We start from the raw sequence: 71,590 nt of genomic DNA, 5'->3' as shown, positions 1-71,590 counted from the left end.
AGTGAAAATAAGTTAAAAGATTTGGAATCAAATGAGGACGTGAGAAATTAAAAAATCACGTCCAACAGAAAACACACATTCTAATACAGAAAAATAAAATAAAATCTTGTGTGTAGTTTTTTTTTAACTCCGATTGAGTTGAACTTAACTAATTTTCAAACACACTCTAAATTTTATTTTATTTCTTAACTATTTTTACTTACCCATTTTTTTCTCCACTATTTCTCTACTTTTTTTTTTCTCTCTTAACCAAAGACAAACCAAAGGAAAAGCCTCAAAAATAGGAACAAAAGAAAAAGACAGGAAGAGCATATAAAAGAGTAGGGCGTGGTAATAGTGGTTGCAGTTTGGAAGGAACCCTTTAAATCAGAGATGTACACAAAACCATATTCGGGTATGGGTAGTGTCTGCTCTATGTCTGGCTCCAACTTAGAACCATTATTGTACTCTTTCGTTAAGTTTCATATACAAGACATTTCATCTCTACCATCCTCAATTTTCCTTTTGTTTGTCTAAGGAAGCAAATATGAGTTTAATAATAGAGGTAAAGTGGGAACCAAAAAAGTGACAACAAAAACTCAAAGTAATTAAAAGCTGAAACTTTGGCTTAAAAGTTGCTGGGTCAAGTAATAATAAAGACGTGCGTATTTTGAGGAGAGAGGTGCACCCATGTTGTAATGCACGTGCAAGGAACAAAGTTTTCAGAGAAGTATATAGGGACATGGAGTTAATTGAATTGGAACCTCAGAACTGAAGACAGGGTTAATTTGCATGTCTTCTCACACTTACATGAATCTTATTAAGTTAATACACCAAGCAAGATCAAGCATGTGACTACTCTTACGGAGATTGCTTAAATTCAGTTCATACTTTAAGAAAATATATGTTAAGACTTTAACAAATTAATTAAATGTTATTATAAATATATTTTTAAAATAATTATTATAAAAGTAAAAAGTTATGTATTATATATAATTTATAATTTTTAACTATATTATTAGTTTGATGTATAAATCAATTTTATCAATGATTATTCTTCATTAAAAGACTAATTAACCATTTTTAGTAAAGTCTCATTTTTCAGTCATATTCATAAAAGTTTTATTTAAAAGATTTGAACTTAGTTTCAGAAGGATAAGCATACATTGATATATATAATTTATAATTGAATGTTAAAGTAAAATAAATACATTTGATATTACTACTAAAAGTGAAAAATATCTTATAATTGAAAGTATTGTTCAACATTCTCTTTCTTTATTAAATTTAATTATTTATTTTCAAGTCTTCAACAATTTGAACAGTCTAACTCATCAAATTAAAGTATTTAAAATTTTGCATTGATCTGTTTGATGATGTGTAATTTTGAAAATAACCTCTAAAACTAATTTATCTTACAAAAAATAAACACTCATATTAATTTTTTACATTATCATGTGAAAACTTTGAATATTTCTCTTCGAAAATACTTACAAGTTTTGATAAAATCACACATTTAGATGTTAATTAATTTCTATGAAATGATATAGATACGAATTTTTTATTACATTAATAAGTAATATATAAAACCTCAATAAGGATTCATTTTCATTATCTTATAAAATAAGACTTGGAATTTTCTAGTCTAGAAATTGAGCGAGAAAGATTTGTTGGTCTCTTTTTTAATTAGTTACTTTTGAGTGAAACTTAAAAATAAAAAAGAATGTTCATTTTTCACTATAATGCTCTGGTAGGTTAATAGATTTAACATCTTATATATATATATTACACAAAAAGGTCAATGAAAGTTGGCTTTGAATCAAACAAGTTCGGTTCAAATGACTTATGTTAAATTTGTTTCATACTTTTTATGTAGGTCATCTCTAAGTAATTTTGTAGGCCATGTTGAGATTGAGACATGAAGCACGAATTTTAAAATAAATAACAGCAATATTTTACTTTTCATCCAATATTCATTGGATTTTTAAATGGTTTATTTAAAAAAAAACTAAAAATTAAGAGTCAACTCGGTTCCTTAATTGTAAGTATAGACAATGTTGATTTTCCACTATGCATGTATTTTAACCATTTTTCATTTTCTCATTCTCTCTCTCCTAGATCCTTTTTTTTTTTGTGTAGTTTAGCATATGATATTCTTAGTCTTTATTTTGAAAAATAGAGACATAGCTTCATGCAATAATATAGCAATGGCTGCTTACTCCTTGGAGAATGGAGTTAAATGCCAAAGAAAGAAAAAGTTGGCACGACATCTTCTAGCTAGTTATGACGTCGTTTTTGTTAAAAGCAGATCGATGATAATTGTTTATCACACCAACATTTCAATATAATACTTTTTTTTTATGAAAGGTTTTTTTTATATACTTAAACTAACTTTTACACAAACTGAACTTTTATATATATATATATATATATATATATATATATATATATATATATATATATATATATATATATATATATATATATATATATTCACATTGGCTCATATATAGAAGATCACCTTTTTGTATGGAAAAGACTGGAACGATTATCTAATGTTTTTAAAATGATTTTTCTGATAAAGATGGCATCCATATCTTTTTTCTTTTTCTTGTAAGAACATTGAAATCATTAGAAATTAGAGTGCTTCGTTAATTAAACAAGATGACACCTATTTATCATGATTTTAGTGGAAGGTAGCCGTAAGATACTCTAATACGCAAAGGAAGAATGAGTGTAGAAAAAAATTTGCCTACACACACAAACAATTAAAACAACACCCACATATGACTGATTTGTTTTCACGGATTAACTTTCCTATGAAGTTTAAAATAGTATGAAATTCATGAAAAAATAATGCAAATATCAGTTTAATTTTTTTAAGACATATTCCATTTATTTTTTTATTTATATTTTCTTAATTTATGCTTCTATTATGAGATCAATGCGTGATTCTTTAATACATATTTTTTACTATTAAATTTAGTTTCTTAATTATTTTAGTTAGTAGAATCATGTCTTCTATCATGTTTTTGCTACATAAATGTTTTATTTTAATTGAGTCCTCTTCTTTTCTATCATGTTTTATTGAGATAATTTGAAAGAATTAAAAATAAAAATAACAAAAATTTGATATAGAAAATTGGTTGTAAAGGTGGCAAAAGGAATTAGCAAATGAACTTTAACATATGTATGTGTATTTGTTTCTTATAGTATTCTTCTATCCCATAAGTGGATGAGAGTGACATGAGGAGATAGACACAAATGTTTGCAATTTTTACAAAATTTAAAAATATTTTATATTTCATTATATTAAATCAAATGAACGTATATTCTTAAAAATATATTATATCTTGATTTGAATTTATTTAACAAAAATTATATAATTTTTAAACTTTATAAAATTTTGTAGACTTAATCTATTTATTTAATTCAATTGTTAGATTGTTGAAATTTAATGTAAATCATGAATTATTAAATAAAGTAATTTTATTAAAATTTACTCTTGGAATAAGCAAACAACTTCCTCTCTCTTTCTCTCTTTATATACAGAGAGATGAGAGATTCACTTGTTTTTAGACTAAGTCTACTTAAACTTACTTTATTTAATAACTCATTTTTTACATCAAATTTTAACAATTCAACTATCAAATCACTAGTACAAAAGACCCCTTTTACGTCGGGTATTTGAAGCCTTTTACGTCGGAAAAGCATCAGACATCAATACGGGAGACGTAAAATTTACGTCGGGGGCCAAAAATCGACGTCAATTTACGTCGGACATGCCAAGGTCCGACGTAAAAAAGTCATGAAAATTTAAAAAAAAAAAAAGAAAAACGAGTGCAAGCAGAACGACCCGTTCTCCTTAGAGAACGTCCCGTTCTGCTTGGAGAACGGCCTGTTCTCCATGAAGAACGGGCCGTTCTGCTAGCAGAACAGGCTGTTCTCCAAGCAGAACGGTCCGTTCTGCTTGATACACTACAAGAAAAAGTCAAATTTCCCACGGATTATTTCCCACGGACCAAAATCCGTCGGAAATTTCCCACGGATTTAGATCCGTGGAAAATTTCCGACGGAATTTCCCACGGATTTTTACATGAAGGAATTTCCGGCGGAATTTCCGACGGATTTAAATCCGTGGGAAATTTCCGACGGAATTTCCCACGGATTTATATCCGTCTGAAATTTCCGACAGAATTTCCCACGGATTTAAATCCGTCTAAAATTTTTGACGAAATTTCCCACGAATTAAAATCCATCTGAAATTTCTGACGGAGTTTCCCACGTCTGAAATTATTAAATAAAATTTAAGCCAATTATTTTTCAAATGCAACCAATCCTAATCGCATCAATACACACAACAATGCACTATATAATGTTTTCATTATTATATGGGTGTTTTCAAAATATAAATAAGATAAATATAAATCAAAGTGTGTGAGGTATGACTTATATTACCTATATATAATTATATGTTTAGGTTATTATAAATTATAAACTAATTAGCGTAAATGTGTTTTTTGTTACTTATCTTGAAAAATACCAACACATGATGTTCAAATTTAAGAATAACACACATCTTTTCTTTAATTTTTAAAAATCACTCATCTCTTTGAAAATAACGTTATTAATTAAATAAGGGGGAAAAAGTTAAATTATGTTCTGCAAATCATATATATGTATCTATCATTTATTTCTAAATTACATCCAATACTATGTCATTTTGATGAAAACTTTCATTGATCTTCAATTTAGAAAATAAGATTTTTTTCAATTCATTTTTAAAATTATTACTTAAATTTAATATATTTTTTTAAATCACAGTGTGCATGATATTTAAAATAAATTTCAAAAAAGTTGAAATAATGAAATAAGAGATCAAATCTCATTTAATTATTGATATTTGTATTAATAAATTATTTTCTCTTAATAGTATATAAACAGTATTATCTTATATAAGTAGTTGTATGTGCCTCTTAAATAAATAAATAAGAAAATTAATACTCACTTAAAAATTTGAGAAGAGATATATGTATGACGTTATTGAGAAAAACTTCAAGTAGGGGTTAATGAAATTTTTTCTGGATTAAATCTTCTTTATTTAAAACTTAAAACATTAAAGTTAAAATAATTACACTAAATAATTATTTTTGTTCCTAATAACTGATTGATTTAAAAATCTCTTTAAGTTGTAGTAATTTCTTAAATTTACATTTTATTTGATTTCTGAATTTTATATTTAAGTAAATCAGTAAAATACAAAGTAACGAGTATAAATATGAGTATAAATATGAGTATTTAAAACTTCAATGAATCTATATATAGAAAGTAGAGATAAAGACAGAGAAAATGAATAGAAGAAAAATAGTTAAATATATAGTTGTTTGATTATCTATAGTAATAGATAAAGGGTAATATACGTCATCTTGTAACTGATTTTGTCTAATTTTTTTTATAATAATATGATTATATATTTAAATAGTTTAATTTTAATAATTTTTTAAGTATATTTTTGTCTTTCACTTAAAATATTTGAATTTCTATATTTTAATTTGAATTATTTTTTAAGTATATTTTTGTCTTTTTGTCTTAAATTTTTGAATTTCTATATTTTAATTTTAATAATTTTTATTTCTATTATTTATTAATTCTTTTCATTTTAAATATTTTATAACATTAATAAAATTTTATAATTTTAATCTCTCTAATTTTATCTTACTTTTTATTTTATAAATATAATTTGGATTATTCATTTTATAATTAAATTAAATTTTTTAAATTTTTTTATGAGTTTACATTCTAAGAATGTATTGAAATTCCTCAATATTTGATTATTAGATAGCAACAATATAGATATTCTGATTATTAGACATTATGTTATAATTCTACTACTGATCGTACTATATGTTATTTTTAATTTTGAACTCCTAAACTTTATTTGTTATGTATGATATTTTATTTTGTATGAATGAATTTGTTTTGATTTACATAATTATGATTGATTTAATATCTTTAAATAGGATAATTATTTAATAAAATTTTGAATTTAAAAAAAAATAATTTTTCACAGAATTTCCCACGGATTTCCCACGGATTTATCCGTGGGTAATTTCCCACGGACTAATCCGTGGGTAATTTCCCACGGATAAATCCGTGGGAAATTACCCACGGACAAATCCGTGGGAAAATCTGTGGGAAATTACCCACGGACTAATCCGTGGGAAATTACCCACGGATAAGTCCGTGGGAAATTACCCACGGACAAGTCCGTGGGAAATTACCCACGGATTAGTCCGTGGGAAATTACCCACGGATAAATCCGTGGGAAATTCTGTGAAAAATAATTTTTTTTAAAATTCAAAATTGAGGAGTTTCAATACATTCTTAGAATGTAAACTCATAAAAAATTTAAAAAAATTAATTTAATTATAAAATGAATAATCTAAATTATATTTATAAAATAAAAAGTAAGATAAAATTAGAGAGATTAAAATTATAAAATTTTAATAATGTTATAAAACATTAAAAAAGAAAAGAATTAATAAATAATAGAAATAAAAAATTATTTAAATTACAATATAGAAATTCAAAAATTTAAGACAAAAAGACAAAAATATACTTAAAAAATAATTCAAATTAAAATATGGAAATTCAAATATTTTAAGTGAAAAGACAAAAATATACTTAAAAAATTACTAAAATTAAATTATTTAAATATATAATCATATTATTACAAATAAAATTAGAATATATAAAATAAAAATCAGTTAAGGGTATGATTATCTATTATTTTTTAGACAAAATCAGTTACAAGATGACGTATAACTTTATATTAAATGTGAATTTTGTAAATTCAACTGTTAAATTAAAAATATTTTACTCTTAAATCATATATACAAAATTTTATATTAATCAAAGATGATTTCTTATAAAACAAAATTAAATCTGTTGAAAAATTTATATTTTCGATGAGAAAATTTTTTGTAGGAAAAGCTATATTATTGATGAAATATTTCAGACAAATTTATATTTGTCGAAAATGTAAGAACTGGTTTTAAATTTGATATGAAAATATTATGATATTATTAGATAAGATTTTAAGTTAGTATTTTATTAATAGTTGATAATTAAAAAATAAAACAAGGATAAATACATTTTTTGAATTTTATATGTTTGATTTAAGATAACTTATAAAATAACTCTTTGGTAAAGTTATTCCGCTCAGTAACTCATGGCGTGTGTTGAAATTTATCGATCTAATTAATTGTTAAATTAAAAGTTACTAAATTTTACTAATAATTAATATAAAAAATTAATTAGTTTTGGAATAAATTATTTGTGAATTAACAATATAATTGAAACATTAATTATTTTAAATTATTTAATAAAATCTTATTGAAAATTTACTATATGATCTTAATATTTTTGTATAATTAATATCTGGTTTTACTATATGATCTTAATATTTTTGTATAACTAATATCTGATTTTAAATTTGATATGGGAATATTATATATAATTAGATAAGATTTTAAGTTAGTATTTTATTAATAGTTAATAATTAGAAGAAAAAAAACAACAAGGATAAATACATTTTTTGAATTTTATATGTTTGATTTAAGGTAAATAAATATATTAAATTAATTAATAATTTATTTAAAATATTAAAATTTAATTTATAAGTATGTATTAAATAAATATTTATAATTTTTTAAATTATATTATCATTATAAATTATAAAATAAAATAATTTAAATTATAATTTTAAATAAAAATAAGTAGACGTTAATTATAAAAGTAAGTACATATAAATAAATAATAATTAAATATATTATTATTATTAATTATTATTATTTGTAATATAAAATTATTATATATTATTATTATAGTACAAATATGAGATTGTATATTTGAGAATGACTTAAATGAATTAATTTGTACAAGTTATACTGACAACATACATATACATTTCGGTAGCTTACTCATAAGAACTTCACAGTTAAGCGTGCTTGACCTGGAGTAGTACAGGGATGAGTGACCTTCTGGGAAGTTTCCCAGAAATTGCACAAGTAAGGATAAAACACACTAAACAATGAAATATCGTGAAATAGAACCCTTGAGAGGCCAAATATGAGGGTTGTTACATTAATAAATTTATTAAAATTAAAAAAAATTATAATTTTCGGGTAATTTCCCACGGATTTATCCGTGGGAAATTACCGACGGATAAATCCGTGGGAAAATCCGTGGGAAAGTTACCCACGGATAAATCCGTGGGAAATTACCCACGGATAAATCCGTGGGAAAATCCGTGGGAAAGTTACCCACGGATTAAAATCCGTGGGAAAATTTCAGACGACCAATTTACCGACGGATTAGTGTCCGTCGGTAATCCGTCGGAAATGCCTCATTACCCACGGATTTTGGGCATTTCCCACGGATTTTTGCCGTCTGAAATACCGAATTTTCTTGTAGTGATAGACCCAGGCAGTGGTCACTTCCTTCTGCAGCTTCACAAACACGAAATGCAACACAAACATTATTACGAAAAATACATCCCAGAAAACACAAACATCGGTTAAGGAGTGGTCACTACCTCATAGAAAAATAGATGGATGTATGGTTAAGCCATTTCCATCAACACGCGAAGAAGAAACAACGCAACTCCGAAGAAGAAAAACAGAAAAACGTCAAGATGAGGAAGACAACCACGATTTGAGGAGGAGGCGGAGGGATGAGGAAGAATCCACAACGCGCGGGAGAACATGAAGATGAAGAAGAATGCCATGATTTGAAATTTGTAGTGCGCGCTCTTCATTGAAGGAGTTATTTACGTCGGACGAAGATGGGTCCGACGTAAATGAGATAATTTACGTGGGCTGCTTTAGCTGTCTGACGTAAATTATCTCATTTACGTCGGACTCATCTTCGTCCGACGTAAATTTCCTCCTCTTATTTACGGAACTGCCACCGCGTTTTTACAACGTCGGGTGTGCTAGTTTCCGACGTAAATGAAGAGACGTAGTAGCTCCTTTTTCCACTAGTGAATTAGAAGTTCTTAATGAATAAATTAATCAAGTTTACAATTTTTTTAAAATTTAAAACTGTTTGATATTTTGTTTTATCAATTCAAATTAATGAATAATTATAAAATATTTCATACGTTGATTTGAATTAATGAAACAGAGTATCAGATAATTTTTAATTTTTAAATAATTGTAGACTTGATCTATGTATTAAGAACTTTTTAATTTTATGGTTAAATCGTTAAAATTTGATATAGAATACAAATTATTAAATAGAGTAAGTCAATAAAATTGATGTAGAACACAAGTTATTGAATAAAGTAAGTCTAAAAATTTGATGTAGAACACAAATTATTAAGTGGAATAAGTTTATTAAACCTTAATGCATAGATCTCAAGTTTGCAAATTTTTTTAAAAAATTTAAAATTATTTGATATTCTGTTCATTAATTCAAGTTGATGAATAATCATTAAAGTATTTCATACTTTGATTTTAATTAATGAAATGAAGTATTGAATAATTTTCAAATTTTGTAAAAATTTGCCTACTTGATCTATATATTAAGAACTTTTAATTTATCAGTTCGATCGTTGAAATTTAATATATAATATAATATATTAAATAAATGAATCTCTCTTCTCGAACTCTCTATATATAATATCTCATAATTGTACTTAACTACAAATGATTAAGGGATATGCAATTGCAAATCTTTTCCATCCGGATTCACACACAGCTATAGAAGGAAATAGAGATTAAATCACACTAGTAATAAGTTACCCAAGCTATTACATTATTAATAATTTTACATAAAATAATTTTTTTAATTGATTTCACTATTAAATTATAATTATATATTACATTGATTATTTGTGTCAATTTTCGTAAATTATAAACATATAATTAAGGAATTTCATTTTATACATTCTAAAAATATATACTACATATTTATTTACATATCAATGGTATTAAAATATTTTAAATTAATATAAGATTTCGTAAATATGATGTATATAATAATAATTCTCAATCCAACAGTAGATTTTAAAATCAAATTATTTAATAGAAAATTATTAAATAATGTAATACTCGATGCAACTTATAAAAATATAGAAGTATAATTTAATCCTTTTATATGCGTGTGATGCCGAGACTGACTTTCACCTTCCTAAATCTAGTTAGTGTATCTTTTCATTAATTAAGAAGCTTTTCAAACCAATTAGTAATCTCTTTAAGACATGTTAGGCATGAAAACGCGTATTACTTTCACAAAGTATTTTTCGTGTATATATAAATGCATGTCATGATTGAATTTAATTAAAATCACATGATTAAGGGATCCAAATCCTTTTTTAGAAATTTTATTTTAAATAAAATATGCTATTTTAATTAGTAGATTTTGAGTAAAGGAGTATTTCAAACATTTGATAATTCAATTTTTGAAAAAATGAAAAGTGTGATAATTCAGAAGTTTTACTTAGCTACAGGAACTTGTTTGTAATAAAAAAAAGAGAGATTAAATTTAGTAAAAATGATTAAATAATCAAATTTGCAATTGCGTCTTCTTAATTAATTTTATGCTTCAATATAAAAAAAATTACACGATCGTTCAATTAAAATTTATGACCGGTATATTTTAAGGTAATTATTATAAAAATAAATAATTTGACAATACTTGTCAATCGTTATTAGTTGACATAGTAAAACTCATTTATACTGTGAATGTTTCGATTATCTACTCTTATTAAAATAACACTTTATTTTAAAAAATAATAATTTTATTTTACTGCACTTAAAACAAAAGAAGTGGGTAAGTAACATGCCAAATGGCTTCAATTTGATTTTTAAACCCTAAAAATCAAGGCTCTAGTTTCCACAAGATTCCAACATCTGTGCACTTCTGGGTCTTAAATAATGAAAAGAAACAAAACATAATAATGAAGAGATTTTTTTTTTCTTTTTTAAATATTCAATCACTATCTTTGTCTTTGAATGCTCACATTTTTCTTCCACAAAAAACCAAAACATTGTAAGGGGTCGACTAGAGGGTTGTCAATGTTTTAGTCACATATAAAAGATAATTAAAAACTATGGTCTCGTGGCTACCTACGCAACTTCCTTATTAAATTAATCTTCTTTTTGAGATTAACCATTAAAGAATATTGCTCATTGTTGTCAACCCTCACAACTTCGCAACAGACAAATCCACCACCCCAATTAAGCCCGTCGATCTTTTTGAAAATTGAAATGACAAATTGGCCATTGGAGGACTTTTTATGACCAGATAAAACAAAAGTAATTACGCATGGAACCAAGAAACAAACAATTATTTTGTTCTTAGAATGCTTAAGTTCATACTTCAATCTCTCTTTTTAATTTTCTTTCGGCTGATAAATGAATTGTCTTGAGATGTGAGAGGATTAGACCACACACCTAAATAGCAAATACAGCTTGCGCAAGTAATGATACAGATGCATGCAAAGATACCTTTATACAAGAATTAATCCAATGTTTAAGAACCAGGCATCGTTTACATTTTTGAATGAGAAGTCTTATATATAGATTAGAAACAAATATGTTAGTTTATAATGTAATGTTAAGTCTATTTATATAGTTAGTTTATGATGATGTAGTTTTCTCCACCTTGAATCTCTTTTATATATTACTTATTGTTATAACTGATTATAATCATCATAATACATTTTTGTTTGGATAAATTTGCTAAAAAAAACAAGTTTGTATATTTAACTTCATTATAATTAAAAAAAACTTTTAATGTAGTAAATTAACTTTAGGAGAAAAAAATGATAAATAAATTATCAAAACTTTAAATTTTCAGATCATAAAAATAACTTATTGTTTAGAAAAAAAAATCTGTTTATAAATTTGAGCTGTTGTTCCAAACAACAAACTTATTTTCAAGCAGTTTTCTTTTTTTCAAAAAAAAAAAAAACAGCGAAAGCTAGGGAAAAAATATTTCCCAAACACACATTAAATGAGTTTTTTTTAAGTTCTTTAGTAAAATGATGCTATTTTTTCCCTTTCTTTGAACTTGGTATAGGTCTAATTGATTTGGTAATTCATCTACATCAATTTAACTACCAACTGGATTAAATTTTGCTACTATCTATACCATTATATTAATGTATACCAGTGAAAAAGGAATTGAATTTCTATATATATACTTGGGGTTCATGATTCAAGGAGATAAATTATATGCGATTCTTGGAATAGCCAGCGTAAGGCTACTTTGATCCATGTAGAAGTGTTGATCATAGTCAACACTTCAAAGGATCAGTCCTTGAATCCGGGTTGAGGTCTAAGCAAAATACATAACATGTGTACATAATTTTAAAAAATCAGAAGGTGAGAAAATTGGTCACAACTTCTCTATATATATTATAATGAATAAAAGCTTGTCAACATTGCACTTGGTGTTAGTTGGTGTGAAAAAGCATGGAAAGAAGTCACATATTTGCTTATAAAGGTTGGCTAAAGTGGTAGAATCGAAAAAATGTCTGAAACAAAATGGTGTGAAGTGTTACTTTTATATTCTTTATGTTATGAACAATGGTAGCCTTAGATTGACTATCATGTAGCCATGACTCAGTGGCGGCGAAACAAGAGCAGTAGCCACCACTGCAGAAAGTAAGAAAGAAAAACATAAGCCAATTTATTTTATCCACAATAGTATAAAGGAGACATTCCACACAGTAAGTGTATCAAGGAAAAAAGAAAAATAAAATAAAGAAAAAGAAGTGAAAGACATATTTTCTTTTTAGTATGGTTAGAGGAAAGTACATATACTATGCTAAATGCATATATTAGCTGGTGTGAGATGTTCTATTTTATATAATATTCTTAAGTTTGAATTTTACATTAAATATTTAGAGAAAAAAGTTTATCATCCATAATAACCTTATCCGTAGATTGTCCTAAATTGTCTTAAATAAAAAATATATTTGTAATTATATGTGGTGTGTGAAAAAAAAAACTGCATATATATCTCAGCTTTTTTCGTTCCATTAATAATAATCCATAAAGTTGTCGAGCGAGAAGCTTAAGATATGTAGAAGGGACCCATAGTGTCTATAGTTAGATTGGCATATATTTTTCTGAATATAACAAGATTTCCAATGGAGGGTTGACAACAAATTTTGGAGAATAATTCGAAACTTTCAAAAGAAACATGGAATTACAATCTGTTGTTTGGAACTATCTGCAATTTCAATTTGTAATAAAGAATAAAATCTTATCCATATATCTTTTATATAGGTGAGGATCCATATATCTTTTTCTTTCTTTGATTAAGAACTTGTATTCCTCCCCTTAACTGCATGCATTAAAATGGAAAGAATAATTCCCAATATACAAAAGGAAAATGAAAAGAATGGTGGGCATCAATGTGATCGAAAGTAAAGACTATTTCTTTTGGTGATATGATGCTCTATGGTAAAATATTATGTGGGGGAGATGCAAGATTGCTGTGTAAGGAACCAAATTAAACAAAATGGAAACTATATACATGAAAGTGCTTACAAAATGATACTTCAATAGCTTTATAAAGCTTCTCTAGTTCTCAACCATCAAGCATTTGGGACCGTTCATAAGAAGAAAAAAAAAATGGAAGCACTATGGTGAAAATGAAAGATAAGTTATGTTATTTTGTCACTTGTTTTTTATTTGTCTAGTATTTATTATTCCTTTCTAGAAGCGTGGACTTTAGTTGCAAATATGGAGAAAAACAATTGGTGGTGATTCTTTGTTTTTGAGTAAAAACGTAACCAATAAGATTCCCACACATGCAAATGCAGCATATTAGGGTAAGCACAAAAGTATCATGGGTCTAGCCGGTTTCCATAATTTGCTAGACTGTTAACAACATATAAAAAGATGTGAGACCGAGATCTTTATATTTCAAGATTTTCTGCTAAAGAAATACATAAGAACACAGGAGGAAATACATTAAAAATAGATAAATAATTTATGACTCATGATGCAAAGAAATTTTACACTATTATCTAACTATATATAACTTGTTTAACCATTAAGGACAACCTAAAGCAGTGAAAGGTAAGAATAGATGCGTTAAGTTAAGTTCCACTCTTATGGTTGTCATTGTAATATTTTTTTAATGATAAACAAGTATAATTTATCATTTATGGTAAGTTTAATTTATTGAATTTTACAATAATTACTTAAAAAAACTATACTTATATTATTTTCTATTTTAATTAACAATTTTTTTTATAGATTATAAATATCTCTTATGTATGTTTGAATTAAGTAAAATTATATCATGTATGATAAAAAATTTTCTTTGAGTATTTAATATAATTATATACTTAGAACTTGAATTAAACATTATTAATTAAATTAAAGCAACTATATACCGGTTGATACAGCTTAATTGTATAAAAAATTAAACTCTTATAAATAATAAGGCCGAAAGTTGATTGGGAGGTATTTTTGCATCCTGATTTATATATATTTTTCCCGGGTCTGAAAGAAAAAGTATGGATCTTATAGTATTAAATGTATGTATATAGGTCCAACATGTGAAAAGAGGGGACAAGAATGAGGATATCTCCCATGATGCCTTCTTCTTTTTGGTATTGATTGCATGTTAGGAAAGTTAGTTTAGCACATTTATTTATTTATGTCAATGAGAGAGATCATGTGGCCAGCCATGTCAAAGAGTTTATTTTATGGGAGATTCGTTTTTGATTGGGAACAATTTCAAGTATGTTATACTGGTGGCACTAGCCAGAAAGATCTAGAGTTTGTTAATTTCTTAAAGATGAGTTGCTCTATTCCTCTAATAAAAAAGATGAAGAATAAAAGTATACAAGAGTTATATATAAAGATGTATGACAATGATATTAAATAGGTTACACGAAAATATGGTATTTATTGATATGTAATCAAATGACCACCTGACATTGCTGGAGGTGTGTGAGTAAATATGTGTTATGCTCGATCATAACCCATTTTAATTTTTGATCAAATCAGTTTTAGATCTTAACTTGTTCTTAAATTTAAATAAATATGGGTGTCAAAAAATAATTTAAAATAAGTCTGATGATCTACAGAATAGAATATGACCGAAAATATTTAAGATAGTACCGAATTGATTTCAGATATAACAAATTCTGACTTTCTATTAGTATTCACTACAAGAAAATTATCAGACACATATTCTATAGTGACACAATAAATGTCCCTAAAAACTACTTTTACCTACATAATAAATATAATATATGTTGGTATATTGTTAAAAAGTATGGGTATAAGCTATTGTAACATACAAAATATATTGTTAAATCTCATTCAAAATCAATACTAAAATTGTGTGTAGTTATATACCAAATAAATATATACCTGTGACACTTTTTATATGTCACTATATGTAATATTTATTGTAGTGGTTATTATTAGTATTTTTGAAATAATTTATTTCTTGTCATTATAATAAGATTATGTAATATAAATGATAATTACTCATCAACTTAAATTGGTATGAGTGATGAGAGACTCATATCACTTAACTAAATATTAAATATCAAATTCTATAAAAATATTAACCACATTGAATTGAATAAGTTATTTTTGAACTTAGTTTAACTCTAAAATTTAACAATATTTTAAACGCTAGCCAATTTATAGATATAAACGAATTTGATAATTTATTGAATAAACTAGGATGTATCGGACTATGTAACCATGTTGAATTGGGTCTTACACAACCCTAGAGTGGGCCACTTAGAGTAGATAAATGGATTAAAAGTTTAATTTCAAAATGAAAAATATTAGTGAAACTTAATTTAAAACTCTTTTACTAATACTTTTTTTTACTATTAACTAAAATTCACAATTTTTTCAAATAAGGAGAAAAATATTATATAAGATGCAATATCCACAAAAGTGTGATTTTTAATAAATATTAGTCAATAATAAAAAGTGGGTCGCTAGTATTATTCATTACTAAAAATCACTTGTCATGGGAAAGACTCCTACTAAATTTAAAAATATCATCCTTTACTTCTTAATAAATTTAATTTAGAACTAGTTCTGGTAGAATTTTCCTATTCATAATCACATACCATTATAATATCAAAGATTAAAGAAAGACCCTAGTTTTATAAGAAGAAAAAGATGGAGTTTTTTTTAACTATATTATTGATGTAAAATACTTATTGGCTTTATTGATAGTTAACTTTGGCAGGAATTTAAATGATAACTTTCAGTGAGTCTCTTTTCTCAATTATATTTTTTTTTCATTCACAAGACTTAAGCTGAGATTTTACTTAAAAAGATTAAATCTAATTTCACTCAACCCAACAACTTGTTAGTAGAACATGTTGATTTGAGATTTTATTTTGTGTTTACTTTATTTTTTTTATAGATATTTATTTAGGAAATAGTGAAGCAAAAAAAAATCACTATTTTATTCAATGTATAAATATTCTAAAACAGAAATGAAGTAAAAAAAAAAAAGAGTTACATTTTTGTTATTTATGAAAGAGTTTGATTTCTTATATTCTTAATGTTTAAAGTTGCATTTTGTCATTTAATTATAAATTATTTTAAATTTAATTTTTAAAGTAATTATTACAAAAATCAATAATCATGTTATATACATTGTTAAATTATAATTTTGTTTTTTTTTTTATTTTATAATTCTTAATATACAACTTTGGTCCTCTATATGTTGAGTTGACATATTATAAGTGTTTAAGTAGAAGAGTTGTGATGGATGTGCTTGATGTTGTTGAAATTTAGTTAAGGCTATTTGTTGAATTTTGTTGAAGTAGTTGCTTCATATAAATAATTTATTTACTTTTATATTATGATATTTCTTTTGAATCTAAGCTTATCTTTACATGTTTTATTATAGTTGAATTGCAATAACTTTATGAGAGTATAGCAGGATTAGGTAGGAGGGTAAACTAGTTTTTGAGAGTCATGCTGGAAGATGACAATGTTGTTTGAGCTACCTTGATGTGACTATTTTGTAATTGTTGCTTGATCGACAACTAAGACTTATGTTTTCAATTTGATTATTATTTTGGTTAATGATTTTCTTATACATACACGGACATATATATATACACACACATACATACATACATATTGCACATATATTTAGAAATTGCTTGCATGATAATCTTAGTTTAATTAGATTTATATTTTTCGTTGCTATAATTGTTGAATTGTAAAATGTAGAGATTTATCGAGTTGTTACAAATTCAATAAATTTGTTCATACATAATGCATAAATGTTTTATATTTTAATAATCATATTATTGATACAAAGTATTATTCAATATTACTGTGACAAATCTCTCAAGATTAACTAGTACATTTAACATGTCTCTTTTTAACCATATTTTTTCATTTAAAATACTCTAATTAATCTAAGATTTTACTTAAAAAACTTGAGTTCAATTCCACTTAGGAAAATGACTTTACTTTTATAACATGAGTATGTAACAATGAAAATTACTTATTTTCCTCGAAAAGAAAATCAATGGATAAATTTTACTCGGGTAAAATTTTTTTCAAGTGAGTTTAATTTCGAAGTATGTAACAATATATTTACTCCTGATTCTCATTGAAATTAAAGTATGATACACTTTTAACTAAATTAAGAATAAATGTATAGCCTTTTGTAGTTCACTTCTGTTGTTAGTCTTTTATAGTTCACTTTAAAAACCATTATTTTACAGGGATTTTATCCTTAACTATATCATTATGGCAGTCTCACCAATTGTTCTCTTAATTAACAAGCTGGATTACATTAAAGCTACTAGAGATTATAATGTTTCACTTTTCATACTGACTAAAGAGGGGAGGATTAAAAGCATTTTGATGTGATTGGTTATGAATAAAGTTTCACTTTTGGAGTTGGTGCACATAGCTCGCGCAATAAAAATGGGGATACAAATATGGAAATATGTCTGTAATGTATTGTATCACAAAGTAAATTGAAGAATGGAAACCCAAAATAATTTCAGTTCCTGAGCAGAGTGCACCGTGCACTAGAATAAAATGGTAAAATATCCTAAGGAGGGAAAAAGGTTCTCTTTTCTGTGAGTTGATTGGATGTGAAATGAGGCTGTTCAAATTGGTACATGCCTACATCTAGATGGTTAAATTAGAAAAGAAAAAGCCTATACCTTATAGTCTTAGTCTAGTACTAGTAGCATCTCTTCTAGTTACTAGGAAATTGTGGTGTTTCTTCCACAATCAACTTTATTCCACCTAGAGGTCTCGTACCTTAAAAAAACAAACACAGAAGATTATATATAAAGTTCTCATTAATCAGTGTCTTAACAACATTGGTTAATAAATTGATAAATAGATTCTTTTATTAGGAATCACGTAAAAATATATTAGATATATCAATAACTCTTTGATAAAAACTTTTGATTTTTTATTCCTTAATCGGTAATTTTCAATATCTAACCAAAGGACTTAGGAAATTAGTAGAGAATTCACTGTGTTATGTCCTATTCTACTTTTCTCTAATATATTTTTTAAAAACTTTTTTTCTAGGTTTAGATGGGAGTTCCGATAATCCAATATAAGGAGACTATACTTGCATAAAATTGTGAAAAAAAGAAATTGCTAGCAGCTTACTATTTATTATTAAGTAGGTTTTATGTATATAAGGGATAAGGTTTAAATTATTTAATTAAAATTTATATGCATTTCATTTAATAATAAAATGTGTTATTTTTTTACCTTTTTATATTGTATGAGAGAGAATATCAATACTTGAGTTGATCCCCTTTAGGCCTGCCGGGTCTACTTATATTTCACGAGCTTTTTTTTTTTTTAGTAGCACACACCTCATTTATTAAAACTAGTATGAAAAGAGACGCTGTGTATCTTTATAAAAAAAAATTGTATTTTTTAAAAAAAGTGAATGGTTATTTTTTAAAGAAGACAATTATTTTTTTAATATATTTTTCTTATTTTAAAAGGGGTATCCCTTTATATATACTCATAGATATATATTGTTATAGATAATAATGGTAATACTTGACTTTTAATGTTTTTTAATTAATTTTTCGAAAAAAAATATAGACAATTACAATTTTTTTATTAATTTAAAATGTTAACTCCAAGAGAGTAGGTAATACAAAACCCAAGAATTAAGTCGTTCAGCCAGAAAAAAAATAATAAAGTGGTTTGAGTGACTCAACCCATTAACCTACTTTTCACCCACCTCGTCGTACTAGTATGAAGAACGATAGGTAGGGTCAACATGTTGGATTTTATCTTTTACAATAAAGGATGGTATTAGTCATTAGATTAAATCTCAAAACGCACTAATAGAAAATTATGTCACATACTCTATTATTATTAAAGTTTTTAACTATCTATCTTTATTATTGTTTGTTTTTTCTCTATTTTTGGGTCAACTCGTGCGTAACCCTTTTATAACTCATTTTTCAAATTTTCTATCTTGTTATATTTATGACGGGTCAAACCCCAATCCATAAAAAAAATACCCACAGTCGGTGGTGCAAGTGAAACAATCCTATGCAGTTCGTTTAACCATCATTAATCCCAATTTCTTTCCAAATAACAGCACCCAACATTCCAATCTCCAATTCAGAGAGCGGGGAGAAGGAAAAGGCATGCTTCCACATAAAATATACATGCTATGGAGTAAGAAGACACTCTTAAATTTAGCATTATGAAAATTCATATTTTGCAACAGGCTTGCAAGGTAAAACTAAATAATGAATTCATGAATTTAATAAATGATGCACCATGGCGAAGAAAAGCTCTTTGATAAGAGAATGACGACAGTAACAGCAAAACTGTCATAGAAGCTCAGCGTCCAGAGGAAATCAATCACACAACTTGGTAATTTTCTGTGATCAACTGTGTTCTCTGAGAATGTTTGGGAGGATTACCACCCTTTAGCGGTATGATGTTGGTGACCTACAAGGAGAAATGAAAGCATAAGTTTCAGCTCCCATTAAATCAATACACTGACATTGTATTATTGCAATTATTATACATTATTGTGGAGGATGGTAAACGAATTGAATGTAACGATACTCTCTTCAGTTTAAAGATTTCCCAGCCAAAAAAGCTTATTGTCAGTTTTAACTAGATCATTTTGACAAATCATATAAATAGCATTGTATATCCATAACATACAAGTCAAATGAAAAAAAAGAAAGAAAAAAAAAAGAAAGACAGAAAATCCAAACAAACCTTCAGGTCACTAAATGTATCAGTTGCCGTAAAACGAACTGAAATAGGGAAGAATGCTGATGATTCTGCTTGTGGAACAACAAATTCCATTGACCCACTGGCAAATAAATTAGTCAGACAAAACAAGTTCAAAAACACCATGATAACAACACTGAATATGTTAGTTCTTAAAAATATCACCCCAAATTTCGCATACCTGCGGTTTGAATTATCAATCAGAAGGATAGACCACTCCAAAAAGGAATTCCTAGAGTCATACCTGCAAAGCCAATTTATAGGGGATTATAAAGAGAGAAAGAAAGAAAGAAACATTAAATAAAATAGTTTCAAACCATAAATAAATAAATATATATATATATATATATATATATATATATATATATATATATATATTAGTCTTGGGAGGAGAGGGGAGCTACATTAGTTTTGTAGAGCTTTCTATTTCTCCCAAAATCCGGTCAGTATTTCAATGATTATTAACCATTATTCATTAACAAGCGTAACAGAGAGCATCAATTTTAATATAAACCACCAAGCTCATTTGCAGAAACTCCAACCCATAACACAAAAACCATGGCAGTCCTTAACATCTATTCAAAGGAGAAGAAAAAAATAAACTAAATCTCACACCTCCATTCCCCATCAATCTGTCTAACAGATGGTGCTTCTCGAAGAGCTGGAAGAGGTACAGAGATCACAACATTCCGCAAATCGAACATTGACGAAGCCTCATACTCAATGCTGACATAAGTTTCGTTTCCAGAAGAAGATGGCCAGCAGTTGACTGCAATAGGCATTTGTAAGTTATTAAGGCATGAAAACAAATACAAAGCAGTAGACCATATCAAAGATAGTTATAAACCCACTTGTCAGCGGCACCATTGACTCATCATTGCTTTGCATTCTCCACCTTAAAAGACCTACACCTTCAGAACCACCAGCTTGACCAGTGGGGAAAGGCCTATTGAGATCCTTTAGGCCTAGTATATTTTCATTGGCAAACAATTCTTTATTCATGTTGGGGTGTGTCTTGAAAAGGATGGCTTGATTCTCACCAGTCTGTACCTGTAAAAAGAAGGCACAATATGCTAAGTGCCAATACTTTTAATTGTCCTCCTAAATTGATATTTGAACCAGTCTTTAGCAAGAAACAAAGCCTAAGAGCACTAAAGAATGATGGATGATAAGAGTAGACACGTTTAGGAGCAATTTTATTTATTGTACAAAACATATAAAACTGAGCAATCAGAAAATAAATCAATTGTATATTGAAAGTTGAGTATTAAATATAAAAATACCTCTTTAATGACAAAAGAAAATATTTATTCATGCTAAACAAAATAATTGTTTCAGTAAAACCCGAAGTCCCTAACAATACAAAACATATTAAAAGCATCAGAATACTTCATGGTCAATCAAACTAAGGAACCGGCATTTTTGTCACCCCACAGGAATTTTAACCACCATTATCTTCCTCTTCATTTCCTCCTTTCTGCCTAACTGAATTCTATCTGATCCCTCCCTTTGCATAATAGCTTTAGCATTAGTTAATTTGTATAAGCTCTTTTCATATTAGCTTCTTCAAAACTTATTTTTAACTTGTGCTTGTGCGTAAGCTAGTTTTATATTATGAAGAAATTTATTTCATTTTTCTCTTTCAAATTTTTTCCCCTATAAGTGTTTGTACAAAAGTTTACTCAAATAGGTCTTAAAACATATAATTGACTTATTTGAGCCTTGAACCTTGAACACAGGGTGCTTTTTAAACATTATCCATTTGAAAATTAGTCCATCATATCACTAGAAGGATGATAACTATGAGAAGGACATAATAAAGACAACAACATTAGGGGGAAAAAAGGAAAATAAGCAGAGAAAAAAAATGTTTCATAGATCTAAATGCCCCCTCTAAGAAATTATTTTTTACATAATGCAATAATGTCCTTTGATCTATGCAACTGATCCCACCTAGTCAGTCAAAAAGGCTTTGGTCGCCGTTTCTTGCAGAAAAAAGAATATTTTTTTTATACACACTTCGTTCACCAAATGCTGATGAGATTTTATAGAAGTATCATTGTTTTTTAAAAAGGAAAACTGATTATCCAGAAAAGACTACTCAAGCTATGCAAACCAGAAGCTCAGTGGACACACATCGAGGTAGAGAGAAATAGCAAGAATGTGATACCTGAACTTGAATATGTCCATCCTCTTTGTCAAGAATTTGAAGAGACAATGTGCCTTGAACATCAAAATTACTGATTCCGCCATCTTGTTTTAGTGTTACATTTAGTTTCTCTTCAACAGTTAAAGTGATAGGATCTGAAGGTGGTAGGGCAGCAGCCTGAGACACGCCCAGTTTTGGCTGAACATCTTCAAGAATGACCTCACCTTCTGCTTTCAGTGATTCCAAAAACTGATTTGTCCTTTGAGATTTACCAAGCTTCATTCCAAGACCTTTCGGTGGAGCAGTGGCAGATGAAGTTGAACGACCTAAGTATACAGGAGTACTCTTTATTTAGCAACATGTTAATTTGGACATAGAATAAACCACAGCCATACAGCATGTTTCAATGCCCTGTTAAATCATTACATTTTGAAGCATTTTAGAAGAATTCATGAAAATCCATGATAACCAACCTTTAGACTTGGTAGAAAAGGAATCAACATCAGAACTCAATCCGAAACCAGAGCCACTTCCAAAACCAGTTCCGCTGCTAGATATGCTCAAATCACTAAAGCTATTTTCAATTTTTCCAGAGCCCATTGACTGTAAAGGACCAAATCCCCCTTTATCACCTCTGTTTTTTTCAATCTGTAGAACAAATGCATCAATTAGAATAAATAATGTTAACAGTTAACTCCCAGAATTTTGAACATAAAACAATGTAACCCATAATCCCTCTGATCATACCTTGCTTTTATCAATTTCACTAGCTTTCCGCTTCATAACATCCTTAGTTTCATTGATTTTGCTCTGCATAACTAGCTTGTGCAGTTTCTCTTCATGACTCTCCATCTCACAGTATTGCTTAACTTGTGCAATAGTCACATTTTCCTTGTGCCCAAGAGAGATGACTTCATCAAATGCAAAAATCAACTCAAATGCATGTTGGCAAATATCCTCTTCTTCAAGAGAGTAAGAATATTCAGGCACCTAAAAGTATTAAGGAATGAACTAATTATAACTATAAGCATGATATTTTGGCAAAAAACTAACCAAAAAAGCTAAAATAACCTCCTAGTACAAACCAATTGATCAATCCTAAAACCTCCTGAACCTTCCTATTAAAATCAATATGCTGAATGCAATGTCGAAGAGAAACCTACATTGAATGATTGTATCATTAAAACTCTAAGAAAAAAACCAAAATGATAGCAAAATGAGTAGACAAGGCAGAAAACAAACTTTAGTTACAGGCCAGCCAACTCTTGCGAAGTTAAAGACAAAACCAAGAAATTGAGTTAATATTATAACATACTACAGTAAACATAAAGCACAAAAAAAGGATACAAGTTTGGAGAGAAGTCTCAGAGTTGTCAAATCTTCAAGTATGTTGCTTTGTTTGTTTGTTACAAGAAGCAGGTATAGTGCTTCCATTGGCTGGTAAACATAGCGCACATTCTCTGTCTCAATATATGTGTGTTGCTTTCCAGTGCCTACCAACTTGGGAAATGCTGCTAGAAGACCTTCAATTCTGATACGAGACATGTCCACAAATTGTCTAGAAACTAGCACTGCAAACAACACAAAAGCTTTGTTGGTATAAGAGCATAGAAGTCGAATCCCATTATTGTTTAAGTACCACCAAATTCAACATTAAGCTTCACTGTACAAACTAAGAATTCATCTTGAATTAACAAATTAAGTAATGGCCAATTAATAAGATAAAATATTAAGAATCATGCACAACGAAGAGATTGAGTTATTGGAGTAGGAAAAGAATTTCATAACTCTATAATCTATGTTGCTGACAGAGTCAAGGGAAGACAGATTTTACAGATAAAAGAAAACATGGAGCAAAAGATACAGATCAGATCATGTATCCCAATTTTAGCCATACAGCATATATTAGTTACTTGGTTATCTCAACATCAGGAACCACAAACCAAATCAAAATATAGAACTTTGATGGTAGATTCCCCACATGTCAAACTAATGTATCTATGCAGCTTGAAAGCAACTAGCCCTTCTAGGAATTTATATCTTATATTCCTAAAACTATATAGCCTGTGTTTTAGGTTCAGATTACTGAAAAGAAAGAAGTCAACTATTCTTTCAAAGGAAAAGGTCAGTGATACAGGGACACAGAGAACTCACCTTTGCCAGATTTGCTCACAATGGATGCAGCAAGGACAACCTGTTCAACAAGAAAAACAAAAATTTAATGGAGCATAGAGGAAGTCAATAACAGCTAGAAAGAAAGTATACCATTCTCACTCCCAAGTGAATTCTTCTTTTCCTTGGCTAAAAAGCTATCTTTTTCAGTTTACACAAGGGACTGAGCCTGTTGACCTGTCTAAACCTAATCCTACCCCCACCATTTGAGCAACACCCCACTGGCATTTGGTGAGCAAATTGCTCAGACAATCAAGGCCACCACTAATTTAGGATTACATTAAGAATTCAAAGTTAAGTAGATAATTGAGGTAACCAAATTAAAAAACAACACACAGAAGATCAAGAATTTCGAGCAATCTTGAAGCAAATTCAAGCTTCAATGTTACCACAGTTGGGAAGGAAAATATTTTTACAGGATTTCAATTTCAAAGCAGATCAAAATATATATGGAGGTTCCTTATTCTAGATCATGGTTTAAAACTACATTTGTACAACAAATTGGAGTAGCAACAACGTGAATATAGTATAAGAAGTAACAAAGTGATGATTAAAATAAATTAGTCCAAGCAAAATCAAATAACTAATGTTAAATAGTCAAGAAAATCCAACAAGTCATTTGTCCTTAAATATTTAACTATGGGACTGCTAGGAAACGAGAAGTGTTACCATGTTTTCACTTGATCTTTGAAATGAGAAAGTGCTTCCAGTGTCAAATTGAATCTGCCAAAAAAACAAAGTCCATGATGTTGTTAGGAGCCACCAGATCCCAATGTCAAGTATACAATTAGAATTGTCAATATCAGCAGACCTAGCCTAAACTAGTCATGGCTGAAAAGCCAGAAAAATCCAAAAGCCTGTATAGCCAAAAGGCCCCACCAGGCTAGGACCAAACTTTAAAAAATAAACAAAGTTGTATGATAAGGGCAAAAGAGCCCACAGGTAGAGTCAACCCTTTAAGTCTTTGGGATTTTGAAATCAGATACACTAAGAGTGTGTTTGGAAAAATTGTGAAAATTAAATTATTTAAATAATAGATTATATATAATCAATTATTGTTATAATTGATTATAATCAGAATAAATTTTTGTTTGGGTAAGTTTGCTAAATAGTGATTTTGAGATATTTTATTTCGTTTGGATACAACAAACAAAATCAGTTTTTTAAAATCATAAGCTTCAAATTTTCAGCTGATTTTATATACAAACAGCTAAAAAGTGGGAAAATCATCTTTCCCAAACACAAACTAAGTTGTTAACCAAAAAATAAAAATTAATCAACACCAAATTATTATTTAAAAAAATCAGCCTATATATTCTCTAATATCAGTATCTGTGCCGAGTCTGCTGACACATTGTCACTTGACAAATACAGGAAACACTACAAATGATCAATGTTCAAGTCTATTAAATGAAAAGTACCAAAAACAATTGCTGTAATTTCAAAGGTTCAACAGTAAACTCATTCATAACAGCTATTGCAGCACAGGTCTGCTACCAAAAGTCTGATGCAGATTAAGGATCTAAGCAGAATTTATACAAGCATCCCCTTCTCGTCAATAAAAATGCCACTTACAAAAGAAAAGTAGATAAGAAAATAGGTTGTGCTACTTGAGAGTAGCAGCAGAATGTTAGCACAATTTGATTAAAACAATTCTGGCAAAATATTCTGGAACTGTGATAAGTGTGGACCAAGTAGAACCTCATAGATGATGTTGATTTCACCAAAACTCCTTGTCTCTTTTATGGGTGGTCTATGTCTTTGCGAGCATTAACAGCATGGAACAATTAATTTAACTTGTTCTTTAAATTAAGCTCTTAAAAAAATGAAATTAGGATTAGCAGTTGTCGGCCCTTCTTTTCATAATTAAAAGATCACCTAGATCTGACTAACTCGAAATATCACACCTATATGAGTAAAAGTTCACAAAGAACATTATAACTATCAGATTTAACAAAATAATATGAAAACGAAAGGCTGAATCACTGATGCATCATGATAACAATAACAGATATTTGAAGATTTTTTCTATGCTCTTAACAAATATCACACGACAATCTCTTTTCTCCCTTTTTACCATCAAACTTACGTTACTCATATTTTTCAATCACTCAAGCAATTTGGGAGAGACTTTGAAGCTCTTCGTATTTAACAATCTTAAAATAACTATAAAAATCAAAACCTAAAATTGCAAGAATCGAGATCCAGGTATGGTAACACCAAATGAGACTAATTGATTTGGATCAGAATTTGAAATGAGAAGTCCATATGCATTATCCTCAAAGGCTTTTTGTCACAAAAAGCCACGAAATAGAATCGCATCACATCCTTGGCAGAGAACCGTGAGAATTTATTGATTATCAATCACTTAAAATAAACTCCGTCGAATCTCATGAACAAAGAACACCTGAAGCAAAACATGCAAGCACATCGACATTCCACGGGCATGATTCAAATCGAGTACGATTTCAGATTTCAAGTAACACCCCAAAAAATTGTGATAAAGACGATCTGATCCTATTTGGTTAGCTTCCCAAGCACACATTATTAGACTAAATCATACAAGACCAGATCAATCGAGAAAAAAAAATAATGGTTAAGTAGAGATAGTTCTCTTTCAACGAACCGAGAAACAAAATGAAAAAAATGAGCAGTCACAAAACTAAAGCGAGGCAAATACATTAGGAACGAACGGAAATTGCAGGAAATGAGAAGAACCTAACCTTTTGGCGCTCGATCTATAAGCTCCGAGCAGCTGAGACCTGAGAGTGATGACAAAATGGTAGTTATGATCTGAAATGGAACGGAACGGAACGGAACGCAACCAAATAAACGTTTCGGGTTTAGCTCGGGATTGTACTGGTTTCGTAAATTTTGTCTTTCGCTCGCTTCTCTGTTGTGTAAATGGATGACGTTGGTCTTTTAATTATTTTTCTTAATTTTTTTTTAATTGTTACCGTCAATTTCTTTGTTATTTTTATAAATATAATTTTTTTCTTACGATATGTAAAAAACTTTAAATTCTTATTTTTTTTTACTCAAAATAAAAAATTTATAAAGAATATAAGTCACATACTAGTAGGCATGGCAATCTAACTCATCTCATGAGTATCCGTCTGAACTCACCCCGATTTAGACGAGAAAATTTGTGTTTAACGAGTTTGGATTCGGGTTCGAATTTTTTCGATTAATAAAATCAGGAGCATGAGCAGGAACAAGGATGTTAATACTTGCACCACAGCTACTCCTGTACCCGTCCCGCTTAATAATATAATTAAAAAATTATTTTAATATATATAAATTAAAATTAAAAATATTTATATATAAAAATTTATATTATTTTACTTTCTTTTATTTTTTTAAAATTCGTTCATATTTATTTTATAAAAAAAAAACCCAGCTGGCATACCTATACACTAGTTTTGTATTACTATCATACATCACAAATAACTATATATGTTAATAGGAGTGTTTATTTTGAGAATTAGAAAAAGGAAAAGAATAAAAAAAATTAAGAGTTAATTAATGATTAAAAAATAATAATTAATGAACACGTGTAAAAGACATGGGACATGGGACATGGGACAAGCCCGCAAAATCAAAAGCTTGTTGGGGCTAAAAGGCCCACAAAGCTAGGAGGAAATTCGCGGTACACATCATTGGGCCTTGTTAGAGCAGCTTGAGAATTCATTGTTTATCACCCCAACTCCCAAGCCAACAGAAGTATCAAACAACACAATCACGTGTAAGGAACTCAGCCTCTCTATACTATTACTAGCTCGTGCATCTAAAATTAACTCTCGAATCTCATGAACAAGCAAGCTCGTCGACAATCCAAGCGAATGAGTTAGTTACATTTTCAAGCACGCACTTAGTAGAAATGGTTCTCTTTCAACGAACCAAAAAACAAAAAGGAAGACGGAGACTCTTGAAGTGTAGAGAGATAGCAACGCGTGAGGAAAAAAGTTAGTTGATTTTGACTTGGTCTTTCTATCCATCCGTAGGAAGAGGAAAAATATGACAACCATATAATTATAACACAATCTTTTATTTTAATGGCTCATGCCAATCTGAGAAGGACTTCTCCTTACTATATTCCAAACTTCAAACTTGAAAAAATTACATATTCAAGACCAACCGTTACAAAAATAAGAAGTGGCTGGTCTTACTCTTTGCTTCTTGCTTTGGATTTCTGAAACTTCTTATCTTTGATCATGTGGGGCCGTAGCTCAAAGTAAGACAATCAGTTTTGTAAGCCATCCTTGCGGTCGCTCTACAGGTTTTATTCACTTTCTTTCTTCTACTGCTTTTGTGCTTTGCTTTCTGTTTCTAATCATTTCTTATTTGTTGTTTATCAATTATAATCTCTTTTATAGCTGAAATAATCTCTTTTTTTCTTCCTTCAAAATTACAGTTGTCATAAATATGAAGGACAAGAGAGACTTGTATGAATTCGTGTCAGAGTTAATAGTTATGGCTGATGAGGTTGCTTCGCTTGCTAAGAATCCTGAAATTGAGATACAGGATGCTTTTACTGAGTTTGCCTTGTTGGTTGAGAAACTTGCATCAATCTTCAGTGATTTGAGAGACAAAAGCACAATCATGGACAAGCCAGCTATTAGAAAGTCATTGGAATCTCTTATGAATGAGCTTGGTCGTGCTAAAACTTTGATCAGAAGCTCCTCTTTGAAAGACCCCGTCAAACGAATTGAGGACATAGCACATGATCTTGGTCGATCACTAGGCATGCTGCTTGTGGCCAGCCATGAAGTGTGCATAGAGTTTAGAGAAAAGATTGGTACATTGCAAAAACAGCTGATGAATGCGAGATTTGGTGGGAATATGAATCTAACTTCAAGTTCAATATCAAGATTTGTCAGTGAAGTGGAAGTGAGAGGGGAAATAGAAGAGGAAATAATTAAAGTTACTAGTGATGATGTTCTACTACAGCTTAAGAATGGTGATGCTGGAGAATTGGCAGTTGCACTTTTAAGATTTAAAAAGTTCATCTGGGATGGAAAACTGGATAGTGGTTTAATTAATGTTGAAGCTGTTGTTTTTGTTCTTTTTAATCGTCTGTGTTCATGTAAGGCAGGCAATAGGTTAACCATCATTCAATTGCTAAGAAGTATTGCTTCGGGAAATGATGAGACAAAGGTACATTTGTCATACACGTTGGTCTAAAGACACTGCACTTCACTTCTAGTTTTTGTTATCTTACATTATGAAATAGTATTATGCAGGAGAAGATGACAAATGTTGAGTTATTATCAGCAGTGGTGAAGTCCCTAACAAGAGACACCGAAGAGAGGAGGGAAGCAGTGGGACTGTTGTTAGAACTATCTGATCTTCCTGTAGTTAGACGGAAGATTGGAAGAATTCAAGGGTGTATTGTTATGTTAGTTTCTATCCTTAATGGAGTTGACCCTGTTGCTTCAAGAAATGCAGCAAAGTTGTTGGATGTTCTATCGAATAATACTCAAAATGCTCTTCATATGGCTGAGGCTGGTTATTTTGGGCCACTAGTGAAGCATTTGAGTGAAGGTGATGCAAAACTTTCCATTAGTTTGCTCTTGATAATGTTAATACAAGTGATTTGAGTAGTATAATTGGTTGATTTTGTAGAAACTGCAAACTTGGCATTTGTTTTTACCTAAGCAGTCCGCTAAAAGTTCTTGGGCATTAATGACAGCTTGTAAATATATTGAGTGCATGTGGAGATGTGGAGGTGTGAGTGTGATAAATGAAAATCATAATATGTAAGGGGTTTATTTAGGATAATATAACTTGCAGTTAGTTCTAAATTTTAATTTAGCCTTACTTTGTTAGTCTAGGCTTTTTTGCATTCAGACATCTAGCACACGTAGGTGTTTCCTTCTATCTAAATGCTATACACATAGACCGATAACAAATTTGTTTTGCATGATAACCAATGTTCAGACCTATGCAATAGCTGGTGTTTACTATTCATTTATCGAAATGTATAAAATGGATTCCAGCTAATTGGTTCAATACTATCATACTGAGAATGTCTTGACTAATTATCAGTCTCTTCAAATGTAAAGGTAATGTTATGTTTATATATGATAATAATTACAATGAGAAATCAAAATTGATCCAGCCAAAAAATAAGGTATTTGACCATCTAAATTCTAAATCTAATATCAACACTGCAAAAAGTGTTTATGATGCTTACTTTCTAATTCAATTGGTAGGAAGTAAACAAAGCCCTGTCAACTGTCATAACTCATAAAAAATGGAACCGACGAAATTTTTAAGTCATGTAACCTATTTGAACTTAAAAGACAGGATTGGCTGTAAATTAAATAAACTAATTCATCAACATTACATTAATCATCGATGTGGCATCATAATAGGCCGATTGCTTTCATCTTTAGTTTGTTATGTGTGTAGTTTATAGATGAGACGAGAACCAGAACTGAAGTAAATTTCTCTGAATTTCTTTTACATGAAAATTTCAACCCGTGATATTGCAGGTTGTGATATGAACAAGATCCTCATGGCAACAGCACTTTCTAGGCTGGTGCTCACTGATCATAGCAAACTTGCCCTTGGACAAGAAGGGGGGGCAATTGAGCCCCTTGTGAAAATGTTCAATTCCGGGAAACTTGAGTCCAAGTTATCAGCTCTAAATGCACTGCAAAACCTTTCCAGCTTGACAGAAAATGTGCAACGTTTGATCGGAACTGGCATTGTAGGATCTCTGCTGCAACTTCTTTTCTCTGTAACATCTGTGCTCATGACTCTGCGTGAGCCTGCATCAGCTATTCTGGCGAGAATTGCGCAGTCAGAAACAGTTCTTGTTAATCAAGGTGTGGCTCAGCAGATGCTCTCACTTTTGAATCTTTCCAGCCCTGTGGTTCAAGGTCATCTATTAGAAGCTCTAAACAGCATTGCTTCCCATCCTTGCGCTTCAAAAGTGAGAAGAAAAATGAAGAAAAAAGGTGCACTTCAGCTAATTTTACCATTTCTGAAAGATACAGAAATTAAAACAAGGAGCAAGGCGTTGCATTTGCTGTATACTCTCTCTGACGATCTAACAGATGAGTTAACTTCACATTTTGATGAAACTCATCTTTTTGACATTGTTGGCATTGTTTCATCATCAACATCAGATAGTGAAAAGGCTGCTGCTGTTGGCATACTGAGTAATCTTCCTGTTAGTGATAAAAAAGTAACAGATGTACTAAAGAGAGCAAATTTGTTGCCTATTTTGATATCCACTATGAATACAGACACAGGAAGTAACTCACCTACAAAAAGTAGCTTCGTGGAGAGTATTGCTGGCGTTGCAATCCGGTTCACAAATTCTTCTGACAAGAAACTACAAATTTTTTCAGCACAACAAGGGGTGATTCCTTTGCTTGTGGCACTGCTCTCAAGAGGTTCATCAATCACAAAATTCAGAGCTGCAACCGCCCTCGCTCAACTGTCAGAGAATTCTCTCTCTCTGAGGACGTGTAGGAAGTCAAGGTGGCTGTGTGTTGCCCCATCAATAGATGCATATTGTGAAGTTCATGATGGCTATTGCTTTGTGAGAAGCACATTTTGTCTGGTCAAGGCTGGTGCTGTTTCTCCCCTTATCCAAATACTGGAAGATAAGGATTGGGAAGCAGTGGAAGCTGCTTTGAATGCCCTTTCCACTCTATTGCAAGACGAAATCTGGGAAGGTGGTGCCAATTGCATAGCCAAACTGTCAGGTGTACAAGCCATTGTAAACATATTAGAAGTAGGAAATGCAAAGGTTCAAGAAAAAGCACTATGGATGTTGGAGAGAATATTCAGGGTAGAAGAACACAGAACGAAATATGGAGAATTGGCTCAGGTGGTTCTCATTGATCTGGCACAGAGGAGTGATTGTAGATTGAGATCAACAGTTGCAAAAGTTTTGGCAGTGCTGGAGCTCCTACTAGTTCAATCAAGTTATTTCTAATACAAAGTTTGAGTCCAATCGGATACAAACTTAGAAAAAATTTCGAATTTTTATTTTCAGTAAAAAAAAAAGTCTAAAAATTTGTTCTAAGTTTGTATCTCTATGATTCATATCATGGCTGGAAATTTATTTTGTGTTCATTCATTTATATTTTTGGTGGTACGTGTGCGTATCTAATCTTATTTTATAAGTATAATCAAATTAAGGTAAAATTAGAATGTCCCTGATTAATTCATGGGGTACCTTATGTAGCCCTGCAAGTTGCTAAAGAGTGGCTTTTTTGTGGACAAAAGATGTGTCAGGATAAGGATAATGTATATGTATGATAGGTGGATCTTGTCTTTAGTTAGTTAATAACTTCTCTCTTCAAATTCATCAATTGTTTCTTCTTCTCCCTCTTCCTCCCAAGCTTCCATCATATCATAGTTTTCAAAAATCAACCATGCCCCTGAAATCTTCAACTGCATTTGCATTTTCCTTAACCTTTTTCCTCTTAATTGCAAATTCACTCACTCTCCAAACCCCATGCTACAAGAACCCTTACAAACAATTCAACCTCATCCTTAACCCAAACGGCACAGTGACGCGCCCAAGCAAACCCCCAGAGAGCCCGCCCGCACTGGATCCCACCCTCCTCGTACTCTCCAAAGACCTCACCATCAACCAATCAAAAGGCACGTGGGCGAGGATCTACCTACCCCGCGAAGCACTGAATCACGCCTCCAAACTCCCCCTTCTAGTTTTCTTCCATGGTGGAGGTTTCATTTTCCTCAGTGCAGCCTCAACCATATTCCACGACTTTTGCTTCAACATGGCGAACGACGTCGTAGCCGTCGTCGCGTCCATCGAGTACCGTCTCGCACCGGAACACAGGCTCCCCGCGGCGTACGAGGATGCCGTGGAGGCGCTGCACTGGATCAAAACCAGCCAAGCCGATGATTGGCTGAGAAGCTACGTCGACTATTCCAATGTTTTTCTCGTGGGGAGTAGTGCCGGGGGAAACATCGCCTACAACGCAGGTCTACGTGCAGCTGCGGGTGATGATCTGGCGCCTGAGATCAAAGGGCTTATATTGGTTCAACCGTTTTTCAGTGGGACCCGCAGGACCGGTTCGGAACTGAGGCTGGCGAATGAACCTCATTTGGCGTTGTGTTACAATGATGCGTTGTGGAAGTTGTCGTTACCCGTTGGGGTTAACCGTGATCACGAGTTTTGCAATCCAACGGCGGGGAATGGTCCTGCCAGATTGGAGATGATCAGACGGCTTGGATGGTGGGTACTGGTTACCGGCTGTGGCGGTGACCCACTTGTGGATCGACAGGTGCAGCTAGTGAGATTGATGCAAAGTAAGGGTGTGAGAGTTGTGGGACATTTTACTCCCGGAGCTTATCATGGGATTCAAGATAGTGAGCCATTAAAGGCAAAGGAGTTATATGGGGTAATCAAAACTTTTATTCATGCTTTGTCTGCTCAACAATAATGCTCTATTTCACACCATTTTTATTTTTATCTTTTTTTCATGTTGGTCAAGTTTGTTGCAGAATATCTCAGTCTTGTTTTGGCTCATTTGCAGTCCCTTGTTTGTTTTTTCAATAAAGAACTTCGAATTTATTTATTGTACAATTTGCAAGCAATAAATTTTTGTTTTTTTTTTTTGTATTTTATTTTTCTTTGCATTATTGGTTGTTCATAATAAGGTAACATGCTTATAATAAATTAATCGTGTGATCGACTTGTGTAGTTGTGTTCAAAGTAAATTAATTCATGAGAAAAATATAGGAAGGTGGTGTTAATTGTTTAGCCAAATTGCCAGGTGTAGAATCTATTGTGAACATGTTAGAAACAGGTGATGTGAAGGTTCAACAAAAAAAAAAAAAACACTGGTGTTTTAGGGTTGCAGAACACGACATGACACAAAGTTTTGGCACATGCTAGTTCAATGAAGATATTTATAATACAAAGTTTATTTTTATGATTTATATTTTCGTTGGTTTGTTATAAGTGAAGAAGAGGAAGCGCTATGAAATTTGGGTGAGTTTATTTTTCATCGTAAAAAAAGTAAAAGTGCACAAAAGTATTTTATTAATGTGATCCAACTATATCAAACTCCATGTGTAATCTAATAACTCCCTCTCCTGATCGATTAACTCGTAGTCTTATATAATAATAAGAGTACCAAATTGTTTAATTCCTCAAAACTTTTTGATTTTGGTCCTCAAACAAAAATTGTAATATTTTAGCTTCTTTAATTTGAAAATAACCACTCAAAATGTTTTAAATAATACTTAAAAAATGATTATAAAAACGTTATGTAAACTATCTTGAAAATTAAAAGTGATGTATTTTCAAAAATTGTAACTAGAATAGGACTAAAAATAATTTTGAAGACTATATCTAAACAAATTTAAGAGAAAAAATATGAGGTAAATATGTTTTATCTCTTAATATACATAAGTCATGGTTACATTCATTTTTTAATGGAATTGAAGTCGTGATTCTTTTTTATAAGTTACTTTATTTTAAAAAAATTAAAATCTACACAATTTTGTAATTAGTGAAAAAAGACTGTGATGAGTAAAAAACCTGAAAATAAAGATTCGATGCATATTATCAAGGTTGACACGTCAATTTTTTTTACTTGGTTTTACTTTCGTTGATGAAGGTAATATACATCATCATGAGAACGTTTCTTATCAATTACATGCATTTTTTATTTACATTTTATAAAAGTGGGCTTTTTTAATAAATTAAAAAAAAAGTGGGCTTTGAAAGTCATTTGATTTGAATAATTCACGTCATCATTAATAAAATAACAGTTTTTCCCTGGTTTATGAAAGTATGAAAGAGATGATGCAAAACTAAAATTACAAAAATGATGTGGAAACTAATGTAGCCGTTCAATTTGTTGTTGAAGAACATTTTTTTTTTGTGGAAAAAAATATATTAGGATAATTATATGATAGGTGGATCTTGTCTTGAGTTAATTTCTTTTCGCTTCAATCTCTTTTGTCCTTGCTTTGCTTGTTCAAAATTCCAAAAATAGGATATATTTGTTTAAGATCCAGTCCTTAAACACACCGAAATCAATGCATTGATGATATATCTCAATTGACTAAACCAATGGATGAAGGCTAATTATCAGCTTTAAGTTTTTTTCCTCTCGTTTTAAAAATTCCACTTGTTATTTATCATATATAACACATATTAAATTAAAACACAATTACTCACGTAAATATAATCTCACAATTGTTTTATAAGGAATCAAACTAGTTACACTTCCATTTCCTTCAAATACTTAGGCTTGGAGAAGACAATTAATTGTATAGGTAACAACTAACAACTGACAAAGACACCACACTTTCTTTTCTATCTCGTTTTTATTATTGATTTTTGAGAAATTACCAATAAATAAATACAAAGATTGTATTCACGTCTTACAGGTTGTGTTGGAAAACAAGTGAAAAGGAAAAATGAAGGACGCAGATGTGTCAAGGCAGATCCAGCAGATGATTAGATTCATCCGCCAAGAGGCTGAGGAAAAAGCTAATGAAATATCTGTTGCTGCTGAAGAGGTATGAAATTAAACGTGTGTTTGCATTCACGTTTGAATCATGAAAAATCACGTTTAACAAGAAACAATGAATAATAACTTTCATGTTAAACGTGATTTTTCACGTTTTAAACGCGAATGCAAACACATACTAATACTTTATATTTTTTAATATTTTGTTGCCTCAATATTGTTATCAATATTAATGTTGTATTTCACATATATATATATATATATATATATATATATATATATATATATATATATATATATATATATATATATATATAGTAATGTCAATAGTGTGATGGTGATGTATACATAGGAAAAATATTATTTGTTATAATACTATGATTCATTGTAGGAATTCAATATTGAGAAATTGCAATTACTTGAAGCTGAAAAAAGAAAGATCAGGCAAGAGTATGATCGAAAAGCCAAGCAAATTGATGTTCGTAGAAAAATGTAAGATTCCATGTTTCATTTTCATGTTATTGGTACTTTGATCGTAAATAGATTATATAAATATTGACCTTGATATTATAAATGTGTACTTCACGTATGAGTTTTGAAAATGTTTTACAAAACTTGTTCATTAATTCATGCACAGTGAATACTCAACGCAACTCAATGCATCTCGGATAAAAGTGCTTCAAGCGCAAGATGATGCAATCAATTCTATGAAGGATGCTGCTAGGAAGGCACTTTTACGTGTCTCAAATGATAAAAAAGTATATAGAAAACTCATTAAAGACATGATTGTTCAGGTATTAATTTGAAGCATTGTGATAACGGTACATCATGTTCCAAATAAACGATGATTGACATGTAACTGTTTATTTAAAAACACAAACACTAAAAAAATTGTTGTAGGGTTTACTACGCTTGAGGGAACCATCTGTACTAATAAGATGCAGAGAAGGTGATCGAAAGATAGTTGAGTCATTGTTAGAGGAAGTAAAAAAAGAATACACAGAGAAATCCAAAGTGCAAGCCCCTAATATCACCCTTGATGATCGTGTTTTCCTCCCACCTCCTCCTAAGAATGGTGCCGTGGATTCCCATGAACCTTCATGGTATCTTCTATCAATTTTAGATACATATACAAATTCATGACAATGTCATATTTCTATGATAGTGTTACCATACATTATACTAACATCTAACTCAGATGACTTGTTTTTTTATGCACATAATTGTTTAACTAAAGCTCTGGAGGAGTAGTGTTGGCCTCAGAGGATGGGAAGATTGTGTTAGAGAACACCCTTGATGCACGTTTGGATGTCATTTTTCGTCAGAAATTGCCTGAGGCATGTTTGATTAAGTCACATTCTAAAGTTCATTCGTTCGTTTAAGTTAGAATTAAAAAAAAAAAATTACATCACTCCATTAAAATGTTATTAAATCAAGACTTACATGTGGTTATTGGTGTCATTGCAGGTAAGGAAGCACCTGTTAAGTTGAATAACGTACTGCAATTTGAATTTTCACTTTATGTTAGCGAATGGAAGAACAAGACATTGTCACCCCTATGAGTATGGTCATAAGCAAATGACCCTCCCTTTTGTTTTTATTTTACATTATTTTATTTTTATCTAAGACCAAAATTTATTTACTTTTTCTTCCTTTTTTTGTTATTTTTAATTTTAATAAGCTATACCAGTGGAAGATATTTCATTAATGCTTCCACTACATTTTATTCTCATCAAACATAAATAAAATAGACAATTTAAACTTTGGCCCGAAATTCTTGCTTTCCACAAGAGTGAAATTTCTTGGCTAGGCGAGGGCTAGCATTTTTTTTATTTTACTTTATTTTATTTTTCTCTGAGATCAAGTTATAATTTCTCATCTTTTTTTTTAATTTTTAATTTTAATAAGCTATATTGGAGGAATAATAAATTCATTTGTTTAAACTTAAAAATAAGTATTTCTAACAAAAACTAGAAAATTGATTATTAAAAAAAAACAAATCTATAAAAAAAATATTTTATTTAAAAACAGACTTTTATAGAAAAATTAAACAAACAAACTCAATATTTGTACATTTTATTCTAGAAAAGTAATAAAATAGATAATTTGAAATTTAGCACAAATTTACAAAAACAGAAAACTATCATAAATGTGGGGTTTCATGGGGTAAAGGCCGGAAATCTTGCTTCTTTTAGTTTTTGTATAGAATATTAACAACAACAAAAAAATCTCTTCGGTATTCATTAATGATATTTTTGGTTCAATAAATAAAATGAAATGAAATAAAACATAAAAAGATTGTAAAATGTGTAACATTAGTTTGAAGGTTGATTATTATGAAAGAAAATAAAATAAAATAAAGTTCATGTTTTTCTTTTCTGTAAAAAGTGAAAAGAAAATTCATGTATAACATCGTACGAATATCCATAATACAAAAACAAATAACCAAAAGTAAGGACAAATTTGTGATATGTATATATATAGCAATTTCTCTCATAGCTTTTGTTTGTTTTGGATGGTTTTAAATTTTTTCAAGTCCCCACGTACATTTACAACATTCGTTCTCTCCTACCATCAAATCAAACGGTTGAACGTATAAACAGTAGGACACGTTTTCATTTTCCCAGATTTTGCATGAATTATAATTACATGCCTATTTTAGAGTTTTAAAAAGTAAAATTGAGTTTGAATTAAGAATTTGTGTATAGATTACTTTTAATTACTTATTTATATTGAAGTGTGGGTATTTATAACTTTGATAACTTCTTATGATAATAGACTCATTTACTTATACTTATATTTGTGACCTATGTGATGTAAAGGGAAGCAAAGTGTGTGAAAAAATTTATGATTTTTTCCCTTTAAAATGGTAAAATCATTATAAAAAAAAAGGTTAAAATATGCTTTTGGTATTTTTATTTTTATTTTAAGATTTAATTTGGTCTCATTTGTTTATAAATGATTTGATTTAATTTTTTAATTTTTGAAAAATATTCAATGTTGTTCTTCTATCAAAATTGACACTAATAAAATTTAACGGAAACACAATATTAACCTTATTTGAAGATTATAAAACCAAGTTATTTTATTTAAAAACAATGAAAATAAATTAAATATTAAAAAAAATATAGGAACCAAAATTAATAATATTTTTATCTAACATTTCGTTTGCCTAGATAAATTTGAAATTTCCTTTGCCTATCTAATATTTTTATAAATATTTAGTTAATTATTATTCATTTTTGTCACTCTAATTTTAAAATATTTATTTTGATCCTCTAATTCAAAAAAAAATGTTCAATATTTTTCTTTTTTCTAAATTATTGTCGTTGCTAGTATGGATTTATCCTAAATCATCATCTTTATCAACCTAAATCATCACCATATATATAATGATCTATATTAAATCACCATCAATATAAAGTAAACTATTATCATAATTTAACATTTAAATTAATTAAGTTATAATTCTCATTTAACATAAGCACACTAGTGTTAAGTTTCAATTATACCTCTTTTTAGACAAAACTTAATGAACAATTCTACTCATCCTTTGAACCACTGCAATATAATTATTCTCTTTTTGATCCATTATGTGTACAGATATAACTAACCCAAATTTAGGTAACAATACCTTAATACACCTCATTTTTGTGCAGGTATTGAGCTAGAGACTTGAGGATTGAAGACCCATAGGATTGGAAATCTAAGAAGCTAAGGAGCAGAGGAGAGTGACTGCGTCGGGCGCAAGATGACCCGCGCCGGGCTTGAGAAGAACAGAGTGCCTCATCTCTGCAAGCCATATATGCGCCGGGCGCGAGACTACCCGCGCTGGGCGTGATCGAGACAGAGAGTACCTGAAACTCTCTGGAAGACATTGTGTCAGGCGTAAAAGGAATTGCGTCGGGCGTGTACTGAGGCATAAATGCTTACCGTCCCTGTAAGGCCCTGCGTCGGGCGCGAAGACTTATGCGTCGGGCGCGAAACCCTAATCTGACTCCCCAAACTCGTATTTTAAGACATTTTTGAGGGTTTCTTCCTCATTCACACATTGGGCGCGTTTTAGGAGATGTGGAAGGGATTCCCGGAGCTTGGAGCCGTTCGTGTGTGGGTCTTTCCTTCGGTTTCTTCATCCTCCCTTCATTTCTATTTTGTATTTACCCTCATTGTTTTGAGTGGTTCTACTCATTTTTTGTGGGGTTAGATGTAACCAACGTATTCTATTGTAATCCTTACGTTTTCAATGATATATATATATATATATATATATATATATATATATGTTGTTCATTCATTGTTGTGTATGTTTCTATTCTTAATGCTTGCTTTTGATTGATTCTCCTTGCATGATATAGGTTCCATTGGGTATTGGAAAATAACTATTGAAACTAGCTTTGAAACAAATGCCTAGTGGGAAATGTATCTAGGAATGGAGCTTGGCCCATTAGTAGTCTTAAACCCTAGCCCGTAATGCGGGTGTAGATATTGGGTACTCAAGGGATTGATATTCAATATCCGCACCTAGGCTCTTGCTCTAAGGGATTAGGTTTGAGTAAACTTATGGGTTGACTAGGCAATGTATGTAACAAGAGATTAAAGATTCATTAGTATAACGTTCGGTGAAATCTGACCCCACAATCTCATAAAAATCATTATACCATTTCTAGCCTTTTCCACTCATAACCAAACAAATTTTATAGTTTAAACATTCCAATAGTCATAACTTTCAATTTACACTTGCATGACAAACTATGAAATTGAAATTATTCTTTAGTCACGAATAGTCAATAAATGCTTATGTTACCTTCTAATCCCTGTGGATACGATAATTTTATTACTTGAACGACCGATATACTTGCCGTGTTTGAGACCGTTGATAGAATTAAACTAATTTACAATTATAACAAAAGTGTTTCAACGGAAATCTCAACAACTAGCCTTTAACTCATCCATGTCCGACATGGCAAAGCCACTCTACTTGTGTTCAAAGTAAACGAGTGAGGGAGTTTTTGTGTACACCACACCTAGTGTCACAAACTCCAAGATTAACATTATTCAAGGAGAAAGTCTCTATTTGATCGACAGGTAACATTACAAAACTCTTATCCAGCGTTGCTCAAGTAAAAAATCACTAACTTGATTATGTCTAACATCACAAATCATACACTCAGCGTCATTAAGTTCGAGTTCTCAAGATAACCAATCTCAATGTCCCTCAACTTTGACATGATAAAGTCAGAGAGTATCTTTCTAACTCATGTTGACGTTAGTTACGCTACCTATTCCACGCTCAACATTAGTGAGACAAAACGTTTTTATGATTTTTTTATGAGATAATTTTTAGAAATCTTTTAACTTCTTATCTAATTTATTTTTTATTTATAAATTAAATTTTAATATTTTTAAATAAGTTATCAATAAAAAAAATAATATTATGTTACAATATAAATTATTTATCAAATAATATATATTTATGTAATTTTAAATATATTTTATATATTTACATATAATATTTATTTTTATATATAATAAATATTTAGCATGTACATTTCTTATATAAAACTAGTGGGTCGAGACACTCCGTACCTCAATTAAAAATAAAATAAAAATAAAAATTAAGTAATAAAAATATAATGATTTAATTGATATTATGATTAATTCATTAATTTCAAGATTTTAAATTTGATAATTTTTTATTTTATTTTTAATTTTTAAAAAATAAAAAGGTATAATAATCAATAAAATGTGAAAACTAAGATAATTACTAAAATGGATATTTCCTTTATATATTAGTATATATATTACTATCTATTTATTTATTTATTTTTAAAATAATTGCTATTCTTTTTGGGTTTTTGAAGGAGAAGGGTGTTATTGGGTCAGGCCGAATGATCTGCAAAGTAAAACTTGGGCTTTGAAGGCAATGATGGTGGCCCATTAATAATAGCATTCTTCCCTATTATATATGATTCATGCCACGGACTAAAATTATTTTGGTGCCGCCTCTTCTCCTTCGAGTTGTAACCTCCCTCTTCAACCCTAGGTTAGGGTTTATGCTGTAAACCCCTTATTTGGGATTGAACTCTAGTTCAGGTTTTTCTCTCCTTCTTTCGTGCCTTTCTTTTCATCTTACGCCGCAGCACCAGCCTCAACATAAGGTTTATGCTTCTCGATTTTTAGATAGCAGTTACCTTTTTGCTTGTCACTTGTGTTTATGCCATGATCAATGCTTTAGTGTAGCGACTCTTCCAGGAAAGGGGTTTTTGCTTTACTGGGTCAATGTTTATAAGTTACATGTGTTTCTTCTTCTTTGGTGCTTGTGATGGCATTAACCGGTTGATGGTGCTTTGTTTTTCAGGTTTGTTGGAGGAGAAAAAATGCTTGTGCTTTTTGAAACTCCTGCGGGATTTGCACTTTTTAAAGTGCTGGATGAGGGGAAACTCTCTAGAGTTGAGGTAGTTATGCTGAAAATATTCTCTACGAATTTCTTCATTTTGTTATGAATATGAAAATTAACTTTGTTGTATGTTGTTTTTGTTAGTCTCGTTATTTTGCTTATGTTAAATGCATTTTCTAGAAATCAATTTCCTGGATCTTAGAATGGCTTGCTTCAACGCGCTATTACTTTAACAAGTTGCAATACATGGGATTATTTACTACAATCCACAAATTTCTTATTTATTTTTTCCGGGTCTTTCTTTTTGCTTACTCTTTCATGTTAGTATTTGAAATTTGGAATGTAATATTTCGCATTATAATGAATAATATAATATTATTCCTTCCTACCTCTCCAAGCTCTGATCTAATTGATTTATTTGACGCCTGGTGCTTTGCACAGGACTTGTGGAAGAACTTTTCCAGCGCGGATACTGCTAGACAGGTTCTCTTTTTTGCATTTCTTCCCACTCCATTGTCTATTATGTATATGCATCTGTTGTCTAATATTAAGTGAACTTTTCTAATTGCTTATGGAGCTAACCCTAACTGATGCAAAATTAGGTGGTCAAATTGAAAGCATTTTCTAAATTTGATAACACTTCAGAAGCTCTAGAGGCAGCTACTTTACTTATTGATGGAAAAGCTAGCAAGGGACTGCGGAAGTTCCTTCGTGCTCATTGTGAAAATGAAACACTTGGTGTTGCTGATTCAAAGCTTGGGAATATGATTAAGGAGAAATTGGTGGGTCAACAAGTTCCCCCTTGAAAATATATGATGACTGTTTACCTTCCACTTACCTAATAGCCAAAGATTATTTATTTTGCTAATCCTTTCAGAAAATCGACTGTATTCACAATAATGCTGTTATGGAGTTAATGAGAGGTGTTAGGAACCAGTTAACTGAACTCATAGCTGGTCTAGCTGTACAAGACATGGCCCCAATGAGCTTGGGTTTATCTCATAGCTTATCCAGATACAAGTTAAAGTTTAGTGCAGAGAAGGTGAAATTTCTGTTGACTTTATGGTTATAAGGAGTTGATGTTATGATTGTACTTGATGCATGTACTTTTTTCTTTTCTGTTTCCCTGGTAAGTATATTGACCTCGCACTGCAGTTTCACCAAAGAAATTATCCCCAAACCTGGTTATTGATTGATATGAATAAAGATATCATGACATTATTTTGAAAGTGGTGTGATGAATTTGGTTTTTGTAACTCCTAATGTGAGTGAAGTAACATATTTTGAATAATTGTTTGTTTTAACTTCTTAGTTATTCTTATTTTTAACATGTATTTGAAATTGATCAATATGCCCCCCCTTTTCAAGTTAAACACTCTTAGATCATGCTTCTTAGGAAGAAAGTATGTTCCTTACCATAGTTATCAATAGGAGTGGCTCTGTGCCACTATAGAAACCTTGGAGCGGAGTGGTTTTGTGTAGCGGCTGGAGCAGGCTAGATTGCAGCAGAGTGGAGCTATCTCTGTCTGGAGCGGCTTACAAAAACATGAAAATATCTTCATTAAATGAGGGTATTTTGCCCTTTCATTCTATTGCTTTTTGCCAGATATCTAAAATTCTTAGATTGCAGTTTTCTCATTGTCTTGTATACTTTCTTTTTTAACTGAGTATCAGTTTCTTTGTGTGTTTTGATCTTTACTTTTAGGAGGTTCAACTGGCTACTTTTTTCATGTCTGAATAACTGATATCAAAGTAGCAGCTTAAGCATTTAACCTTACACAGTTGTTTAAAGTGGGAATGGGATGAATATTTGAACCTTCGGAGGCAGACCATACAAATGATAGTGTCTATTTATTAATCATCTTTCCAAATGTACAAAGTTTGATATGATTTACTTTTGTATTGGCAGTTTGGACCGATTCAATTGATTGTTTAATGATTCTTTTACATTTTGTCTGTTTTTTCCCCTTCCATTTTTTGTGGATAACAACCAATTTTCTGACTTTAACCTTATTTTTTAGGTGGATACCATGATTGTCCAGGCTATTGGTTTACTTGATGATCTTGATAAAGAGTTGAATACCTATGCCATGAGGGTTCGAGAATGGTATGGTTGGCATTTTCCAGAGCTTACCAAAATAATACAGGATAACATCCTATATGCAAGGGCAGTCAAGTTGATGGGTGATCGGGTTAATGCAGCTGGCCTTGATTTCTCTGAGGTAGAATTATTATTTGTCCTTAACATGCTGTCTATGTGTTTTGCACTTTATCTAGCATGTGGTTCACAACTAGATATGGTGTATTCTGGACAATTTAGACAATCTTTAAGTCTTCTACTGATATGTACAATGGTTTTTGGGACAGATGTATTTTTGATGTTTGAATACACTGCTACCTTATATTTTAATATTTCCCTTTAATCCTAAAACATGTCAGATTTTGCCAGAGGAAGTTGAGGCAGAGCTGAAGGAGGCATCTGTGATATCTATGGGAACTGAAATTGGTGAGCTTGATTTGGTAAATATTAGACAACTCTGTGATCAGGTTTTGTCTCTTTCGGAATACAGGGCACAACTCTATGATTATCTTAAGAGTAGGATGAACACCATTGCACCTAATTTGACTGCACTGGTTGGGGAGCTTGTTGGTGCTCGCCTCATTGCTCATGGTGGTAGCTTATTGAATCTTGCGAAGCAGCCTGGTAGTACTGTGCAGATTCTGGGTGCTGAGAAGGCTCTCTTCAGGGCATTGAAGACCAAGCATGCTACCCCTAAGTATGGACTTATATACCATGCATCTTTGATTGGTCAGGCAGCTCCAAAGTTCAAGGGGAAGATTTCTCGGTCACTTGCTGCAAAGTCAGCTTTGGCTATTAGGTGTGATGCACTCGGAGATAGTCAAGATAACTCCATGGGATTGGAGAACAAAGCCAAGGTATTTGCTATATTGTTTTTAGCTATATGCTCCTTGCCTTTTTCTTGCAGACCTTTAACAAGATTTTGTGCAGCTTGAAGCTCGATTGAGGAACCTTGAAGGCAAAGAATTAGGTCGTTTTGCTGGTTCTGCTAAGGGGAAGCCCAAGATAGAAGCATATGACAAGGACAGAAAGAAAGGAGCTGGAGGACTAATAACCCCTGCTAAGGTCTGTTTCTTGCTCCTTTTGGTATTAATTTTAATTTCACCGTGTTTGTGCTCATTGTGATTTTCCTTGCAGGCATATAACCCTTCAGCTGATTCAGTTATTGGGAAAATGGTTAATTCTGCTATGGATACACAAGAGCCATCTATTGGTGATAAAAAGAAACAAAAGAAAGAAAAGAAGGATAAGAAGAAAAAGGAGGAGAAAAATGAAGAGGATGCAACTTTGCAGGCTGATGGAGATGTTGGTGAGGAGCCGGAACCTGAAGTCGTGAAAAAGGATAAGAAAAAGAAAAGGAAGGAATCTACTGAGAATGCTGAGTTGCAGAATGGGAATGACGATTTGAATGCAGGAGAAAAAAAGAAAAAGAGGAAAAAGCATGCAGAGCCAGAAGAATCTCCTGAAATGCCAAGCAAAAAGAAAGGGAAAAAAAAGAAAAATGAGGACTAAAGTGGAATAGCGGTGTAGGCTTTCGGCTAATCAATCTGGTTAAATGACAACCATTTTTGTATACTTCTGGCAGTTCAGTAGTTTGTTTGGTATAATTTTGTTTCCATTTTAATGCCATCTGTAGCTTTATACATCGTTATTATTTTTTAATGGGACATTTTGCCTTTCTGGACTAGTGGACAATTTGATGCAATCGTGGTTGAATGGAAGATGATGGTGCTCTACCCATTGTAATGATATTTTACTCATCTTTTTCTGATCTTACTTGGCATCAGTGACATAAGTGGTGCTAGTCAATCTTTTTTATATGGTTGTTGGTTATGTGCAAGTAGTGAATGTCGTGTAGTAGAATTCATGTTGACAAGAGTATGTTTGGTTTAGCATCTCAAACCACGGTTTAGACAGCTATTTGATGCGATCATTTGAGGAAAAAAACTAGGGGCCAAACTCTGGTTTTAGGTGCTTAACCAAACATGCATTTACTTGTCTGCCAGAATTTTTTCCTTTTCTTGACGTGGTAGCTCGTGATATTTTCCGACTTAGTTCGGTGTCTTATAGAGTTTACGTTGGTTTTTCTTGTTTTGTTGGACTTGTCCGGATCAGTACCGAAATCATGATAAAATGGTCATCGTTTTTATTTCAAATGAAGTTCTTCATGTCCTATATGTTCAAATTTGCTTGGTTCTGTAGATGACGGTGTCAACTAATTTTTTTAAAACTGTTGCGAATGTCAGTTCTTTTTAAAAAATTAAAGGCAGCAATATATGTCATTTGATCACTGAATCACATGCATGCATTTGAAAACCCCAAAAGTAGTTGATTTGGGCGCCGATGGCACCATAAGTATAATGGCTTTCTATTAATCAGACAGAAACTTAATTTGTTAAACACCCCTTGCAATTTCTTGAGGGAGACTGACCAAATTGAATTATCTTTTTCGGTGTGAAACGAGGGCTGGCTTGGCCTGTGAACTTTATTTATTTATTCTTTTGCCAATTATCGTTGATCAAACTACATTCCTGAAATTACATGAAAGCTAAACTAGTCGATTTGTTATTCACGTACATAAAACTCTAATTGTGATTCTTCAGTAAAGGTTTTGCCTCGGTCTCCATGGAGAAACTTTTCCAAATTTGAACTCCAAAGGTGCAATTCTAGAATTTTAATTGGGATTTTTGAATAGGTATTAATAATAGAAGGAAAAAAGAATACCCTAATAATGAGCCGTCAAAGGTAATGAGTAATTGGTATTAATAATAAAATAAAATAGGTTTAATGATGATAAACCGATAGTATGAATTTTATTTTTATCCTATCATTCAATTATAATTTACATAAATAATAAATTTGTTGACTTTTATAATAATTACTTTAAAAATCATACAAACTGTGATTTTTAATTAATTGACTATGTAAAACTTTTTATAATAATCATGCCATTATCAAATCTTTATTTTTAAATCGTTGGAATGATTATTACCATTAAATCGTTGGAACGATTATTATTATTATATATTATTGATTGGTCTTTATTATATATCAGATATTTTATATCTTTATATTGGTTTAAAGATATTTATTGAATCAGTTGTTATTGTGGCTAATAAATATAAGAGTAAAACATTCAAAAATAAAATCGCCTTTATAAAAATATAGATATAACGCAACAGGATTGTAAATTTAGACAGTATGAATCATGCATGTTAATTAGTCTAATCACAGAACATGGTTAGTGGTCTGTAGTGGTCAACTGCCGGTATGAACATGATCCACACTTCAGAGGTGTTTCCACCATGTCAACATAGTGCAAAGTGGAGAACTAAACAAGTACAAAATTAAACATAGTGCACGAGTTAAATATATTAAAATGAACATATTTTTATATTTTCGATCTTATTTTAATGAGTTTATGAAGAAACTTCTAAAATATTTTTTTAATCTCATTTTTATTAACTTTCATGATTAAGTTTATAAATTAATTTATTTAATTAGTATTTCATTAAGTTGTTTACCCAAATATGCTAAATATAGTGCATGATTTATACTTCGCGTATAGAAGAAATCTTCATTTAAAACACTCGCACGTACTACAGCGTCTGGAGTATATGTAATAAGTGTATATATAGTGGAGAGTATTAATATAAGAGTTAATAATAACTATGTAATTTTATATTTATAGTCAAAAATAATTTTGAGAAATCAATCGTTTTATCTGTATATAGTTTTATTGTTTTTATTAATTCTTTTTACCTCCTATCTTGATCCGTCCCATGTATATATATTAATTCCATTCATCTGAAAAAAAAAACCTTAATTATTAATGGGACCTATCATGTTTTTATAGAATATTTTGTTTTTTTTTTGTATATATATATGCGAGGAAAAATAAGTAAAACTATACAAATATGTATAGTACACAATGTTGTAATTAAAACAATACCGAGTTATCCATCAAAAGATAAAAAGTGAGTTATTATAGGCTTTAAATGTTTTTCTTAATATTTTAAAAACAAAATTATTCATTTAAGATAAACTATTTTAAACAACAACTCATTAGTGTGAACTAGTAGCGAAAAGTTTGAATAATTTGTATAAAATCTTAAGTTGAAACATTATTCAGTGTTATCATATATATAAAAAACTAATCTAAATAAAAATTATATGTGTACAAATTATTAGAGTTGCTTAAACTTACTCCAAGTAATAAAAATAAATAAATTGAACAATTCGATCCAAAATAATCAGAGCAATTAATATATGCAATCAATTAACTTTAAGCATATGAGAGAATTCTATCAATAATAAATCATCTAATGTAAAATTATTTAATTTTATTTCAGAGGTGTCAATTTAGTCTTAAGCCTATGACCAACCTAATAACCTAAAACATTTTAATCCTCTTAATGAGAGGGATCAAAAGCTCCTAACCAATACAACTTAGTAAGAAGGTTGAGCCAATGTTTATGGATGTCAACCTATAGAGGTTACCATCAACTTACATGTTATGACTAACTTAGATTTTTTCTCTTCTATTATTTTGAAAATATTTTTAATTGGATTTGACTTCAATCATAAGATCTTTTGTTTTGGTAGAGACACCTTCGACTCAATATTGTTTTGGTCATTTTTGATCTTAATCATAAGATCTTTTACTTGGTCTCAATATGAACATTTTCAACATATGACTTTGGTTTAGATATCTTTGACTCATTTTAGTTAAAACATTTTAAATTTGACTTCAACAAGAAAATCTGTTCCATCTCTCGACGAGGCCATCTTCAGCTTGGCATTAATCATGATATTTTCAACTCAATTTCAACCATAACATCTTAGACTCAATTTTGATCAAAATTTCATCTGAACCTTGACTTGAGCTATTTTTGTTGGGGTATGTTATAGAATCTTATCTACAACAAATAATGTGTTGAATTCAAATTGTTATTAGCCAATGAGTAATAAATTTTGGACACTTCATAATTTTAAACATTCCATCAGCATACTTTTTTTCTCTATGCGAAACTCTTCTTATCAAATCATATTACTTATTATACTTATATTTTTTTTTTCTCTTTTCTTTCTCCTACTTGATGTTCAATGACATTTCAGCTATCCAAATATATTTTTTCAATCTTATTAATAATCTAGTTATTATAAAGAGATAATGATTTACTAATTATCTATTTGGTTACTACTTTTTTTTATTAGAATCTTTTATCCCCTAAACACTTTATAATTTCTAAAACTTCTCACTATGCACGATAAAAAAAAGAAATGCCTATTTTCAAATCCAAAATATTTTTTTTTACTACAACTATTTATCAAAATTTCTTCAAAAAATAAACATATAGAGTGGTGTCTCTTTCTCCGGTGTAATATAAATAGTTCCATATCCATATCGTGAAATATAGAATTTAATTAGGTTCTTAGAGAATAAAAACTGTCTGCCATGTAAAAGACGAAGCAAACAAAAGGGCCAATCAAAGATGATTTTTATGGGCTCCTCACGGACACTAGCTTGGTGTCACTATCATTACAGGGGTTGACAAACGACAATATTGAACACTTTTGAGAAGCATGTACCACTCATCCATTTATCAGTGGCTCCCAATTCCCAAATTTATGAAAGAATTGTTAGCGCATGGCATGAATTCATTCTTGAAGCATCCTCGTGTGAGAATCTCTTGACCTTGTAACACTTTTTTAAGCCGGAAATAAAAAATAAAAAAAAAGGAAAAAAGAAGAAGAAAAGAAACATCAAAAGAAAAAACTTGTCTTTACTTTCTTTTAGTAATATACCTACGTATAGAGAAATTCTTAAGTACACTCACCTTTATATATTATTGTATTGTTGCATCACTTGTGCAAATCACTACATGCCAATATTAAAATTAGTCAAGAACATTAGTTTTATAGTTAAAATGAAATTAATTTAATTAAATATATTTACACAACTCAAGCGACTTAATCTGACTATATACTATCAGAAGAATATATTACTATTTTTTAATATGCAAAAAGAAGAATACGTTACATATAACTTCCATGTATCGTCGTTTGTCTTCATTCTCTTCTCAAAATACCAAAATGGTAATTTACATTTAACCAAGAAATGTTTGGGACAGAACCACTTGCCATGAATAATTTGCTTTAAATTTTTATTGACGGATATATAATAACCTTTAATTGTGACACATAGAATACGATTCTGCAATATCTAGTGCCTGATCGTTGACAGAACTTAAAACAGAGAACTGATGCTTTGGCTTTTCCATGGGCAATAATTATCCCATCTAGTGATATACCAAAGCACAGTAGCTAGGAAGACTTCCACGTAAAGAAGCTTTCTTTTATTCCCTTTTCTTAATTGGTGAATCACGTAAAACAACTTTTGTTTCATTCGAAGTGAGGCTCATGTAAAGCTTAAACCTCTTCGATCAAATGGTTTACGAAGAAATCGCATCTTTGTGTTCACAAAAGCTAAGTCCACTCCAACGTGGACTTAACAGCCGGTGGCGAGGCAAGGCCACCAATTGTTAACCATTCGTATTAGACTACAAGTTCGGTCATCATCAAACAATTATAAGTAGAGTGCATGAACCAGATTTCTACAACAAATATTTTATTAAACATGTAAGAATATTTAGCTATATTACAAAATATACCAAGAATAATTAACTTTAAATATACGCATCAGTTAGCGAATAAAAGATTTATGATAGACAAAGCTTCCGTAGAAATTTCTCTTGTAATTAAACTAATTGCTTGTAGGACCTCCACCACAACTAGAATCAATATAGTTAGAAATTTATAATGGTATACAAATTTCTTGAAACGTAATTATATATACTCGATGTTTCTCAAACTTGTAGTGGATCTCGTGTAGCTACTACTGGTGCATATATATTATTAATAATTATTATAATTATTTTCTTGGCATCCATCCACTTTGATAGAAACAGAAATAGTATTGCTATTGCATGCTTATTGATTGCGTTGCCACCATGGTACAGTGGCAGTGGTGTACAATATATACATGCATATATGGTGTGTGTATAATTTAATATAAAGAGTGTATATAAATAGAGAGAGGATGTGGTGAGTGCCGCCAAATGCATAGGTATATGAGAGAGAGAGTAAAGTAAAGTAAAGTAAGGGAGAGATGAGAAGCAGTGTAGTGTTGTTGTTAGTTACCTGGATATGGTTCCGCGTGGCAGCGTGCTCTTCCTTCACTGACATGGATGCGCTGCTGAAGCTCAAGGACTCCATAAAGGGAGACAAGGCCAAGCAGGAGGCGCTCCAAGATTGGAGGTTCTCCACCTCGCTTTCCGCACACTGTTCCTTTTCAGGTGTAAAATGCGACCACGACCTCCGAGTCGTCGCAATCAACGTCTCCTTCGTTCCTCTCTTCGGCCACCTCCCGCCGGAGATCGGAAAGCTCGACAAACTCCAGAACCTCACCCTCGCGCAGGACAACCTCACCGGAGTGCTCCCCAAGGAGCTCGCCAACCTCACCTCCCTCAAGCTCCTCAACATCTCCCACAACAACTTCTCCGCCCATTTCCCCGCCGGAATCATTCTTCCCATGACCCAACTCCAGGTCCTCGACGTCTACGACAACATGTTCACCGGAGCACTTCCCCAGGAGTTGGTCCGCCTGGAGAACCTCAAGTACCTCAAGCTCGACGGAAACTACTTCACCGGCACCATACCGGAGAGTTACTCAGAGTTCAAGAGCTTAGAGTTTTTAAGCTTAAGCACCAACAGCCTCTCGGGGAAGATTCCCAAGAGTTTGTCCAAATTAAAGACGCTCAAGTATCTCAAACTCGGATACGTCAACGCCTACGAAGGCGGAATCCCGCCGGAGTTCGGAACAATGAAATCTCTGAAATTCCTTGATCTCTCAAGCTGTAACCTCAGCGGCGAGATTCCACCGAGTCTCAGCAATTTGACAAACCTCGACACGTTGTTCCTGCATATCAACAACCTCACCGGAACAATCCCGCCGGAGCTCTCCAACATGGCCAGCCTCATGTCACTGGATCTCTCCATCAACAACCTCACCGGCGAGATTCCGTTGAGTTTCTCCAAGCTCAGAAACCTCACGCTCATGAATTTCTTCCACAACAAGCTCCGCGGTCCTATTCCGTCGTTCGTCGGGGAGCTTCCGCATCTGGAAACGCTTCAGCTCTGGGAGAACAACTTCTCGTACGTGCTCCCGCAGAACCTAGGGGAAAACGGCAAGTTCATCTTCTTCGACGTGATGAAGAACCACCTCACTGGATTAATCCCCAGGAATTTGTGCAAGAGCGGCAAGTTGCAGACGTTCTTGATCAGCGATAACTTCTTCAACGGTCCACTCCCCGAGGAGATTGGTAACTGCAAGTCTCTCATGAAAATCCGCGCCGCCAATAACTACCTTGACGGTAACATTCCCTCTGGGATCTTCAAACTGCCTTCCGTTAACATAATCGAGCTCTACAAGAACCATTTTAACGGCCAACTGCCTTCCGAGATTTCCGCCGTCTCTCTCGGGACGCTCACGCTTTCCAACAACTTCTTCACGGGGAATATCCCGCCAGCCTTCAAAAACTTCCGAGCGTTGCAAGCTCTTGCACTCGACGCCAACCAGTTCGTTGGGGAAATTCCCGGGGAGCTTTTCGAATTACCGCAGTTGACCAAGGTCAACATCAGCGGCAACAATCTAACAGGACCCATCCCAGCGACGTTGACTCGCTGCGCTACGCTCACCGCCGTTGACCTCAGCCGGAACATGCTCGCCGGCGAGATTCCCACGGGGATTAAAAACCTCTCAGACTTGAGCATTTTCAACGTGTCGAGGAACCAAATCACAGGTCCCATCCCGGACGAGATTCGCGTGATGCCGAGCCTCACCACGCTGGATCTCTCCTACAACAGTTTGTACGGCAAGGTTCCCACCGGCGGCCAGTTCCAGGTGTTCAGCGAGAAATCCTTCGCGGGGAACCCTAACCTCTGTTTCTCCCGGTCGTGCCCTAATTCGTGGAGAAAGAGGGGCGGTCCTTGGAGCTCGAAACCGACGAGGGTGATAGTGATAGTAATTGCACTGGCGACCGCGACGCTGGTGGTGTTGGTGACGGTGTACGTGGCTCGGCGGAGGAAGGTGCAGCGGGCGATGACGTGGAAGCTGACGACGTTCCAGCGGGTGAGTTTAAAGGCGGAGGAGGTGGTGGAGTGTCTGAAAGAGGAGAACATAATAGGGAAAGGAGGGGCTGGGATCGTGTACCGCGGGTCCATGGCGAACGGTAGTGACGTGGCGATAAAGAAGTTGGTGGGTGCAGGGAGTGGGAGAAACGATTATGGTTTCAAGGCGGAGATAGAGACGGTGGGGAAGATAAGGCACAGGAACATAATGAGGCTTCTGGGTTACGTGTCGAACAAGGAAACGAACCTGTTGCTGTATGAGTACATGCCGAATGGGAGCTTAGGGGAGTGGCTGCATGGAGCCAAGGGGGGGCACTTGAGGTGGGAAATGAGGTACAAGATTGCAGTGGAAGCTGCCAAGGGTCTCTGCTATTTGCACCACGATTGTTCCCCTCTCATCATCCACAGGGACGTCAAGTCCAATAACATATTGCTGGACGCGGAGTTGGAGGCCCATGTTGCTGATTTTGGGCTTGCCAAGTTCTTGTACGACCCAAACGCGTCCCAGTCGATGTCCTCCATCGCTGGCTCCTACGGCTACATTGCTCCAGAGTACGCTTACACGCTGAAAGTGGACGAGAAAAGCGACGTGTACAGCTTCGGAGTGGTGCTGTTGGAGCTGATAATTGGGAGGAAGCCAGTGGGGGAGTTCGGCGATGGAGTGGACATCGTTGGATGGGTCAACAAAACAAGATCCGAACTCTCTCAGCCCTCGGATGCTGCCTTGGTGTTGGCTGTGGTGGACCCGCGCCTCACTGGGTATCCATTGACAAGTGTTATTTACATGTTCAACATAGCTATCATGTGTGTTAAGGAAATGGGCCCCGCTCGCCCCACCATGAGGGAAGTCGTTCATATGCTCACCAATCCTCCTCCCTCCACCACCACCACTCCAAACCTAATTAATCTCTGATCTCTGATCTCTTTTCTCAACCACATTCGCTTCTCCGAAAATTAATAAATTAACACGTACGAAAGAACACAATCTCTCTCAATAACTTTCATGTGTTGTTTCTCAGAAGTGAATCCACACATCAAATGTAAAATAGGCTTTACTTTTTTTTAATTTTGCATTTCTAGTAATTGGAAAGGATTTCTCCAATTGTACGTGTATCAAGAATTTTTGTATAAAGAGTTTGCATGTCATTGCCACTACTTCTACTATACCAAACTACAATGTCTCCTATTATTATATATATAACCTAAATTTAACGTTTTTTTCTCGACTCAAGTTGCACATTAATTAGTTGCAATTTTTTTAATACATTACATTGCATCACAATTATATATATATATATATATATATATTGATTATTTATGTCAAAGTTTATACAGTACAGAAATTTATTTAATATATCTTAAAAGTATATATTACATTATTTTTATATATACCCATGAAGTATGAAATGATTTTGAATAGATTTAATATTTTTATATATAACAAAAAAATAGAAAATTTTAATTAATTTGACGGTAAATATATTTTTGTGTAATCAATGCATTAGATTCCTTTAAGTAGAATTTCATATTCAAGAAAGTATTGAGCAAAACTTTATATATTTGACTAAGCTGTTTTGTCTGATAGTTGATTATCTTAAAGTTGTTCTAAATCCAAGTTTTTTTGAGTGAAAAAAGTAAGGGATGAAAAGAACTTTACCTTTTTAGTGAGTTAATTTAACTTAGCTCAAATTAGTTGCATCCAATATAATATTAAATAATGAAGGTTTAAAATCAAATAGATTATTAAACATCTAACATATTGTTATACATTTTTTAGCATTTATAATGTACTACACTACAACTTTGTCTTAAAGACATAAAAGAGACTAAATTCGAATATGTAAGAAGTGTAAAGTAATACAAATCTTGTGTGACAATATTTGGTCATTATTGATTTATATCCATAATATTCGGTGCCTTATTTTTTTTTTAATATTTATTTATTTGAAAAGGATTCAAAATTAGTTAACTTAAATAATCCATTTTACCCATTTGACGATAGAAAGATGTTATCTCAAAATATTAATCTTAAAATGTGAATATTTTTATTATCGAAAAGTAAATCACGACTTCAAATATTTGGTATCCTAACATCGAATCACTTGAAATTAAAATAAGCTTAGTAAATACATCAACTAAATATTTATTATATTAATTTTTATAATAAATTATATAAATAATATTATATTGGATATATAAATTATATTCAAAATTTGTATAAACATATAGTTTAAACATATATGATAAACAATTTATATTGTGAAATAAAATTATTTTTATTAAATAATTTATTTTAAAATATTAAAATTTAGCTTATAAATAATTATGACAAATAAAATTAAAATAAATAAGAAATTAAAAAATATTTATAAACTTTTTTATCAATGAAAAAATATCTAAAAACATTTTCATTAAAGAAAAGTCTCTCATATATACAAGATAATTGTTTGTATTTAATATATAATAGTGATATCGGAGGAAATATTAAAAACCATATTACCCAATTAAGCTTTTAAAAGAAAAGATTATTAAACAAATTCTTTAATTACATGAACGTTTTTCGCTGATGATATATATATATATATATATATATATATATATATATATATATATTATATTTCTTAAAACTACTCATATACTATTTCTCTTTCTTAATTAATATCACATCTTTTTTTATCTCCATTCTTTTGAAAAATAGTAAAAGGTTGTCAAACATAAGCCAAGAAATCCAATTTTTTTTTTTGTTTTTCATACAAATATAATAAAGAGGCTAAAAGTGCGATTTACCCTATAACGAATGTTTTGTTTGAGTTAACAGCAAAATAAAAAAAATGATAAAATATAGATAGAGAGAAAAATATGCATTGTTTTAATGAATAGAAATAAAAAAGGAGAATATTTTTCCATTTATTTGAATAAGTGAAAATAAATAAATATTTAATTTAACTTTTAAAAATAAATGATCAATTTTATTCTTTAAATATTACTCTCACCTAAGTAGTTTTATTTATACTAGTAAAAAAAGGCATTCTATGCTTCCGTGAAAATAAAAATAAAAATAAGTATCTCCTTAAAAAAAAAAAAGAGTTAGTAATTATTATTTTTAAATAGAACATTTATTTTGTTATACATGTTTTTTTTTCTTATTTCATCCTTAAAAGATATTTTAATAGAAAAAAATTTAGAATACAACAAAGAGGATATAATTGTCTTTTAAAATGTGGACACCAATTAGTCAAAAATTTGTATGCAATAAGAAGGTTTATTAATAATATAGAATATTTACAGCCTTTGTTGATAATAATTTTTTGTCGAAAACTAAGTTGACAATTTTAGTAAGATTTTTCATCTCAACCGTATCTAGCTGTCACATTATATTCACCTTACCTTTGTGTCATTCACCCTTTCCATTAAGCCACATCCGGAGGACCAAACCAACTTGTTAGTTCATGTGTATAGTTCTATTTGTGGAGAAAAATTTATACATATTTAGCCACTAACTTAAAAGAAAAGGCTGAAATAGTTACTTTGATGCAAATAAAACTTTAGTTATAAAAACTTATCCTACTGCAATAAGAATTACGTTGAGAATATTTCTAATCACCTACTGTATTTGAACCTTAATTTCATCAAAAAAAAATATTCCTGTTATGATTTAAGATTTTGAATAGTAAACTAGTTGTAAATAATTAAGAAAATTTGATTTCAAGCAATTTTAGAAAAGAAAAATACTTTTTTACCATGTTATTTTTAAAATTTTAAATTTGGGCACATTGCATACGAAACTTAACACTTTCACATAACAATTCAATTTTTGCCCTGCCGCTTGTGGTTATCAGTAAAGTTATACAACTCATATCCGTAGAAACATGTTATTCATAATAGCTTTTTGTCCCACTTTTCGTAAAAAATTCAACCCAACATTTGAGAATAAACAAATTTAACAGAGTAAAAGAAATTATCCACACTAGCTTCAGTCCCCAAAATGATTAATATGCCCCGGTCCAACTGCAAACCCTGTTAAGCTTTACACTATAATAGCAAAATCCGTGCAGACCATGTGCACCACTTGTAACCACTTTGGTATTTTGCTACTAATTTCAAATGTCAAGACAACAATCTTTATTCAGCACCTCGACGATTTAGCAACTTCTCTGTGTTATTTTGTTACCACGTTTGGAGCGTCCCCGTTAGACAATAAAATGGACATTGACCAAGTGATTTTAGCATGTGTGTAATTTATTAAATAATAAAATTAAAATATAAAATAAATATTAAGAAATTGGACACCAAATAAATAAAAACATGCAATAGGAAGAAGTGGGAGCGAATGTATTGATAGCATTCCCAATATCAATTACAACAAAACATTCTTATCACTACATAACATACTAAGAAAAAAACTTTCTTAAAAAACATGCAATTTCGATCAAGATTATGATGATCCAAGTAATAACAAGTAGTCAAAACACATGGCATCCAAATTTTAGAGCTCAAATCCATCAAAATTAACTTTAAATCAAGCCAAATTAGCGAGCCAGACCATGATTTGAATACCCCTACACTAGCTACCGAACCACTAATAATGATGATTTATTATTAGAGGAGATTGCCATATTTAGTCAAGAATACCTAGTTAGATGCAGGAAAGCAGATTTAATGGTGTATTTCAACTGTTTAAAGTATATGACAGGATAACTGAATACCTGAAATACTTAAACTGGAAAATCAGTTTTTTTTTATAAAAAAAAACACAGGAGATATATAACGATATAACAAAAACAATAACACTCTAAGCCTTGGTCTCCTCAGCAGCTGTCTCAAAATCTTGTCCAGGAACAAGGTCTGGGACATCATCGTCGTTATCCTCTTCTGCAGTGGCTGAACCAGCACCTCCTTCAGGAGCCTGCTTCTGAAATTGCTCGGCTAACTTCTTCAGGTTTTCCAAGTTATCTGGCCCTGCATTTTAATATTCAAAACGTTAAATTGAGAAGAAAAAGAAACACAAAGACTTTCAAAGAAATAAAAAAAATACATACCTAATTGATGGATAATGCTAGGGAGTATATCCTGCAACTCTGTAAAACGGAAAAGTTTATGTCAATTTTCAATGCCAATTCACTCACAAATCAGGGAAGAACTAATTGCTTATTTTTCAAAAACCCTCTTTGAATGTTGACAAAAATGAGACTTTATTTATCTAAAATACACTGAACCAAAGACACATCAGTCAACAAATCTAGAAATTGGGTGAAGCAATGCCATAGTATACTGAGACAAAAAAACTTCAGATATACTAAGCACAAATGTTTATGTCCTTGATGCATTAAAGCCTATGTAGTATAACCTGAATAACAAAACAGCCAAAGTTACATTTCTTTTGCAACATGTACTGATAAACTGACAATGCTCTCAACGAGGAAATTGAAGAAAAAAAAAAGAAAAAAGAGCAGAGCCTGGCATACAACAACAATGAAAAGAGATATAATTGCTTACTCTTTGTTTGCGGAGAACCACTGACAACCCAAGTATTGGCGGCAATGGATGCTTGCACTGGAAAGAAAAATTCCCAACTTGAAATAATTGAAGAAACATAAAAAGGATACTATCATATTTATAAAAAAACATATATTGTAAAAACTGTAGACTGATATTACCTTTGGGATTTAGAAACTGGATAACTACATCATCCTTAAAGATATTGACCTCCTCAATTGCAGGGATGGCATTGACACCTATTCTCTTCAGGGTGCTCTGAAGCCTTTTGTCATCTGTGGTTGTTGTCTTGTGGACAGCCTTCTTCTTTCTAAAACAAAGAGAAGAAAAACACGAAGGCAAATTTCAACACAACAGATCCATGCTGTGTTTAATTCCAAAATACAAAAGACTAAAGATTTCATTTGTTCTTATATGGCTAATGTTACATCCAATGAGACTAAAGATTTAACAAAGCATTTTGAAGAACACAGCATGTTAAAATATAATATTGACAATAATACTTGATCAGAAATCTGATTTTCATTTAAATGAAATCTTGGGTTAAATGTATGGATATACCTTCTCATGGTACCCTTTCCTCCAGTTCTAACTGAACCGGCCATCTTCATCAACCTTTCCCGATTCATCTGATTAAAGGAAAAAGGAGAAAAATAAATTTCACCACAACCAACTAAGACCAGACAAAGATCTAAAAATGAATAGTAACAAGAATAAAAAGACCAACAATTAAACTTGGTTATAAGATTGACCAACAATCAAGCATACATGACACAAATGCTAACAGCAGAAGTAATTTTATATGGACGTCTAAGAGTGGCCATCAAAAAGATAAATCAATATACAAATTCATAACAGAGAAGTTTAAAATTAATATGCTACTTAATTCCATATTGAAAGAAAACAATTAGATTTTAAAAGATGATGTGTTTAGGGTTTAAACCAGGACTTAACTCTTAGGCTTTGGCGCAAACCCAAAGTGAATCAAACTACAATACTAGATAGTATTGTATCATATCACATCAAGGTGACAGCCCTAAGTTAAATAAAGCCCACAAGTTTGGTTCACCAAGTCCATATTCTAGAAAAGATAACTACAACATCTTACATCAATACTAGATGGCAGATGCATTCCAAATATTAAATCACAAAATCCAATCTGAAGAACATCAATAAAGTAGAATATAGAATACAGAAGGATCTTTTGCACAGCCTCCTCAGTTCAGGCCTCAAATATTTTTCCACATTGAAACAACTCAGAAGAACGAAAGTTTTTCTTTTTGTTCATCCTCGGAGGCTATCAGAAAAGCTCAACTAAAAAGCCAATTGCGACACATAATGACCCTCAGATGAATAAGTAAATCCAAATCACCTATACACTTCCAGTCTTTCATATAAGAAAACAATAAAAAGCAACCAATATAATTTCATTTCCAACATTTTCTAAAGCATTCACTTTGCATTAGAAGAAGAAAAATAATCTGATTTGAAAAAGTTAGAAGCCCTAAAACCGATTGATAAAATGAACAAAAAATCGATCTTTTCCGAAACCCCATATACAAAAAGAGATAGAGATGGAGAATATATTAATCCCAACAAAAGTACCCAAATTCGGGAAAAAAAATAATAAAAAAAATTAAAATCGTTGCATCACAAAAACATTACATACAGGTGAAAGCCAAATGGTTGAGAAGCCAAAAATTAACATAAACCATAACAAGGCAGAACAAAATGATGATAAAATTTGGTGATTAAACGATGATGAAGCAGTAGATGCGGTACCTTTGTGAAGCTCGGTTAAGCTCAGTGCTGGGAGCAAATGATAACCCTCACTGAGAAGACCTAAAAAATGCAAGAAGATAAGGACTCCCTTTTCTATCAACAACACCTAACAAAACCCTAAGCTTCTTTTTTATTCTTCTTCGTTTTTGTAATAAATAAAAAACCCTACTTCGTTGGGTCGGGTAGTGTCCAGGCCCAATAACAAAAAAAAAATTCTGACAATAGAAGTTTATTTATTTATTTGTTTATTTCTAGGCACAAAAGAAGTTTACTTAAATATCTTCGTGTCAGATAAATTTTGTCATGACGTATGAAGTTTTATACCATGAGTTTCGCAATTAATTTTATGAATTTAAGTATTTAACTATTCCTATTTTAAATTATAAACAATATAAATTTCTTGAAAAATTATTAATCACAATCATTGCATAATTGTAAATTAATTAAGTTTTAGGTGAAATATGAATAAGGAAGAAAAAATTTAAATAATAAAGATTTTATAATTGTGAAAATAATTTAAAAGGAGGAAGTAATAGAATCAATCAAGTAATAAGATGTATATTTCATTTTAAAATGTATTAGAATGAATGTTTTGTTTGAATTAACAGTAAAATGGAGGGAAAAAAATTGCAACGTAGAGTAAAATATGTGTTGTTTAAAGAAAATAAGTAAATAAATATTATAAAAACTATCCATATTCATTAAGAAAATAAATTAAACTTTTAAAACAATAAACTATCAATTTTATATTTCAAGTATTACTCTCTAGTTTAAATAAATTTTAAAGTGATGAAATTATATAAGTAATTATTGTAATATTAAAAATTTATCAATTTAGTAACTACTTTTAATATTTTACTGTTGATGAATTAAGTTGAAGAATTTTTCAAAACACTCGAATAATTATATAGTATAATTTTTCCAAATACTACTTAGGTGAAAATAAGTTTTGTAGGAGTAGGACCATGTTTATTTTTTAAAAGAAAAGTTAGAAAAATTGATGGTTTAGTTTGCCTTATCTAACTAACAACAGAATACGAACCAGAAACGAAATGGCTTGTTTACAGCCTCCATGGTTGTCTTGGTTGCGCGTGGTATCTCCCGCAAAACTCGCAGGCCCACCTTCGACCACGGTCAAGCCCGCCAAGCTGTGTTGGGCCGTGGGCCCTGACAATGCTGAATCGCCTGAACCCGCACCCGATGCCCAAACGAGTCCCGTGAAGCTCGCGTTTAGCAAGGCCAAAGCGTATAAAGAGTCCATAAAGTCAAACTCCGATGACAAAGAGGGAAACGCAAACGCTACCGATGAAGGCCAAAAGGATTTGCCAGATTCTGTGAAGATTGCAATGGAGAAGGCCAAAAAGTACAAGCAGAATCAAGGTCTTGCTGTTAGTGAAACCACTCAAGGTAATAAATGATTAATACTTGTTGTTGCAAATAACTTCATCCGCGTGTTTGATTCTTGTAATAGAATTCTCTGTGATTAAGCTATGCTTGCCACCTCCAATCTTGGTTGAACTTGGTCTGTTTTGGATTGACTTCTACGTAAATACTCGTGTAAGAAGAAAATAACAAGTTAAAATCAACTTGTTGGCCTTAACTTATGTTCTCTTATCTAACCTTTGCCAAAGTTGTGATAAGATAATTTTAGTGAAGAACTCAATTCATTGATTTTACCTTTTTATTTTTTTCTTATAATTTTTTGAAGATCTCATATCTATAATGAGATGATAATAGTATATATAAGTAGACTAGAGAGTAATTTGATAGTTTTCTTCTTTAGGAGGAGAGAAAAAGAAGAGAGATAAATAAAAATAAAATAGCAAATGGAAAGAAAGAAGGTAGGATAGATTTCTAAGGAACTCAATGAAAGAGAGAAGGTAAAAAACTCTCTTTAAACTGAGGTCGGCAATTTTGTTATATATGTTAGCTATAAAAGTCATGCGTGTTTTCATTTCTATTAACATATGAGAAATCAAAACGTAAAAAGTTTTGAGAGAGAGAAAGAATCTCATTGTTTGTAGGTGAGAGATAAATTCTTTTGAGAGAAAAATCTAAAAGAGAGTTTAGCCACCAATAATTTTGGTGAGATTATTATTACAACTTTTGTAATCCCATTAATTTATAATGGAAGATATTTTTGTTGTCTCATTGTAATTATACATAGTGTGAGAAAAAGTCTGATCTTGTGATTATCCATTATCTGCTAGTCTTGTATAAGGTGATTATATTTGGTATCTTTTCCAACATAATCATCACTTCATGAGTTAGTTTTATAAGGTTAAGTCCAAATCATTTTTCTTTAGATGGTATTAGCCTATTCTATTATTGGCCTAATGTAACAAGTCCCACATCGGGGAGGTCTCCTCACCAAGGAGGCCTTATAAGGCGGGAGGTTCTCCAACCTCTTGGGCCGGCTTTTGAGGGATGGTTCCCCTCCTTAGCCTTATGTTCGTTACAATGGTGCTTTCATTGAGAGCCAGCCAAATCGAGAAGGGCTACCCATCGAGGACGCTGGCTTTCGAAAGGGGTGGTAATGTAACAAGTCCCACATCGGGGAAGTCTCCTCACCAAGGAGGCCTTATAAGGCGGGAGGTTCTCCAACCTCTTGGGCCGGCTTTTGAGGGATGGTTCCCCTCCTTAGCCTTATGCTCGTTACACCTAATCACGTCACTTGCTATCAGATTGTTATTGACCACTTGCAATCACTCAAATGGGGAACAATCCTTAAATTGACTTTGTAAGGTTGAGTTAGACCCAAACTCATTTATATTAAGCTTCAACTATAAGGGACTCTTGTGTGATAGATATTTGTTGATATTTTCCTTCTTGCTTGGACTTGCACTTATGTTTCTTTAGTAACGAATAACGAGAAGGTATATGTATGTGTGTGTCCTTCGGTATGCATTTTGTGCTAAAATGGATATTTGAATTCGTTTTTAGGATCCCCGGGAGGGAGTGAGAGGAGTTCCGGAAAAAATGTGATGGACAATAAGGTTGGTAAGATAGGAGAACTTTCAGTTTCAAGGATGGATTTTGTGGGGCTTGATTTTGCGGATAAGAAGACGACTAGGGGATTGCCACCTGGATTGGTTCCCATTTCAGAACCCTTCTTTGATGGCGACTTGCCTGAGGTGGAGCTTATTGTTGGAGACACAAGCAAGTTTGATGATGCAACAGATCCAGAACCTGAACAGACTAAGGAAGATGAGGCTGAACTCTACAAGCCAAAAGTTTCTACCTGGGGTGTTTTTCCGAGACCTGGCAACATTTCAAAAACGGTGTGGTTTTTAGTGTTTGTCAAATGGTCTTGCCAAATGAACCATCTTAGTCCACTTGTTTATGATTTACCTTTCTCATTTACCCCCACTTTCTACGTTTGTTTTCTTGGCATTTTCAGTTTGGTGGTGGAAGAGTTATACGTCCAGGAGAGGATCTTGAGACAGAAGAAGAAAAGGCTGTTAAAGAAGCACGCACAAAGCAGCTACTTGCTGCCTACAAGAAGAAAATTGGGTTAAATATTAATCCAAAACTAAAATCTGAGTGCGAGGAGGTAAGCATATTTAATGGTATCCCAAATATTACTGCTATTCGTTCCTTCTTTTATGCATGAGTTTTCTTTTTTGTAATATTTGTGTGCATATTTTTCTATCATAGTTATTGATCGTTGAGTATTTTATTCATTAACCATTTTGGCTATGACAAATAGAAAAAGAAAAAAGAAGAAAAAAAAAAAGCTCCTCTGGTTTCTTGGCTTATTGAAACAAAGGAAATAACTTGGTTTGATAGAATATGATAGATTGACATTCAACTTATCTGTTCTTCCTAAAATGTTAAAAATGGATGAAATGGTGATAAACTTAATTTGGAGCCTTTTAACAGTAAGTAATCATCTCAAAGCAATTATAATTACTAGAAATTTTTTTTTTCAAAATTGATGCTTTTAAGGAACAAACTTTTTCAATTCTTTTTGCTTGTTCATATCAAATCAATTAATCAAGCAAAATCAAAATGCCAATTTGGAATTGAATTAACTTAAGTACTTAACCTTAATCTTGACTCTTGACGAACACACTAATAGTCTCTTGAATTTGCAATTTTCCTCCTGGTTAATAAATTCAATCTTCATCGGTTCTAGCAATAAAACCTTCAGTTCAGACTTGTGATTAACAGATTAGAGCAGGGGGTTGGGTGGAAATATGTGATGAGATCATGAGAATGAGAATTAGCTAGGATATCTTAACTTCCAAGTGCTCTTTGTTTTGATGGATATCTTTCTAATTTAATTTGTTATTACCTCCTCTTTAGTTGTTTATCTGTTGCTTGATAATCCCAGCATAATATAATTTCTAAACTGCATGCGATATTTTTAGGCATTGAAGGATGGTGACTTGTTAATGAATGCGGGACAGCTGAAGGAAGCATTGCCCTACTATGAGAAGGTTATGGATAAATTAACCTTCCAGGTAAATGTTTTTTTATTAAAATTAAAAATACGTACCAAATGTAGAAAATCATATATATTTTTTTAGTAAAAAGCTAATATCATCTCTCTCACTCTCTGAAAGCCAACTAAATTCATGCTTGAGGAAGGTGAATTCACTATTCAGTTTCTAATTTTTGAACTTTTAAATTTAATGACATATACTCTAGCAGGGAAACTAGTGAAAAAATATTTGGAGGAATATATGCATGAGATTAATCATGTCTGTGCAGAGTGAGCTCCACGGATTAGCTGCTTTGCAGTGGTCGATTTGTCAAGACTCCCTCAGTAGGTAAGTTCAGAAACTTAACACATTGAAACTTCCCATGGAAACTACTAGATTGTTTTCTACATGTAATTGATGACACCCTTAAATTAAATATGCATATGCAAGGGTGTTAGTTCAACGTTGTGATCATGTTGACTACTGTTTTTGATTCAAAATGATCTATTTTGTATAATGCTGTTAGTTTAACTTAAAAGAATAAACTATTAAGTAGTTTTAAAAACGGGTTATATATTATTGTGTGGTGTTTAATTCGCATTGGTTTATCCTCTATTGCCTAGCTGTATCCAATATTGTTATCCTTATCAGGGTCATTTCAGAAATTTGGGCCCTTAACATAAGTTTATTTTCATTTCTTGATGATGTCATCGCCCAATCATATTGCATAATTTAGGCTTTTGATGCATAATAATGACATTGGGTTGGTCATCCCAACATTGGTTTCCCCTGACCAAGGTTGCTCAGGCTTTTCGAAGTTCATTTGGTGAGATCTTTGCCATTGAAGAGGTCAATGTTTAGCCGCAGTCATTCAGGGTGCCATTGTCAATTTGTTTAGCCCGATGCAGAGGACAAGATATAAGTAGTTCATAGTGAAATAGCACCTTCATCAATGAACCAGTTCATTTATATGAGCTTTCACTAATTTAACCGTTCCAAAAGTGGCGAAGTTGCAATCTATGGGGAAAATATGGGAATGAAATCCTTGTCACTGCAGTATGCTGAAACTCATAGTTTTGATGACAAGACCTTGTTTTCTCTTGAAAATAAGTTTTATGTTTTAATTGATGAGCCCAGTAGTTTTAAGGTCTCTTTAGATAAACTTTTCTAGAAATACTAAATAAAAAAAAGAAAAATGAAATAAGTTTCTTCATAGGATAAAATTAACTTATGCATAAGTAAATTTGTAAAAGCTCACTCTTATCAGCTTCTCCAAAATCTTATTTTTAACTCATGTATAAATTAACTTTAACATATATGGAAGCTTATTTTAATTTTTCTTCCCATTTTTCTCTTCTAGAAATGTTTTTATGTTTCTGAAGAAGTTTATTCATACAAATCGTTAGTTAACATTCAGATTCTATATTTGTATGTATGCTATGATTGCGACTTCTTCTAAGAACAACCACAGCTTGTTGACTGGAAAGTGGTGGTGCTTATTATTAATTGGCATGTTTCACCTTTTTCAAGATTTCCAAACATATATTGATGATTGACAGATCCAATGAGGCTCGAAGTATGTATGAGAAGCTTCAATCTCACCCAAATGCTAAAGTAAGCAAGAAAGCAAGACAGTTCACGTACAGCTTTCAGGTAATTTCTGGTGAGCAATGTGTTTAGGTCTTTCAGCAAAATGATTTGCTAGATAACAGTGTAACCTGAAATTAAAAGAAATGTACTTAGTCTAGTGTTTAAAACACTCTAGTGTATCATGTTTCCCATGCATTTAAGATTATTAGCAAATATCAATCTGTTATATTTGTAAATTTATTTTATGCCCACCTCACTTATTTGCCACGGCTAGTCACTAAAAAAAAAAAAGGCATTTGTTTCTTTTTATCTTTGCATTCATGGCTTATTACAAATTCTGGCAGGCTATGGAAATGATGAAGGTGAAAACAGGATCTCCATTTTATTTAAAGAACACAGGCTACCAGAATTATTTTGATGCATTTGTAGAAAAGAAATCTAACTACCTCGAAGAAGATACCCCGGTTAAAGAAAGTGCAATGAATCAGGTTTTGCCATATATTCTTTTTCTTGTTTCTCCTATTTTTATGGTACTACTTATTGCTGTTCGGAAAGGAATATAAATCTTTTTCTTGTTGGTATACAAGTCCCATTTTTTTTTCTTTTATATTGTCAAATGTCAATGATCAAGTCCTCCAAACAGAAAAGAATTCTTCCAGTTTGGACAACTTCATTCGATTTTGATGCAAGATAATCTCTACGTTTGTATAGGGTGTAGGCATATAGGACTGGGTAGATTGTAAATGTAAGAATCGTGCAAGTACCTCTCTTTTTCAGAAATATTGTCAGGATCCTGACTCTCGTAGTTTTATGCAGAGGACTTTTCTGCCAGAGTATTATTATTTTTTGATTGAGGAAAAATGACAAAAAGAAAAAGGAACACTCCATGATACGTGTGTTTGGTCCCATGATTATCAGTTAATAATGATTAATTTATTGGAAAGTTTATATATATATATATATATATATATATATATATATATATATTATAGTAATCATATTATTAATATGAAATATTTATTAATTTTGTCGATGATTAATTTTTATTTATTTTTTAATCCACAAGACTTAAATTTGAAAATTTCTTTAAAAAAATCGGATTCAGTACCATTCATATAATAACTTGCTCGTTTATGTTTAATTGGTAAACATGTGTTACTATTTAACTATTATAAGTTATTAAGTTACTAAAAGGAAAAAAAAAATATTATAAGAAAGAATTGGAAAATGAGTATTTGAGTTTTGTTAGTCATTGATATACACAGCTTTTTAAGAAATAAGAGATACAGATAATGAAATGAAAGAGGAGAAATAAGGTTGGATGTTTGGTATATAGGAAATTATGCGAACTAATAAATAGTGAAATAGAATTTTCACTTTCGACTTCTAAAACACTAGCTTTTGTTGCTGAATTTTTTAAAACACCAGTGAATAATACGTGAAATGCGTATTTGAACGAGAGAAAAGATAAAATATTGAGAATATTGATTTGAATGGGGAAAACAAGAATCCCACTTTTAAAGTTGTATATTTTAATTTAGGATTTTGTTATTTTTATTTAGGCGTACAATAGTTGATCCTGAAGTTTTACTTTATTTTTATTAAAGTTTCAAGAATTTTGATAAATACTTCTATCAATACCATCCTATCTATAAAAAAAAATTACTTTATATATTCTGTTTTAATTTCACCACGATATTGACCGTTCTAATCTTGGGATTTTGTTGTTCATACAATATAACAATTTAGAATTTGTTTAACGATTTATATTATATAATTATTTTTTTATCATATCATTAATTACATCACATGTTTCTCTCTTTTGTCTTTTTTTTATTATACAAATTGTTATATAGAAAACATTTCTCTTTAATTTATAATACAGGAATGCATTATTAGCTTTGAATTTAAGTTATAAAAAATTATATACACTTATTATTATGTTTCATTTCGTTATAAATATGAAAGAAGTAATGTAAATATTAACTTGAAAGGAAAGTCAATCAAAAAATGAAAGGTTGAAAAAGTATTTGGAATGAAGGTTCTCTTTCCCGTTTATGAAAAAAAAAATGTCTTTACCTGTCACGATTGGCTCAACTATAAAATTAACTTCTAGGCTGACATTGTAAGGAGCCTGTTGATATAATGATAATTAAATAGAGTTTCAATATTCAATTAATGACTTCTATCATTCAACTTCAAAATTAACCAAAAGAAATTAAAATTAAAATTAAATGAGAATGGCTCCGCATTTTGTCTTTTTACTTTATGACGACAAATATTTAAATTAACTTCAACAGTAAATTTTAAGTGATAATTTGTTTTAATATGATATTGGTATAAAGAATTTATTACGAAAAATTTCAAAAGTAGTAACTAGTATCTATTAAAAATTGTGAAGACATATAAAGTGGGTATATAAGTATGAAAGATGGTGATATTTAATGGTAATATAATTTTCTGAAAAAGAAATTACGATTTCAGGGTGCTTTAAGATTATTTATTTTGTTTAGATGATTATTTATAACTTATATTGGACTCTTTCTTTTATTTTCCTTGGTGACTAGACTACATCAAGTCATGCTCTCCACAAACTGATTTAACCGATTTTTGAATACTACCCAAAAACATCTTCATTGATCTTATTTCAGATAGCTACATTTTTTAATTTAGGATCATTATCATTATCAATTACATAAGAGCAAACATTGGCCGGTGGCATCTCATTGCCTCAAATGGAAAAACCATTGATTTGAGGTCTTAACCTTTTAAGTTTTAACCTTGGGGAAGTGGGTCCGTACCATTTTAGCATTCTTTGAATCTTGAGAGGAGCGTAGAGAGTTGTTGAGATGGGCCCATGGCCCGTGGCCCATGTAGGCTCACAGGCAGCCCATTTTCGCAAAACTACAAACTTGTCTTCCTGGCTTCATAATGACAAAAAATTTCCACCTCCCTTCCATGCACCATGCATCCAACTATATTTTTTTAAAACGTATAAACTATACCCTTAATTTAAATTAATTATAAATTTCTCATTATAAATTTTTTTAGTCAATGAAAATAGTTTACGTAATATACCAAAAGTAATGATTAATTTGATGAAAATAACATAAAACACTTATAAACTTTGAAGCAATTATTATTGATTATCATGAAATTTAAAATGTATCGATCAATTATAGGATTATAAGAAGAAAAAAAACTATTCCTTTATTATCAACTACTGACATTGCATGTGAGTTGCAAATGTATTTAACCATAAGGTCCAAACTCCAAAGGCAAATGCGAGAAGGAAGTACGTATACTAAAGTTAAAGAAAAGGGATCATGGTAGAACCATAGCTCAAACATCGTCTTAACATAATAGTGGTTGGGCGAGGGATTCGGATGGGAGAAGTACGAGGTGTTAAGTTTAATCTTTATTATGACAATTGTAATATTTTTTATCTTTAAAAAATAAAAATAAAAAATATTTTTTAAATTTAGTCATCTTATTGTATTATATTTTTCCCCATCCTTCGAATTAATCTCAAGTTTAACAAATTAGACGTAAAATATTTTAGTCCTGAGTTCATGTTATTCTTTTGGTTGTCCCAATCCGATTCAATATCATATATTTAATAATTTTTAAAAATAATTGTGTATTAATATTATAATTCCTTGGATTAATAAATCATATTTTATCTAGTATAATATTATGCTTATATTGGTATTATTTATCTTGAAATATATATCATAAAGTATACCTTAATTATAGTTGTATTTTTTAATATCATAATTTAACTCATACAATGTTTAAATTAATATATTATGCTAATAAGTCGAGATGATTCAGTCTTGTTACCATATTTGTCAAGTTTTGATTTGATCAAGTTTAATTTTACAAAATTGATCATAATTTTTTTTGAGTCAAGTAGGAATACAAGTAAACCTGTATCAATCCTTTTTTTATTTAGGAAAAATGAGTAGTCAATTCAGATATAAAATATTACGATTATCTTCGAAACAATTAGACATTTAACCCATAATCTCAAGCACTCAAATGTAAGAGCAAAGCTGTACCAATTGAGTTGTCTCCTCGAGTCAAGTGGAGAATGCATGAAGGAGTCAAGTAGTTTTCTATCTGCATCATCTTAAACTTAAATTAGAAATCTCGTTTGGGAAATCAATCATAACACCTATATGAAAGAGTCAAGTTAGATTTATATCTATGTCATCCAAGACTTGTACCAATAACCTCGTCCGTGAAATCAATCATCAAACTTATAGTCCAACCAATTATGAGAGAATCAATAAATTCCTTTTTTGGAGTGATTTATCCTTCCCAATTTATCCTACAAAAATCCTATCACATGTCATAGTAGTTAATTTGGTGTACATAGAAACACATTTTATTTTAGTTCTTATAATTTCACTTATTTTACCTTTTAGTTTCTATAATTTAAAACAAACATTTTTAGTTAAAATACTTATATTTTTTAATCTTTTTTAGTCTCTATAATTTAAGAGATTTTTTTAGTCCCTAAACTTTTTTCAATCTTTTTAACCTCTTTGTTAATTCTTTTTTGTAT

General features: G+C 31.1%; 8 protein-coding genes and 1 non-coding gene across 11 annotated transcripts; 6 read left to right on the top strand and 3 right to left on the bottom strand.

Annotated features, from left to right (window-relative positions):
• Positions 1–19,562: 19,562 nt before the first annotated feature.
• Positions 19,563–27,471, bottom strand: LOC109798767 (coatomer subunit delta-1). Of its 2 annotated transcripts, none has more exons than XM_020359158.3 (12): positions 27,303–27,471; positions 25,249–25,302; positions 24,562–24,601; positions 23,755–23,978; positions 23,155–23,397; positions 22,881–23,055; positions 22,429–22,733; positions 21,110–21,308; positions 20,874–21,027; positions 20,440–20,502; positions 20,244–20,340; positions 19,563–19,964 (listed from the first exon to the last, which is right to left on the bottom strand). In XM_020359158.3, the coding sequence occupies exons 2-12, from the start codon at positions 25,249–25,251 to the stop codon at positions 19,875–19,877; spliced, it is 1,593 nt and encodes a 530-aa protein (XP_020214747.2). In that variant the 5' UTR covers positions 25,252–25,302; positions 27,303–27,471; the 3' UTR covers positions 19,563–19,874. The 2 variants fall into 2 exon arrangements, with proteins under 2 accessions (XP_020214747.2, XP_029127126.2); XM_029271293.2 differs by lacking the exon at positions 27,303–27,471 and adding an exon at positions 26,001–26,063.
• Positions 27,472–28,317: 846 nt separating this feature from the next.
• LOC109798821 (U-box domain-containing protein 44) lies at positions 28,318–32,677 on the top strand. Its single transcript, XM_020359217.3, has 4 exons — positions 28,318–28,858; positions 28,994–29,736; positions 29,823–30,123; positions 31,077–32,677. Exons 2-4 carry the CDS (start codon positions 29,005–29,007, stop codon positions 32,531–32,533), a joined length of 2,490 nt encoding a protein of 829 aa, XP_020214806.1. The 5' UTR covers positions 28,318–28,858; positions 28,994–29,004; the 3' UTR covers positions 32,534–32,677.
• A 142-nt stretch (positions 32,678–32,819) lies between these two features.
• LOC109798822 (carboxylesterase 1) lies at positions 32,820–34,194 on the top strand. Its single transcript, XM_020359218.3, has one exon. It carries the CDS (start codon positions 32,976–32,978, stop codon positions 34,011–34,013), a length of 1,038 nt encoding a protein of 345 aa, XP_020214807.1. The 5' UTR covers positions 32,820–32,975; the 3' UTR covers positions 34,014–34,194.
• Positions 34,195–35,721: 1,527 nt separating this feature from the next.
• On the top strand, positions 35,722–37,830 carry LOC109798568 (V-type proton ATPase subunit E2). The gene is made up of 7 exons (XM_029271419.2): positions 35,722–35,859; positions 35,974–36,105; positions 36,448–36,548; positions 36,694–36,850; positions 36,957–37,159; positions 37,294–37,393; positions 37,524–37,830. The coding sequence occupies exons 2-7, from the start codon at positions 36,004–36,006 to the stop codon at positions 37,545–37,547; spliced, it is 687 nt and encodes a 228-aa protein (XP_029127252.1). The 5' UTR covers positions 35,722–35,859; positions 35,974–36,003; the 3' UTR covers positions 37,548–37,830.
• A 4,192-nt stretch (positions 37,831–42,022) lies between these two features.
• LOC109798655 (putative nucleolar protein 5-2) lies at positions 42,023–46,284 on the top strand. 2 transcript variants are annotated; one of them, XM_020359002.3, is made up of 9 exons: positions 42,023–42,149; positions 42,415–42,511; positions 42,895–42,936; positions 43,056–43,235; positions 43,331–43,495; positions 44,475–44,675; positions 44,893–45,390; positions 45,464–45,598; positions 45,671–46,284. In XM_020359002.3, exons 2-9 carry the CDS (start codon positions 42,434–42,436, stop codon positions 46,043–46,045), a joined length of 1,674 nt encoding a protein of 557 aa, XP_020214591.1. In that variant the 5' UTR covers positions 42,023–42,149; positions 42,415–42,433; the 3' UTR covers positions 46,046–46,284. The 2 variants fall into 2 exon arrangements, with proteins under 2 accessions (XP_020214591.1, XP_020214590.1); XM_020359001.3 differs by having other exon boundaries at positions 42,041–42,214.
• A 5,090-nt stretch (positions 46,285–51,374) lies between these two features.
• Positions 51,375–54,951, top strand: CLV1 (Leucine-rich receptor-like protein kinase family protein). The gene has a single exon (XM_020359736.3). The coding sequence runs from the start codon at positions 51,705–51,707 to the stop codon at positions 54,636–54,638; it is 2,934 nt and encodes a 977-aa protein (XP_020215325.1). The 5' UTR covers positions 51,375–51,704; the 3' UTR covers positions 54,639–54,951.
• Positions 54,952–58,361: 3,410 nt separating this feature from the next.
• On the bottom strand, positions 58,362–61,144 carry LOC109798689 (basic transcription factor 3). The gene is made up of 6 exons (XM_020359042.3): positions 61,004–61,144; positions 59,783–59,850; positions 59,383–59,531; positions 59,222–59,278; positions 58,765–58,803; positions 58,362–58,684 (listed from the first exon to the last, which is right to left on the bottom strand). The coding sequence occupies exons 2-6, from the start codon at positions 59,848–59,850 to the stop codon at positions 58,518–58,520; spliced, it is 480 nt and encodes a 159-aa protein (XP_020214631.1). The 5' UTR covers positions 61,004–61,144; the 3' UTR covers positions 58,362–58,517.
• On the bottom strand, positions 60,433–60,519 carry LOC114915941 (small nucleolar RNA Z159/U59). The gene has a single exon (XR_003804205.1). It is a non-coding gene; the product is annotated as a small nucleolar RNA Z159/U59 (small nucleolar RNA).
• Positions 61,145–62,012: 868 nt separating the features above from the next.
• On the top strand, positions 62,013–67,912 carry LOC109798306 (cytochrome C oxidase subunit). The gene is given in 8 exon segments (XM_020358525.2): positions 62,013–62,410; positions 63,947–64,284; positions 64,404–64,556; positions 65,377–65,469; positions 65,720–65,778; positions 66,990–67,083; positions 67,365–67,488; positions 67,491–67,912. Coding segments are annotated over 8 exon segments (1,440 nt in total). The 5' UTR covers positions 62,013–62,055; the 3' UTR covers positions 67,715–67,912.
• Positions 67,913–71,590: the final 3,678 nt, after the last annotated feature.

Source organism: Cajanus cajan, chromosome 8 (assembly GCF_000230855.2).
Source record: "Cajanus cajan strain Asha chromosome 8, NIPB_CcT2T_4, whole genome shotgun sequence".
Classification (NCBI taxonomy): Eukaryota; Viridiplantae; Streptophyta; class Magnoliopsida; order Fabales; family Fabaceae; genus Cajanus; species Cajanus cajan.
This window is presented reverse-complemented; position numbering and strand designations above follow the sequence as displayed.

Bases quoted from the DNA above. Each gene is read 5' to 3' on its own strand.
- LOC109798767 (XM_029271293.2), bottom strand. From the start codon at position 26,048: ATGAATGAGTTTACTGTTGAACCTTTGAAATTACAGCAATTGTTTTTG. The intron at 24,602-25,248 runs GTAACACTTCTC...CTTGTTGAACAG, and splicing joins AAAGATCAAGTGAAAACATG to GTTGTCCTTGCTGCATCCAT. The intron at 21,028-21,109 runs GTGGGTTTATAA...TGCCTATTGCAG, and splicing joins GTCAATGGTGCCGCTGACAA to TCAACTGCTGGCCATCTTCT.
- LOC109798821 (XM_020359217.3), top strand. From the start codon at position 29,005: ATGAAGGACAAGAGAGACTTGTATGAATTCGTGTCAGAGTTAATAGTT. The intron at 29,737-29,822 runs GTACATTTGTCA...AGTATTATGCAG, and splicing joins CGGGAAATGATGAGACAAAG to GAGAAGATGACAAATGTTGA. The intron at 30,124-31,076 runs GTGATGCAAAAC...GTGATATTGCAG, and splicing joins AGTGAAGCATTTGAGTGAAG to GTTGTGATATGAACAAGATC.
- LOC109798822 (XM_020359218.3), top strand. From the start codon at position 32,976: ATGCCCCTGAAATCTTCAACTGCATTTGCATTTTCCTTAACCTTTTTC.
- LOC109798568 (XM_029271419.2), top strand. From the start codon at position 36,004: ATGAAGGACGCAGATGTGTCAAGGCAGATCCAGCAGATGATTAGATTC. The intron at 36,106-36,447 runs GTATGAAATTAA...GATTCATTGTAG, and splicing joins TATCTGTTGCTGCTGAAGAG to GAATTCAATATTGAGAAATT. The intron at 37,160-37,293 runs GTATCTTCTATC...GTTTAACTAAAG, and splicing joins GATTCCCATGAACCTTCATG to CTCTGGAGGAGTAGTGTTGG.
- LOC109798655 (XM_020359002.3), top strand. From the start codon at position 42,434: ATGCTTGTGCTTTTTGAAACTCCTGCGGGATTTGCACTTTTTAAAGTG. The intron at 42,512-42,894 runs GTAGTTATGCTG...TGCTTTGCACAG, and splicing joins GGAAACTCTCTAGAGTTGAG to GACTTGTGGAAGAACTTTTC. The intron at 44,676-44,892 runs GTAGAATTATTA...AAAACATGTCAG, and splicing joins CTGGCCTTGATTTCTCTGAG to ATTTTGCCAGAGGAAGTTGA.
- CLV1 (XM_020359736.3), top strand. From the start codon at position 51,705: ATGAGAAGCAGTGTAGTGTTGTTGTTAGTTACCTGGATATGGTTCCGC.
- LOC109798689 (XM_020359042.3), bottom strand. From the start codon at position 59,850: ATGAATCGGGAAAGGTTGATGAAGATGGCCGGTTCAGTTAGAACTGGA. The intron at 59,532-59,782 runs GTATATCCATAC...TCTTTGTTTTAG, and splicing joins GGAAAGGGTACCATGAGAAG to AAAGAAGAAGGCTGTCCACA. The intron at 59,279-59,382 runs GTAATATCAGTC...TTTTCTTTCCAG, and splicing joins CCAGTTTCTAAATCCCAAAG to TGCAAGCATCCATTGCCGCC.